The sequence below is a fragment of the Theropithecus gelada genome, chromosome 1 (genome assembly GCF_003255815.1).
Source record: "Theropithecus gelada isolate Dixy chromosome 1, Tgel_1.0, whole genome shotgun sequence".
In the NCBI taxonomy this organism is placed as follows: Eukaryota; Metazoa; Chordata; class Mammalia; order Primates; family Cercopithecidae; genus Theropithecus; species Theropithecus gelada.
Window position 1 is genome coordinate 103037763 of NC_037668.1, and position 52505 is coordinate 103090267.

Genomic DNA, 52505 nt, shown 5'->3' on the forward strand with positions numbered 1-52505 from the left:
TGGGGGTTTACGGGTTGTGCACCCCGCCCCGCGCTTTTTTGGTATTTTTTTTTTTTTTTTTTTTTTTTTTTTTTTTTTTTTTTTGAGACGGAGTCTCGCTGTGTCACCCAGGCTGGAGTGCAGTGGCGCGATCTCGGCTCACTGCAAGCTCCGCCTCCCGGGTTTACGCCATTCTCCTGCCTCAGCCTCCGAGTAGCTGGGACTACAGGCGCCCGCCACCGCGCCCGGCTAGTTTTTTGTATTTTTAGTAGAGACGGGGTTTCACCGTGTTAGCCAGGATGGTCTCGATCTCCTGACCTCGTGATCCACCCGCCTCGGCCTCCCAAAGTGCTGGGATTACAGGCTTGAGCCACCGCGCCCGGCCTTTAATATCTATTTCGTAGCCATTTGTAATTCTTCTTTTATAGAATGGTCATATCTTTTGCCCATTTATCTATGGGACTTATTGCTTAATGACTTGTATGAACATTTTATACAACAAGGTTATCAATTCTTGGTGACATTTGTTGCAAATGTATTACATCTTAGGACATTTATTGTTTAAATAATACACAAGACCATATTTTATAAAATATACAAGATATGTTATTTAACATAATCATAATTTATACAGAAATGCTATCACAAAAAAGTCCCTGAGGCTGGGCATGGTGGCTCACACTGTAATAATCCCAAAACTTTGGGAGGCTGGGGTGAGCAGATGCCTTGAGCCCAGATGTTTGAGACCAGCCTGGGTGACATGGAAAAACCCTGTCTCTACAGACAATACAAAAAAATTAGCCAGGCATGATGGCATGCACCTGTAGTCTGAGCTACTCGAAGGCTGAGGGGAGAGGATTGCTTGAGCTTGGGAGGTTGAGGCTGCAGTGAACCCTGATTGTGACACTGCACTCCAGGCTGGAAAACAGAGATCCTGTCTCGAAAATAAATAAATAAATAAATAAATAAATAAATAAATAAATAAATAATAAAATATACAAAGTCCCTGAAATATTCTGAATGTTACTAAAATAATATTGCATAAATTGTTCATGAGTTCTCTCTAAAGAAAGGAAGACTCCATTTATATGATCACTAACTCTAAATTAGCAGAGTTTGAATTAATGAAGATTCTCTGAAGGTAGATTAGGCACATTACCTCTCTTTTGTCACTTTAAAGACTAGAGATGATTATAAAATGCTAGTGACAATTTACATTTTTTTTGTTTTGTTTTCATATAGGAAAGCAAGTGCACATGCAGAGATCTTCCATATTGAGACACTCCTGTTGGAATTTCTGGTTTTGCAGCCTATTGAGTATACAAACATTTCCAGAAGTTAATAAACAATCAACTTCAGGTCCCCTATGACATCATTAGTTAGGAACAAGTACAATAAGCAAACTAGTGATAATATAATGAACATATTTGTTAAAGTGGAAAAAATTAAACCAATATGGCAAAAACTCTTCCTTTCATTACATTAATAATAGAAAATAGATTTCATAAAGAATACTATTTCATTTTAATTCACTCAAAATGATAAAAAGGGCCTGGTGCGGTGGCTCACGCCTGTAATCCCAGCACTTTGGAAGGCTGAAGCAGGCAGAGAGCTTGAGCCCAGGAGTTGGAGACCAGCACTGGCAACAAAGTGAGACCCCCATCTCTTTTAAAAATTAGCCCAGCATAGCAGCATGCACCTGTAGTCCCAGCTACTGGAGGGATAGGGGCGTGACTGAGGCTGAGTTGGGAGGATCATTTGAACCCCACAATCAGAAGTTGCAGTGAGCCAAGATTGCATCACTGCACTCCATCTTGGGCAACACAGTGAGACTCTGTTTCGATATGTATATATATGTATTTATCATGATTAAACAAAACTCAAATGACAAATTGTCTTTCTGGCTCCACAAAGCCTTTTAAATACTTAATTATATAGTTTTAAATTATTTTGTAAGTTATAAAAAGATAATAAAATTATTATTCATGCTTTTATATTTTGATGCTTTGGGGGGTTAACAAATTCTGAGTAAAAACATTAATTTAAGAAATCCAGGTTGGTTATGGTGACTCATGCCTGTAATCCCAGCACTTTGAGAGGCCAAGGCTGGAGAATCACATGAGTCCAGGAGTTGGAGACCAGCCTGGGCAACAGAGTAAGACCTCATCTCTACAAAAAATAAACAAAATTAGTTGGGTGTGGTGGCACACACCTGTAGTCCCAGGCTGAGGTGGGAGGATTGCTTAAGCTGGGGAGGTGAAGGCTGTAGTGAGCTAAGATTGCACCACTGCACTCCAGTCTGGGCAACAGAGTAAGATTCTGTCTCAAAAGAAAAAAAAAACTTCCAAAGAAAAGAAAAAGGAGACGAGGAGAGGGGAGGGGAAGGAAAGGGAAGGGAGGGGAGGGGAGAGGAGGGCAGGGGAGGGGAGGGGAGGGGAGGGGAAGGGAGGGCAGAAAGGAAAATGGATGGAAAAGAAAAGAAAACAGAAAAAGGAAAGGAAAGAAAATCTACTTGGGGAAAAGGAAGAACAAGAAAAAAGGAAAGAAGGAAGGAAGGAAAGGAAGGAAGGGAGGGAGGAAGGGAGGGAGGGAGGGAGGGAGGGAAAGAAAGAAATCTACTTGGGGAACGTGTTTGAATCACTTATTTCATAAGTAAACTATATTAATGTCAATTTATTAGCAACTAAGCTGTCTAATGAGTAAGAATTTCTATACAAGCAGCACCACCACAAATAAATGTTTCACTCTTTTAGAAGTTTAATCACATGTACATATTAGGATGCATTAGGTAAAACCTTGCCAAAACAATTCAAACTATTTTCAGAAATAAAGCAATTCCAAACTATTCTGATCTCTTTGGTTGAAAAATATATGATGCAAATTAAAACCAATCCAGATATTCTCTATCAGTAATTAATTGGGGAGGGGAAAGTGTAAAAGTTCAGTCAGTCCATATGTAAACTAACTTCCAGATATAGCTTCTCTTAATTTCTTCATAAAAGATTAGGAAACTTCTATTTGTTCCCTCACAAATATGTCCTATATTAAAATTTTCTTGGCTTAAAGTAGAGCCATTTGCCTCATTAACAAAGAAATCAACAATATGCATTTTTAAAATCTACATTTTTTTTTTTTACAGGATCCAACAAAGTGAAGAAACAATCTTTAATCATTTAAAAATGTAACCCATCCTGCATGTGAGATTTTGGGTGGGTTTTGTTTGTATGTTTAATATTTTAACTTTTAGTAAGTACATATGCCATATTTATAGTTAGAACAAATGACACGGAATGATTTTTAATTGACCCCAAAACATGTTTCCAGTTTGTCTTCATGGTAAAAAAAAAAAAAAAAAAAAAAAAAAAGTTAATAGTCCAAAAAATTAAGCCTTGAAATCATCATATCTACTATTATAATTAATCAAATCAAACAGTTCACATATAACAACTGTTTCTGGCTCAAAATTATACTTTTTAAAACAATTGTAATAACTAGCAATCCATGTATGGCTTTCTTTTCAAGCATTTCTGCACCATCTAAGTAGCTCATGATCATTCTTGGGTTTTTTCTCCATTCAAAGTAAGTCAAACATAAAACAAATCTACCTTGATTCACATACAAGGGCTTTGTGCCTAACGATCTGGACATCATGAAACAGCTGGCACCATGTCTTTGATGAACCAGATGGAATGCAGCTAAGAAAATAAAAGTCAAGCTTCCAACTCTGAATGCACTTTTACTTTGTATAAACACAGCTCATTATTTCACATTATAAAATATGAAAATATATCTAGCGCTTATAAAGTGCAAAAAACAAAAACAAACAAACAAACAAAAAACCCAAAATAGCCTATGCTCTTCATTGTAGTGTCTTTTTAGTTTCATTGAACACATCAACTATTTCAAAATACCTTTCTCAAGATTTTTAGGTTTTTTTTTGGCCTTGACATTGGCTTTAAACATTTTGGAACATGTTCACTTTCTTATTTGTGTTCACACAGAGGAATTCATATTAAATTAATGCCTAGGCTCTAATTCTAAATTTTAATGCCCAGGTGTTTATAACAACATAATCTTAATAAATGCTCTATTTACTAATTATAATATTACAGTATTATATCCTATTAGGCAGACATAAGTATAATTAGCAAACAATTATAAATGCTAACTACATTTATAATTATCTCATGTTAAATGTTGTAAAATATTATATACAATATTATATAATATGTAACTGCATAACATTATCAAACTTAATTATGATTATACATATTTGGTTATGAGGAATAAAACTATAATCTAATGCCTTTTAAAACATAAACTAGCATTTCAATGTTTATTACTTTTTTAAAAGCCTAAATTTAAAGACATGATTTCCTTAATACAAAACTGTTTTATATGTAATTACCACGAAAGAAATAAACTCATAATATTGACAAAGTCTCTATGTCTTTAATCATTTTTTAAATTTCATTTTCATAATAAAAATATCTCCCCCAAAATCACAACTTTTAGAAAGTGGTTATTTTGTTGTCCCCAGAAAATATGTACTTTGTTATCTCAGTAACAGAGGTAAATCTTCACTACCTAAATACTGTATTTTCTTCTATCATAATAGTTTGAGATGGATAATTAAGATGTTGGTAAAAAAACAAAACCACTCACTCCCCTTGGTATTTTACCCTGCGTAAAGATTCATTTTAAAAATCTTTTGTGGGCCGGGCGCGGTGGCTCAAGCCTGTAATCCCAGCACTTTGGGAGGCCGAGACAGGCGGATCACGAGGTCAGGAGATCGAGACCATCCTGGCTAACACAGTGAAACCCCGTCTCTACTAAAAAATACAAAAAACTAGCCGGGCGAGGTGGCGGGCGCCTGTAGTCCCAGCTACTGGGGAGGCTGAGGCCGGAGAATTGCGTGAATCCGGGACGTGGGGCTTGGAGTGAGCTGAGATCCGGTCACTGCACTCCAGCCTGGGCAACAGAGCGAGACTCCGTCTCAAAAAAAAATAAAAATAAATAAAAAATAAAAAAAATAAAATAAAAATAAACATCTTTTGTCAAAAATAAAAAATTAAAATGTACTGGGAGCAAACTGTTAAAATATATCTTCTTTATGCTCTAATCCTCATCAATTACTTTTATAAACTCATAAATTCAGGACACATTGCTAACCAATTTTCTCAAAACACTGTAATAACATTTTCCACAACACAGTTGGTTTTTTTGTTTGTTTGTTTTAAATCCAAATGGAATGACTATCAACCTTTCATTCATGTAATATAAATGAAATTTTGGTTATTCCCTATAATTTTAGACATTCATAAATCTCTACTTAGCATTTCTCTTTGGTAATTTAAGATATTGTATCAACAGTATTATTTAAAAAATTTTTTCCAAGGAAAAGAGGAGGAAAAAAAAAAAGCCCTAAAATTAAGGATGTTTTACTTGTAATTTAAATCTTGCTGAGACTTTTGGCTTGTTGTCCTCAAAAGAGAGAAAAAGAAAAAAAAAAAAAAAAAGCCCCTTTAACAATGGATACAATAGCAAAGCGACCAAAATAAGTTAGACTTGAATATTAAGGGTGTGGTGTTTTACTTTATTTCCCCTTACCCTGAGATCTCTAGAAATAATTTCCAAAGATAAAATTCTGATTAAACTATAATATCTCAGGTAGATCTAGCAGTAGATCTAATTATCTGACTGAAAGACAAATAATGATTGCACTTACTGCGCTTGATCCATTACATTTTACTTAAGCTTTAAAGATATGATAATCCTAGCACTTTGGGAGGCCAAGGCGGGCAGATCACTAGGTCAGGAGATCTAGACCATCCTGGCCAACATAGTGAAACCACATCTCTACTAAAATACAAAACATTAAGCCTGGCGTGGTGGCACACGCCTGTAGTCCCGGCTACTTGGGAGGCTGAGGCGGGGGAATCGTTTGAACCCGGGAGGCGGAGGTTGCTGAGAGCCGAGATTGCGCCATTGCACTCCAGCCTGGCGACAGAGCGAGCCTCCGTCTCAATAAAAAAAAAAGATATTAATTAGTTACCTGTGAATATTTTAAATACATCAAATACAATATTTACTTGTAAATTGCTTGATTTGAAATAAGCATTTTCCTATGCTTAAATTTTAAACTTATTTAGAAGGAAAAAAGGATACTAGAGTTCTACCCTAAAAGGATCAGTAGTGAACATGTTTAAAACTGCATGTACTGGCCTGTAACAATTTACTTTAAAAACCACCAAAGCCAGTGAGGTAACACATGCACATGTAGTCATAGCCACTCAGGAGGATCATTTGGGCACAGGAGTTCAAGTCCAGCCTGAGCAACACAGTGAGATTCCATTTCTAAAAGTCTGGAAAGTCTCTAGAATCACTAATACATATGCCTTTGGTCAATTATCTATTGCCACAAAAACTGACCATCAGAGAACCTAATCAGAAGAGGATACCAACTGGTAGGCTTTATACGAGCAAATTGTGAAAAGAAACTGAGTCCCAGAAAAAAAGTGCCATGTGAGTCCAGGAAAGATCTCTACCCTAACTGTGTGCCCTAGAGAACTCATTCCTCATTTTAAAGGAAAATAGACTTTCCCACCTAACCTCTCCATTGAAAACTTTTCAAAACCAGAGTCTAAGCCAAAGAGAAGCAAATGCCTGAAGATATGACATTTATTGTATAGTTTCTTAAATGCACCTCCCACCAAAAATTAAAACAGTAAAAAATATTTTGATGAATGGAATATATAAGACTTAGAAAGTCTCAACCAGCAAAGCTGAAACATGACTAGTTCTGAAGTTCTGGCTGGCAAATAGCAGCAGTATATAGTTATCCCCTGAATTTCATGATTTTCAAAAGTTTTCACGTTGGAGTTTTAAGTTTTCTGTTGGTTCTCTTTAGGGTAGATGAACATTTTAAGAAACTTGACAGAAATAAGAGATAACTATGCTTTACTTTAAAACTCAAATTTCCATAATTTTTCTCTCTTTACAATATCAAAATTTATTAATATGTCAACATTACTTTTAAGTACTTTATTTCTTAAGAGCCACAGAAAAGTAATCTATGAGGAGTATTTGTCCTATGTAAATCCACAAACTGGAAAATATTATAAGCAAAACAAGTGAATAGTAACTCAATATAGAGAAAAATAGTCAATATCCTTTTTGAGAAAGCAAATTCTCAAAAATATTTAGAAGACAGTTTAAAGTTTAGCAGAAAAGAAAGTCTAAGCCCTTTATCAGACATTCTGAATTAAAGGCTCAATTGCCCAAAAATATTTTGAAAGAATATGAAATTGTAGAATTAGTGATTTGATAGTTACTTAGTAATACAAAATACTTTTCTATATATGAAAATTTCAACTACATCATGACAAGCAAGTAAGTTTATTTATTTTTCTCTGATCTAAACTACCAGATTAGCTAGTAGCTGGAAATAATTGACAGATGTGAAAACTTCTTTGTAAAACAGTTTTCTAAGTAATATATCTGTGCTGAAAGTGAAATAGGTAATAAATACTTAAGATTAAGCATTCTGAGATGTGCAACTGACTCTGAAGCTGGCAACATCTAAATAGTGTTTATTTGCCTTTGATGTGTTTCGGTTTTAAATTCTTTCTGTCCTGTAAACTATCAGGTGTTTATGTTTTGTTTTTCTTTCAATTAAAACTACAGTCACAAGTTCCATCGGGTCATAGCCTATAGGAGAAAAGTATAATCCCTTTGTTCTATCACTCTATTTTTACCTTCAGGATCTGACATGAATTTATTTAATTATGAGCAAATACTTATTAAGCACCCACAACAAATGAGATACAAAAAATAAGAGATCAGAAGAAATATGTTTTAACAGGGTTTCACCTAATAAGAAATCACTAAAATGTATCTGAGTTAAAAGGTTTAAAAAGTTACATGGTTAAAATATTTATCTATCTTTTGTTCTAATTTCTTTTGCTTTTTAATTATTTTACTTTGAGATATTCAAGAATTTACCTATCCCTATTTTCAGGGTTGAATCAAATTCTATAATACATTCTTAAATAATCAGCTGTAGTGGTAACCTTGAAAAATAGAAATAGAGAAGCATTTTAAAATTCTTTTAAAGAATGCATAAAATTAGTTTGGAGAGAAAAGATGAAAAATTATATTATTCTACATCAGATAATTGGTTCATAAATATTTTTATATTATCATCTATTCCCGTCTGTGGGGAAAACCAGTTGTAGAGTAGGTTGTTTAATGTCTATCACAGTCAGCCATCTGCCTGTAAGCATCAAGGGATGTGGAAGGACAGGACTGGTCTGTTCTGCTTATCAGCGTGTTTCCCAAGTGCTTGCCACAGTGCTTGGCACATAGCAGGTGTTCAATAAATATGCATTGAATGAATATCCATAGGCCATCTTTTCCATTCTCTTGCTGTCAGAAGGAAGGGTCTACTGCTGCTCTGCTTATCACTCAGGTTGTCTGTCTCTCTCGCTGTGTAAAAAAACAAACAACAACAACGACAAAAACAGTTCTGTCTATGTACTCCCCCTCTTTGGGGAAAAAGAGCTTTAGTACCATAGCTCTAAAAATCTTTCCCCACAGAAGGGTTTTAAACTTCCTTTTCCCAAAGGCTTGGCTGTGAAGGGAAGACCAAGAATCAGCACAAATTCATTGGGAGACACATAATTAACCTCTGCAGGTGCATAACCTTCTAGGTTAGGCAGTCTCTGACCCATTTGTCATTCAACCAGGAATTTTCAATGCGTTTTCTCTATGTAGGAAGTCTTTTGGGACCTTATAAAGTCTTTAGAAAGTCCCATACAGTTCTAATCCCTGGGTTCCACACTATCTACCAAAATCAAATCCCCTGAATTTAGATAGGAATTACAATAGAAACCACTACCAGACTTCCTCATTATGGTCCCTAAGCGCCAATGAGCCCTTATCACTGTGACTTTGTTTATTCGAACTTAGAATGTCCTTCACAATTCATTCTCTAGAGGTTCACCACTTACTTAACATTTGTTTATTGCTCTATATTTTTAAAAAATCTTGATACAGTATCTCTTTTGATCATCACAATGACCTCAGTACTTAGTCAAAAAAGTTATTATTTTCCTAATTTTCCAAATAAAAAGTAGGCATAGAAAGGTCACAAGCCTAAGTATCAGAGCTGAGTCTTTTATCTCTAAGTTGAGATTTTTTTAAAAAGATGACTTAATGTATGAATCACAAACTAGTAACCTTCTTAAGTGTCTCAACACAGTTCTTTTACAAACCAAAATTAATTTAAATGTGCGTAAGCAAGCTATGTCATAGGCCCCCATGCTGTACGGTATTTTACTGGACCCTTCCCACATTCATATTACTATCTGATCATTAAAATTGTTTGCACTGCGATCCCATCAAATGGAATAGTCATTCATTCATTTATCCTTCCATCTGTTCGCCAAACACAGTTGCAGTCACTATCTGAGGCACTAGGAATGAATCTCAAGTTCCATAAGACATACTCACTGACCTCAAAAAGTTTTTAGTAAAGGAATCACATAAGCCCATCTGGACAAAAAGGTAACAAATAGAGGAAATGCCAGCCAAGCATAAAGGTCAAATATTTAAATCAGTATGTGAGGATCAGATCATGGAAGGTAATCTATATGACTAGTATGTCTCCATTACCTCTCTCACTTTGATTTTCAAATGCCATTCCAGAGTGCAGCTTTCAAAATTTAAATTCCAGGTCTTTATTAATAGTCTATCATATGGAATGATAAGTTTAGATTTCACTTCAGATTAGTCTCAGTTCATTACAGATTCATGTTAAACACCGGTAACTATGTTTTGGAGGAAAGCTTAAGGCTATAATTCTACCACAAATTTAAAATTTTTTAAACAAGTATTCAATATATAACAAAAAAGGTAGATAAGAGAGATGCCTTATTTCTGATCAACAAAGAAAATTATATTCTATTTTATAGCTAGATTATAGCCACTTCAAATGTTTGAACACCACATGGACCACTGATTCTAAGTATATATAGTGTTATTGTATCAAACTCAGTGTATGTGAAAAGCCACATAACCAAAATGTACCCAAAAGGAACACATCAAGTTTTCTGTATATTACCTAATACTAAGCTTCTGAATATAGAAAAACTGAATTATATTTTTAAACTATTTGTTGATTTGTTAAAGGGGCTCTGGCTCAACCACAACATAAAAAAAAGTTTGGATTCGACATCTTGGAATTTCTACCAAAAACCCTAATGCAGTTCAAGACTGTCAAAACTGTCAAAAACAAAACTGTACTAGTTTTGTATTCATCTTTAAACTCCTAGCCTCACAAATCAGCATGTACAGGAAAAGAACACATAATGGGACACTGAGGCTCAGAAAGTTATGTGATTTCCCCACGGTCACAGAGCTAAAAACCAAAGGGGTTGAAATGAAAACACACGTCAGTAGATTTCAACTCTAAGACCTTTCACTTCAGCATTCTACCTTTCTGAGAAACAAGGAGTTGAGAAAAATTGAGGAAATCGAAATAAAATGTGTGACAAATGCCAGTAGAAATCAACAGATCATATAAACAGTTCTGTGATTATGGTGAGGCAAAATGAGGAGCAATCTTCTCTACAAGAAAAGCACAACACAGACTTAGTCCAAAACCCAAGATTAAACAGAAAACAATTAAAACTGCAATGTTTCCTCAGGGGTAAAAAGCATTAAATTAATTCAATCAAATAATTTATCCTTTCTCTCCTGATATTTTCCAGCATGTATAAAAGAAGAAAATTATACTTTGATCTCTAAAATTATTAGAGATAGTAACTAAATTTAACTTTACGGCAATTCTTGTAAGTGCTAAAACATCTTAACATCTAAATTTTTACTCTAAATTCCCAAAACTTTCCACAGACAAAAACTCAACTTTTTAACAAGACAGTCTGCTAAACAGTTTATCCCCAATTTGTCTCTATGAAAAACAAACTCAGCTTTGCAGTTTGGGGATAATTAATCCCCAAAGCTAGCAAATATATGGTGGAAAAACAGCAAATATTGGCTTCAGTAATATATTGCCTTGAAAGATAGTATCTGTAGAATCCTCCTTCCTCCCCTAATCATCTAAAAGTTTTCCATAATAAAAATACAAAATTATTATGTAGGAAAGTGACAGGGAAAGGTTAGAGGAAAAGAGCTGTTCAGGTTTTAAAATCCAACAAACTAAAAAACTAGCCCCAATACTACACCCAATCACCACTCTTTCAACAGATTCTACAACAGACCAAAGGAATAATTATGATGTAAGACTCAAAACAATCCAGCAGATGGATGTTTTAGGAACATCAAGTTAAAGCCATCCCCTCCTCATACCTGAAAAAGTACAGAAAGTGTAGTTTATCTTAAAAGCCATAAATTAATTCCCGATAGCCTTGTGGGGGTAATTTGCTTCTGTTCCACACAAATGACTTTAAGATTTAACTTTAAGATTTTATAACATACACAAGGTATTGTGATCATCTGATACTTTACTAATTCATATACAAAGTATTGTGATACAATACAAAGTATTGTCATACATATACTTTACTAATTCATATACAAAGTATTGTGATCATCTGATACTTTACTATTTTAATGCCTTTAAGATTTTTAAAACATATGCAAAGTATTGGGATCATCTGATACTTTATTAATTCAAAGCCCAGGGGGTAGATAAAAATCATTAAAGAATTACAGGGATGAGCTAGTTGTATTTTTGTCAGTCTCCTTAATAGACTGAGAATTTTCTGAGAACAAGGACCACCCATGTCTTATTCTTTGTATCCCCAGTTACTGGTATGTAGTAGGTGCTCAATACATACTTGATTAATTAAATTCATAAAGATGTACATAGTTTTCTTTTGATAATCATTGACACTCATTTGAAGATGCCTTTTTGTACTGATGTAACTGCAAATTTTTTTTTAAGAAAATGAATCAAATTAATTATTCTTCCAATCCCAGGTTTTATAAGAGTATAACCAAGAACTAAATATGTGTAGAAGAAGGCATTAGACCTTAAAGAGGCACATAGAAAACTCGTGTAGAAGTCCAGATTGACTAAATCAAGTTTATTATTTTATCCATTAAATAGTCTAAGCAAATTAATTGGAACCAGACATATGAAGATCCGTAAGGTTTTCTAGTAACCATTATTTAAAAAGAAATGTATAGGGTACATTTCAACACATCCAAAGTAACAGTTTAAGAAAAATGTAGATCCTGATAAATATTTAAAAGTATATATAGGCAAAAATGTTATGATACTCATTCTCTTTTTATAACCATACTTATTACACAGTTAACAAGGTACTCAATTCCAAATGATATGTATAATGTCAGTTATCCACATAACCATGAATCTATTTTATTTAGAAATTACACCAAAACAAAAAGTTGTTTTCCGAAACCAATAAAATGACAACACATCCCTAAGTAGTTATTTAATAGACACACCTTAACCACAGCATCTGATTAATGAGCAATAAAAGCAATCTGTCCAGGTACCAACTGAAAGAATGTGACAACCTGGTTTTGGTAGATCACAAAGCAAACATATTTGTTAACTGAAAAATACTGATTTCTAGGAATAAGTGTCAGAAGCTTATTAAACCAAAGGACAAGGTTGATATTTCTAGACTTATAACTAAAATATCACGAGAAGTTGCCATTTTTAAAGCTTTATACTGGGGTACACATATTGAATGTAAACAAAATAGGTTAATCTATCAACCAAAGTGTTCCATTCTAGAAAAGATATTTGAAAATACACAGCCAATATTTGCTTTTTCTAGCCAATTCCAGCCTTGCAGTTATTCCACTGTTAGATGTAAGCTTAGCCATCAAGTATAGACGCTTGAACATTTTTTGGATTGTCACAAATGACCTTAAGTTTGTTAGCTTTTGATAATGTAATGCAAAACCTTTATGAGTAGCCACAAAATTTAAAAAAAAAAAAAATACCACTTTAGGTAGACTCAATGCTCGTCTGTGTTACATTTAAAATATACTTAATATGATCCCATTACAATGTTATTCTATTTTATTATTTTGAAAGTCAATTATTACACCTTTGGAATAATGTCAAAAATACAAATTCCAAGTTTAATGTAATGAAGAAACACACAAATTATCAGAATTATACATTAACTCTCAATAGCCACATCCAAGTTCTGTGTGAGTGTGTGTATGTGTGTGTGTGCACGCACCTGCGTGCACGTGAGAGAGAACTGTTTATCTGGGTTATTTTATTTTAAAGTTTTGTTTTGTTTCCAAATATTTTTCTTATACTATTTTAATAGTTCTTCCTATCCAACACTTAGCTCAAATGCTTTTGACCTATGTGAATGTGTTTCTAATGTCTGTCAGTCAATACAAAAGCATAATTTCATTAAAATATATTATATATGCTCAAGACTGACAGAACATTATAAAATGAAGTTTGGCTAAAGTTCAACAGGGCATCAAATAGCACTGGCAAGACTTTTCTTAAACAGATGGTGTAAAATCTTGCTAACACAATAGTGTGTGCTTAACACAGGAACGATATCAGAAACAGATGTGTTTCAAGTGACCAAAGTACCAAACAGAAACAATAATCATGGAATATACATTTAAAAACAATACCCTTGCCAGCTGGGGAAAAAAAAAATTGTAAATGTATGTCTTTGTCAAATACGAAATGCTACTGATATTTTTCCAGACTAAACTTGGCATACAAATATTTTCCCTTTTGCATTCTCTTATATATTGGCATTAAACTTCTATGAGGGTGGCCAAAATTAATGATATAATTATTCATACATGTTAAAAGAAACTAAGTCCTTGATTTAACCTAAGAAATTCAGAGGGTCTAAGGCCTATTCATCATTTGGAACGGAAAACATTCTCAGCCCAGAAGAATCTCACAGGCGCGCGCGCGTAGGTAGACGTAGACACACACATACACACACACACACCTTTTACCTTTTAAAAGGGCTATATACTCGTGCATGATCAGTTACATGTATTTGCCCAAGCTTTACACCATAGTATTAAAAGTTCTAAGGACCAAGGGCTATGGCTGGCACAGGAAGTAAAGCCAAGTAGAAGAAACTCGAATTCCCGAGGAAGCCCTCCCAGAGGCTGAAATCGCGGGCCTCCGGGTGATGATCAGGCCCAAGGCCCCTAGCGCCTGGCCCTCAGGGCTACTGCCTGCCCGCCTAGACGCCGCGCCCGAGGAAGGCCAGCGGCGAAGCCACTCCGAAATGACAGCGGCCTCCCCCGGCCGTATCACTCCCTCCAGCCTTTCTTCCCGACTCGGGCATCCGGAGCCTGTCCACCTCACAGGACAACCCAGGCACATTATCTGTTCTGGCCTAGTTAGGCCTTGCCCCCGTGGCCTTGTTGTTTGTTGCTGGTTTCGGTTGTGGTTTTTCCTCTTATTTTCACAGCGTTCTGTGGGGTGCTCGAATGTGCACAGAGGGAGCTTTTCAAGTGTTGGGGAAGAATTACCTACCTATTTACCAGTAGATACGGCGGAGGGGAAGGAGGGCTTGGGCCTTGAGTCTCCTTCAGGCTCTCCTTCTCAGGAAAGAAAGGTCTTATCCTCTGGAAGACCGATCTGATTCCAGGAGAAGAATGTTACCCATGTGAAACCGAAGCCTCCGCCCTGGGGTTTCCCACGGAAAAGGATGCGAGGAGGGCGGCGGTCAAACCCAGCAGGGCGACGCGAGGAGCCTGTCTGAGGGCCTGGGCTCGGGTAGGCGTCCAGGCGCTCGGAGCCGCGGCCACCCACACCGACTTTGGATTAGTGATGAGGAGGGGCGGGGCAGAGGATCACACAGGGTCCTCCACCTGCTTCCCGAACAGAGCTTGTTTCCGGGGCGCCGGCTCTCATCGCCCAGCCCTGCGCCCAAATGCCTCAGGGCATCCCGGAGTGCACCGCGCGGTGGGGATGCTCCCAACCTGCACTGGGGCTGGACAACTGGGGCCTGAAAGCAGGGCATCCCGGAGTGCACCGCGCGGTGGGGATGCTCCCAACCTGCACTGGGGCTGGACAACTGGGCCCTGAAAGCAGTGCCTCCCGGAGTGCACCGCGCGGTGGGGATGCTCCCAACCTGCACTGGGGCTGGACAACTGGGACCTCAAAGCCGTGGGGACCTGCCTGGCTCCAGGGCGTTTCTCTCGAGGTCGCTTTCGAAGGCAGGTGCCAGCTCAGGCCTCCGGGAGCGAGAAAGGGCCTCAACTCCCAATGGACGCGCCCTGCGGGCCTCCGCCTCGCCTCGGGCGTTGGGGTGTTACCAAGGAAATGCAACAATATTTATGACCAGCAGGCGATAAGAAAGTGTTCGCCCAGCACGCGATCCACCCCCCTCCCCTGGCTGATTGCCATCCTGCAGCCCATCCCCCTCCCTCTCCTCCCCGCTCCCCGATCCCAGACCCAAGCTCCACACGTGTCTAACTCCATTCCCACCTAACCGTGCGCAGCGCTCAGGTCCCTCGAGACTCGCCCCTCCTACCCCACTCCCCTAGTCCCGCCATCCTCAAGGTCTTCTAAGAGAATTCTCACTTCTATTATAATGCTTCAGGAGACTGGGAGGAGCCACACAGCCAACATGCAAGGCCACAAAATATTATTTACATGTAGCACAATGGTTAAGACCTTGTAATGAGTTTAGGTTCATCCTCTGTCGCTAGTTTGTCGTGAGAATGTGGGCTACCTCTCCGAGCTTCAGGTTCCCCATCTGTGAGTCAGGCATAATAATACATTCTACTTAACAGAAGATTGTGAGGACTACATATGACAACATATGTAAAAGCCAGGCAAAGCTAAACAATCCATGGTACTTCTTATAAAAGGATACATATTCATCTCTAAAAATACAAAGTCTTTTTAGGAAAAAAGTTATCTCAGCCTGAGGGAAGGGTGGTTTAAAGAAGCAGGAATTCTGACTTAGTTTACAGCATACTTTTTTTCTGCATCCTGACCTTTAAAAGACAGATTTACATGGATTAATCCAAGTTATTTTTTTAAACGCAAGAGGTTCCTCCCCCCACACAATACCCCAAAATATTAGCGAAGCAGGGCAGAAGTATTCTGAATGAGAAGAGGGGAAAGAAACCTTGAAAAGGCATCGTATGTGTTAAAAGCTTCAAAAGAAACTGCTGCCTATTTATTTCTTCCCAAAACTTTGAGATGCAAAAACAACAATGATGCAAACTGTAAAGAGCTTAGCCAGATCAAGGTGTTATTACTGAAAGTCGGAACAACCTAAAGACTCCATTTAAAATTAATAGTAATCATAATAAACACTTGTTGGAGGTCCTTCTGAGGAAGAGGGGGTGGTATTTGAGGGAAAGAAATGGGATTAACCACTTCTAAAACAATTTTTGTTGTGTTTCTAAGCCTATAGCAGTTATAGCTGAGTTCGCAAATCTTAGTGTGTCTGCCAAGAAGACACACCAAGTCTTAAGAATAAGGCGCTACGGTGGCTCAAGCCTGTAATCCCAGCACTTTGGGAGGCCGAGACGGGCGGATCACGAGGTCAGGAGATCGAGACCATCCTGGCTAACACGGTGAAACCCCGTCTCTACTAAGAAATACAAAAAACTAGCCGGGCGAGGTGGCAGGCGCCTGTAGTCCCAGCTACTCGGGAGGCTGAGGCCAGAGAATGGCGTGAACCCGGGAGGCGGAGCTTGCAGTGAGCTGAGATCCGGCCACTGCACTCCAGCCTGGGCTACACAGCGAGACTCCGTCTCAAAAAAAAAAAAAAAAAAGAATAAGGCGCTAGTGCTTTCTCCCTTAGTGCTGAGTAATTTCAATATCGCAAGCGCTGGTAAAACCATTCCAGGTTGCATGGTGTCTTCCAGCCCTTTTTCAGGACTTTGGAATCCCAGTCAAGTCCTAGACGAGAGCTTATTCCTGCTTGAATGGACTGTGACTGGGGAGAGACTAGGCTCAGGCGCCAAGGCACCCAGGGCACACTACTGTGACCTGCTGTAGAGTGGAACCTGTCCTACTCAAGAGCAAAGACTCCATCTACTGCCCTCCTGTCTCCTCCCTGCTCTTCTTCCTTTTTGTGGACTGTAAATGAAGGTGTATCTCCTTTCCAGTTCAGAGAGGACAGCATGCAGCAGCACCTGGCTCCAAATGACCTCAGCTCCCATTCTGACTGTACACCTTGGGTCCCCTTTTTACCCTGTAGCAAGCCAAAATCTACATCAATGTCTGGCCATCACACACAGCATTTCAAAGTGCGCATCCAGAGTCTGTCTATGGGGCTTGCCACAGACTTCTCCTATCCAACATGTTCCTACTGGCCCCCCCAGAGCCTCCTGTATAAACAGAGGCCCTGACCCAGTTGGTCTCTTAGGCACCCAGAGTAGGTTTCCCAATTTAATTGCAAACCCTGAGGTCTGAAGGTCTCTCCGGAGGGAAGAACTCAAATGCACCATGATGCCTGAGGATCCCTTGGAGGTTATAAGCTTATAAGCCTTTGTTATAAGACAAAAATAGCAAAGTAATTAAAAGTCAGGCCTCCGTGTGGGTTGTCTGGGTTTGAATTCTGACCTGGCTTGGTAAAATACGGCTTTGGGCAAATTAAAGTGAGGTTGTATGCCACAACATCAGTGGGGCATCTGACAAAAAAACAAGCCACTTGCTAATGATTATGTCAGAATTTCCATGCCCTTTCTTACCTAGCTTTTCAAGGGATTGAAAGATGCAGGAACTGGGCAAGAAGGGCAAAGAGGTAGGAAGCGCTAGAACTACCAAGGCAGAGAAAGGCATGAAACCCCCTGCGCCTGCCAGCATATACTTTCATTCAGAAAGCAATTTTTTATTGTCTAGTGCCAGGCACTGAACTAGGTTTCAGAGAGTCGTTGGAACAGCACACGGTTCCTGCATCCAGGAAGCTTGTAGAGCTTCAGGAAGAACTGCAGGGGTCGTCTTTATTCACGTTTGTGTGGGAAAAAAACTATTGCTAAAGACTTCTCCGGAGGGGTCAGTGAATGAGAAACAATATAATAGCCTTTGCACAAACTGAGCCAGGCAGCGCAGCCTCTGCTACTGCACACAATAACAGGAGTTTCGGTCAAGGCCCAAAGGAAAGTTCCAGAAGTGAGCACAGGCCTTAGGACTTCAGTCTGTCGGAGATCGAGTCACCGTCTATCCAATCCAGATTTTGATCCACTAGCTGATGATTAGACATCGAATTATGTAATCTGCAAGGAAAAGGAGAGAGAAAGATTTTACCGCCGATTTAAGCGTTCTCCTTTTTCCTGTTGGTGGCTGTTTTATTCCGCACTTCAGTTCATTCAATGCTGTTTAACCTCTGCCCAGCAAGAGTAGGGGTGGGAAGGGGGCGCTCTTCCCCACAGGACACGAGACGCCCCCCAGCTGCTCAGCGGAAGTGGGCAGAGGCAAGAGGCTAGCGGCTGGACCACTTGTGCTGGAGTGGTAAAGAACTATCATGAATCCAGTTACTGAAAGTATCAATTTCTGAACTCACCGTAAAGAGGACAAACACCGCAAAGTAGTTAAAAGTCAGGCATTCGCGTCGGATGTCTGGGTTGGAATTCTGCCCTGGCTTGGTAAAATATGGCTTTGGACAAATTAAAGTAGGGTTGTGTGCCACAACGTCAGTGGGGGCGTTTGGCAAATAATAATCAACAGCTATCATTACTGCCATTTTCAGAGTATTCAGAAGGTTGTGCAGACTGACAGAAGGGTGCCAAGCATTTTTGAACGTGCTAGATTAACTCTCATATAAACCAGCAATAAAGGAGATGAAAAAGGTGTTCATTGTGCATCCTTGGGCCTAGTTGCCACGATAGAGGTGGCTCCAGGCAGCTGCACTCATCTCTGGAGCCTCTGCAGCCCAGGGAGGTGCGTCTAGCCTCTGTGACCGTTTGAACCCCTGGAAATGGTCAACTCGCTGAAGAACATTGACCTACTCTTCACTGGGGAAATTGGGCCTTTGGTGGCTCCTCTACATCCAGACCTCTCTAGGGAAGTGAAGGAGGATGTAGTAGGAGAAAGATTATATTCACTGAGAACCTCCTGTGTGTATGAACACTTAATTCAACATTATGATTTTTATGACAATTTCCAAGTGATGCCATCTTCATTTTACAAATGAGAAAGCTCAAGTGTTAAAATTTTAAATTGCTCAAAATTCCATTACAGATGTGACTAATTTCAAACCTGTGCTCTTACTATAATAACACGTTGCCAACCTCTTAAACCTTGAACTCCCACAAAGGAAGGCAGGCAAGCAGGGAAGGAGGAAGGAAGAGGAGGAGGAGAGAAAGGAAAGGAAGAAAACCTTGCCACAATTACAAGAACCATTCTCCTGTAGCAGAAATGCATATAAAAGTTATTTAAGTTTTTAAAATTCATGGCTCAAGATTCTTGGGCCAACTTTTTTTGTAAAAGTGTGGCTTTATGAGTTACACCGGAGGTGGAAGTGTTGCTGGGGAGAACCTTAGACACCAAAGTTGTGGGCGGATGGCACAGGCCTGTGTGGGGCTCATTCACACTGGTTAACAACCTGAGCTGAGGGTTCTCTTATCAAAATCTCATCCAATTCTGCGAATAGGAGGCTCGCACAGTCCCGCTTCTCTCTCTCACCCCATCCCCAGAAACCGAGAAAACCAACTGGCGCCTGCCTTTTTGCACTTAGATAAAGTTTAGTTTTCCTGCCACACTGGCCCAGTTGGGCTTTCAGACATCCCTGGGGAAGCGGGAAAACGGGGATGTGGAAGGGGAGGAGAAGCCTATAGAGTCTCGGTTCCATCCTCCTTCTTCATCAGCGAACTCAAGGCTATATCCGCAAGGTTAGCCTGGGACTTGTAGGGAAACGCGGTAAAGGGAGGCGGTTAAAGAGTTGGATTCTCTCTCTCTCTCTCTCTCTCTCTCTCTCTCTCTCTCTTCCCTTCCCTCTCTCCCTTCCTCCCTCCACCTTGGACTTTGGCTTTTACAGAATTATCCAGGCAGAGTTCTGTAGAAACAGGTTAGAATCAGGTTTCCATTGGTCCTGATTTGTTTATCATTCTAAACGGTAAAATGCATATAAAACCGGCACCTCCAAACCACAGGCGTGCTTAAGGCGCGATTGTCGGCTTGGAAATGTCACAATGAATAAATGGTGTAACGGACTTTAGCGTTTCGCGCCATAGCATTTAGCCGGGAGGCTTTCCAGGCTGCCCTGCTTAATTTCGGGCTCCGTTTGGTTCCTAATTTTCTCTCTCCCATCCTCTCTCTTAGACTGGAAACGCTTCCCCTATTCCTTCCGTAGCGGACGGGGAGAGGTTACTGGCGCTCTGCGCACCGGCTGAAAAGAAACACCGAGTCACTGGCGCAGGCTTTTGGTCGCAGAACTTGGCTTTCCGTTATTGGTTCTCCAGAACCGCTCGAGACAACTGGCCCCATCCGGCGTATCAGACTGCAGTGAGGAATGCCGCGGGGCGGGTGGCGAAGGCCGGGTCTGCCCACCAGTGGATTCCCGGGTGTCCCGCGTGGAGCAGGCTTGCCTAGCTGGGAAGCCCATCAAACCTCAGTTTTGGCCCACAGTGGGAGAGACCTGTGGGTCCCAGACGGAGGCCCTCGCCCGTTTTTGGCGACCTCCACTGGCGTGAATAAACGCGCCCCTCTCTTACCCTCAGAAACTGTGGGTGGCAAGGTCTAAAAAGGAGTCTGGGACCGGTAAGTCCCAAGCTGAGCGCGTTTACAGCTCTGCCATCCCTGAGGGGTTATGCAGGTTCTGAGCAGCGCAAGTTTGTGGAAAGAACCTCTAGAAGCAATCTCCTAAAGTCTTTTCCCAGACTAATATTTATAATGGTTACGCTGGGGGGGAGGGCAAAAATCCAAAGACACCGTCTCCTAACCCTGAACCAACTGTGACAACCGCAGTTTCAGATTGGTTTTAGCTGAGATTTCACCTTCAGGGATCGAAGGAGTCGCCACCAGAATTCTGCCAGAATCTGTACCTCCTTATGGTCGCGAAAGTCTCCCCATCCTCCACCGCCTCCTACAGTCCTCTGGCCCACTGTACCCTTGGCGTTGGTGCCCCGGAGGTGGGCGGTGAGGGCCGCAAGCCAGGTAAAGCTCGGATCCGCAAGAGCAGGGCTCTGGTACTGCGCCTGCAGGCCGCCCGGGAGTCCTGGATGCGCCTCCTTTGACCACGTTTTCTCCCAGCCTCCAGCTGTGCCTCGCCCCGGTCTCCACAGGTCTGACCCAGGCGAGTTCCTAGAAGGCGGGCGGGAGGAGCCATAGCAGGCGTATTTCGGGGATCCGAGTTTCCGGAGATTGCCTGAGCACCGTGGAACCTCCAGGTTAAGTTCTCTCAAACGTGTGGTTACTCATCCCGAGGAGCTCAGAGGCAAAGGGTTCTATAGTCAAGTTGGTGGGGACTTTCCCTACTTAAAGTTATAATTTGCTAATTCGGATGTATTGCTTTTAAATATCGAGTTCCAGAGACCTCTGTCAATGCAGGCTTAATTTCATCCCACTGATGAAGGATGTTTATAAACGGCGCCTGCAGTGCGAGCTGGGTGTGAAAATATCAGTTTTATGCCTTTTGATAAGAATTACCGAGGCGGAAGGCTTATTAGACGATTACAAATTTCGCAGCTGCTCGCAGCCCAATTAGGCAGCTCTTCGGGTGAGTGGAAGCTGTGGGGGTCGGGGTGGGTTGGTGTTCCCTCTCTCCAGCCCCGGACCTCCAATCAAGGCCTGGCTCCACGGGATCTAGACCCCTTCCCTGCCCCCATCGGTTTTTAGGGAGATGCACTCAAGGCTTCCCTGGAGCAGGAAAGGCACAGCCTGGGACAGGAGGCACTCGGAAGTCTCTCAGGCTGTCTTTCCCATGGGCTTGCAAAAAGCCCGGTGATCCGCGAGTGTTGGTAGACACCTTGGGTGGGCCTGCGGTCTCTGATTTTCAAATTTTCAATTTAGTAGGTAGGAACTGTCACGACGCAGGCGATTGCTTTTCCACCTGTGGACACACAAGATAATGTTTTCTTGATCAGAGTCTTCGTTCAAAATTGGAATCAATTGGAGTTTGGGCTAAAAACCCTCATTTCTAAGACCAAACAAACAAAAACAAAAAACTCTTTTGATTTTTAGCCCAAGTACCCCTGTAAATTAGCAAGGTACTTTTGCTTTGCCCCAGCCGAGGACGAGCGCAGGTAAGAGGTGTGACGCCAGCTCCAAGGAAACCGGCCACTATGAAGAAGCTATACCTTCCTACGCCAGCCCCTGACAAAAGGTCAGAAGGTCGTTGTAACCCAGACCGACAGGACGATCAGCCCTGGCATTCATAGCAAACACATTCCCCTCTTCTTGCACACTTGACCCCGAGCCAAAGGCTTATACCGCCAGGACATAGAAATTGACTCACCGCCCAGAGGTTTACAGTTCAAGGATGGGTGCGCGCAGCTGCACCACGGGACAGGTCAGCATCCCACAGGCGCCTGGAGTAAAGCGAGGCCAGACCAATCTTTCAGGGCTTCTGCTCCTGTCTGACGACCATTCTTCTTCCCCAAGCCCAGAAACCTCTAAAAATGAATTATTTTCTCCACTTATGCAGAGATAGACGCTCTTAGATCAAGATTAGTATTTTGAAAACCTGATTGAGAGCCGCCTGATTAGGCAAGGGTGGGTGGAAAGACCGCATAAACGCCCGCACCCCCGCCCTACTTCCCTAACACAGCTCTAGCTCTCTCTGGATCTCCAAATGACCCGCGCGATAAATTCTCCTCAATAGTAGCCAGACAGTACCCCAGATTCACTTTAAACCGCCCCCCCACACACACACACAGAGTAATTAAATATCTAAACTGGACCTTTATGTTTAATTCCACTTTCAACGAAATCCTGCTCTATACACGACCTGATGGCGCCAATGTTCTGCACGACTCTGACTTTCCATTCAGAAGACCGATCTCCAGAACGATGCTATTTCATGGAAAATGCATTATGAGAATTTCCCCACCACCCCCAATACCGATTTTTGCACTTGATGAAAAACACAAGTCTTTCTGGTTCCCACGCACAAGTTAGCTTTTTGAAAAGTCAATCCACCCTAATCTTTCAATTTTCTAAGAGGGCACAGATTAATTATAGCGTCTCCTCCCTTCGCTCAGTAAATTTAAACGAGATCTCCCAGAGAGGACCTGCAGGGGGATGGCTAATATTAACTTGTGCGCAGCTGCGCGAAAAGAAAAACAATGGCGATAGGAAAATGCTCTGAAGACTCTAGTGTTTATGGGAGAAAAATGCAATGGAGGAAAAACTAAATCTGTAGTGGTAACTCGGTCCCAGACTTTTGCGCAGGCTCACTTCATCACAGGAAAGGCTAGCTATCTCCTCCGCTAGCCGGCTGCTGACCGAGCTGGGTTCTGGGCAAGATCCTTTCGATCTTTTTCTTCTATACAAATAAGGCAAGGAGATAAGACATGTGTGTGTGTGCGTGTGTGTGTGTGTTTACATATATATTTCCACGTAATTAAAGCAAAATCCTATCATTCTGTTAAAGGCCTTTAAGAAACAGACTCCTAGATCTCAGTTTCAGAAGTTTGTTTAGTTTTTTTAATGGAAACAAAAATCATTAAAAAATAATCTTTTAACCAAATTTGTCTTTATGCACTAAATAATGAAATAAAGTTTATACCACAAAGAGTCTGTTTTAAACAAACACACCTTCCAGTCTTAATCAAAATTACGGTACCCAGAGTACCTCCCTCCGCTGCTCCCCCGCCCGCAGTCAGAACTTGAGGCAGTAGACCAAGGCTGCTAGGGCTTAAATTTTGTCTAGGAGATGAAAGAGCAATACTCATTAGCAACATACTTTTGTCTTTCTTGTGGCCTTCATTTCAAATCTAGTCGCAAATCATAAGCTTTTGTGTTGCTCAGATGTTCCTTCTTTATCTTAATGAGAAAATTTTTCGGAAAGGGAGCGCGAACTGCTAGATAAGTCAGCCCCCAGGCTGCCAGGAGAGGTGGCGTTTCTCGGCTAGACCGGAGAGCTGCGAGTTTCAACAGAATGACTAAAACTTTCAAGTCACCCAGACCTCCACTTCCCCTTCTGCTTGCTGCAGAAAGAGATGTAACCTGAATCTTTGTTTAGGTTTGGGTTGGGGAGCGAGAATTTAAAAGTTATGGCAAATGCAGACAGCAGATTTTTTAAAGTCAAGTTAACAGGACATCCCCCATTTTTTTTTTCTTTAGTATTAAACCTGAAGTCAGTTAGCGTGTCCTGATAAAGATTTTAACATGTAGAGAAGGCGGGTTTTCCTTAAAGAGGTGAGGCTATTTCTCCAGGAAAAGACTTTCCCCCACATGCCCCCTCCCTTTATATTAGGTTCCACCCTCTGGAAAACAAAACTTTTTTTTTTTTTTCTTTTCCTGGAGGGACAGAGCTCAGTGAAGTCGGGAAAGGAATTACGGTTCATCAGAAAGTGGTCAGGCCACAGCGGCCTCTTTGGACGAAGACACACTTGTAGCATTATCCTTCTCGGCATCAGCTTTTATTAGTGGATCGGGGCGGGGGAGGGGGGAGATCGGCAGACACCGACAGCCTCTGACCCTCTGGAGTTGGTATGTGATAAGCAGCCCTAGCAGTGCCATGTATTGGAAGAGCGATCAGATGTTTGTGTGTAAACTAGAAGAAAAGGACGTGCCGGAGCTGGCAGTTCCCCTTGAGAAGGTGAGCGAGCGGACGCCTGGCCAGACCCGCTGAATCGCAGTGTCCTTGAAACTAGAGTTGTTTGAGCTCCTAAACGAGGTTCAGAAACTACCTGTAACGGCCTCATCTTCAGACCTGGCAATTTTTTTTTTTTTTTTATTACGTAGTAGCGTTAGTCAGTAATCATTGCACTCCCTCCCCAAAAGCTCACTTAACCTGAGACATGGAGACTGTAATTTGGGACATGAAGCCTCGAGCCTAAGGCGCTCTCAGGTCCGTGTGAGTTGTGCTTTTGTTCTGTTTGCTGTGGTGATCGTGGCTGTCCGGGAGAGTGGGTCGGGAGGACTGGGCGGTTGTCGGTGGAACCGGAGACCCGGCTCGTTTCGCTAGGATGCCCGCGGACACTTGCTGGTTCTGAGGCACACCTCCCTCTGCGGGGCTCCAGAAAGGCCTCTGGGATCCCAGGGTTGGCCGGGAGAGCCATTTTACCTAAAATGCCAAAAGAAAACCGCAGGGCACAAAACGAGTCACGCGGTTTGTCTGAGTAGACTGGGGAACCTGACAAGCTCTCACCTCACTCTGGAGGCAGGACCTATGGGTATTTGGTGTTTTAAGTTTGAAATCATCGGCAGCCTGAGTGCCTCAGCAGGATCCGCGCGAGGCGCCCCTGACTATTTCTTTGCTCCGAAGCTGGTTGGGGACACCAGGCGAACACCGAGCTGTTCTGCTTAAACGCCCTTTGTGTGTGAGGACGCGGCCTCAGTGCAGCTACGCTGGGTCCCGCGTAGGGAGCGCACCCCAGAAAGGGAGGGTCTCGGCCGAGGGTCCTGGAGGCCCCCAGGTTGGTATCTTGCCTGGTGCTTCCAGAGGGAGGGAGAAGGGGAGGCGAACAGTCAGAAATGCAGAAATGTGAGCGGCTTGAGTTCGGGGGACCCATCCGCCCCCGAGCTAGAGGTTTTGGAAACGAAAGCAGTCTAACCCCAGAGACGCTGCGTTCTCGTTTAAGAACAAAACTCTTGCAAATACTTAGAAACACTTGAGTAACGCGCGTTGTTTCTTTAAAACATTTTGTCCGAGGTTGCGTGAGTTCTTTTAATGGCACAAATTAAATTCAGCTGGATATTTTCCATTATTCTACCCGCTTTTTGCGCTGGTTAAAAATAATCCTTTAGTAGCTCAAATGTTGACTTACTGAGCAATAAGTGGCAATTTACACCTTAAAGAAACGAGTGTAAATCACTCGCGACTCTAATTGCTGTAAGTTTACGAAAGAGCTGCTGGCTCGGTTTAATCTGAAGCATTTTCATTCAAATTGTCATCGGAACAAACACCAGGCTTCTTAAATCCCGCTGTAATTAGCTTTCAAGTATCCTATTAAACCTCTTCACCTTTCGGGCTATCCTATTCAAAAAGCCCCCTTTTAAAAAATATATGTGTCTTGCTCTTTTAATTGAGGCTATTAAAGAAATCAAGTTTCTTCTCCCACCCCTTCTCAAACCTCTTTTCTTCTCTCGCACTCCACCTCCCCGCTGCCCCGCACCCCCTTTAGCCCGGTGTTCCCCGCTCCGCTATGATTGACGTCTGGAAAGAAAGCGCTTTGTGCGGGGATGATTGTTATTAACTTGTTATCCCCTGCGGGGGGGCGGGGAACCGAAGTGCCCGGGGACCCGGAGCCCGGGGAGCGCCGATGCGCTTCGGGCCAGCTACCGGCGCTCCGGTGGCGGCCGCCAGCGGCCAGCGAGGGAGCCTGCGCGCCAGCCCTCCTGCGGCGCCCGGGCTTAGGCGCCGTGACGGCTGCACGCGCTGCCCGGCGCTCTGAGGGCCTTCATTAGCTCGCTCCCGAGCCAGGGCTGGGGCGCACGGGACGCTCGGAACTTCTGATCTGTTTCTCCATACTTTCTCCCCCTCCTACTCAGCAGTGCCAGGGGCTCATGTCGGAGGAGTGCGGGAGGACTACAGCCCTGGCGGCCGGGAGGACTCGGAAAGGCGCCGGGGAAGAGGGACTGGTGAGTGCGGAGGGGCTCGGGTGCCCGCAAGACTGGCCGTGGGGAGGCGGGGCAGGACGAAGGGCAGCTGTCCCTGCGCTCCTTCCAGGGCCCAGCTGGCCTCTCCTGCAGCGGACGGAGGACGGGGCGGGGAGGGTCTGGGTGGGGTGGGAAGCTTAGCTGGCCGGCGAGGAGGGCAGGACCGCAAGACTCCTGGGGTCCGAAAAGGTCAGGGGTCGGCAGCCCCGGCGGGTGCGTGGCCAGAGCTTGTACTCGGGGAAGAGGGCGAGAATCGTAACCTCAAGAAGCTGTGGGTGGGGTTGGGTGGCCAGAGGGAAGGGAGGGGAGGCGGTGGGGGCGCCCGTGTGGGTAGGTGGGATGCGAAGGGGAGGAGGGATCTAGAACCGCCTGCGCCTCGCGGTTTCCTGCAGGTGAGCCCCGAGGGAGCGGGGGACGAGGACTCGTGCTCCTCCTCGGCCCCGCTGTCCCCGTCGTCCTCGCCCCGGTCCATGGCCTCGGGCTCCGGCTGCCCCCCTGGCAAGTGTGTATGCAACAGTTGCGGCCTGGAGATCGTGGACAAATACCTTCTCAAGGTAAGACAGGGCATCGGGCGCGAGGCCCAAGGGGACGCGGGCTTAGCGTGGGAGCTCTGGGAAAAAAGTAATGTTCCTCCCACCAACCTTTCCGTTCAAGTTCTGGATGGAGGTTGTAGGTTTTCGCAGAAAATTAGCCCAGTTTAGGGCAACTCATGCGGTGAGATAAAGTGAGAAGAAATCCCAGACTCTTCTACGTCGTTGCAAAACAGCTAATATGTGACACATCCTGGTGTGGATGCGCTGGAGTCAGCCACCGACTTGTAGTGGAAGGGAAGTGGAAAAACCCTTATCCATTCTGAGACGGAAACCTGCTTAGTTATTTTTTACCCAGCCCCGTATTATTCCTTTCTTAAACATCTTTGTTTCCTCTAAACGGACTGCGGTCTCTCCACCCCAGTAACGTCCACGCCCATGCCTGCTTAGAAGAATTTTAAGTCGGTATGTATTAACTGATTCCCCTTTGCAGTGTCTCTTTGGGTGAGAGCCACTGTAAAGTAGCTTAAAGGATCTTTTCTGGACAAATTTTAAAAATACAGTCCTATGTTTTTTACAGTTACCTGAGGTTTTTGCAAAGTTAAAGTTTATAGGTGCATTTAAATAAAAACCATTTCAATACCTTCCTGCTCTTATTAAGGTTTAATACTTCTAGGCCACTCAATGCTGTCATCTCGAGTGCTTGGGGAGAAAATGGAAATTGATGTAAAGTTAGACACACACAGCCTGGGAAGAAGTGTTTCAAGTGTGTTTTGAGAGTTGATTGTCTTAATTTGTTTTACTTTTCTCTTAAAATATTGGGAAATTTTAGATTAGAAATTTTGGCAGGCCACAGTTATCCACCTCAGTGCAGACAGGATCATGGTCCCATGTGTCTTAATCAGAATATCATGGGGTTTCAACTTAAATAGCTTTTTAAAACCACTGTTTAAAATAATGGTCTCTCCTACACTGAATTAGTAGCAAAACAGTTCACTTTCTATTCTCTCCCCACCCTGCTTAGGTTTTCAAAAGGAGTAATTATGGAGAGTATGTATTCAAAATTCGTGTTAATGGGTTTCTTTAAGTTTCTACCTCAACATAAAAAGCTTCTTCATCTGTAAAATGGGAAGGCTACCCTATAGATAAAACCTAGACAAAATGACAAAAGAAGTTTTGGTAAAAACATTTAAAAATGACTAAATTAATCTTACTTGGTGGTTGATTCTTAATGTTGGCAAATTAACATTGGCTTTCTCTTTAAATCTTCATTCTTGAGATCCCACTTTCCATGTTGCTAAAACTGAGCCTTTTGGATATTGCAAAATCATCTTTTGGGTTAAAACTAGCATCTTATTTTTAATGAGCCCTCTCGATAATTGCCGTAATCTTTAAGAATGTTTCTGAGTAGACCTATGAAGGCTCTAACACTTCACAGCAGAGAAGATATAGAAGAGTTGTGAAGTGACATTTAACACACCCTCTGAAATAGATAATAGTTTCTAGTGTTAATCGTGTGTGTGTATATATGTATATATATACAAACATATCTTTGTATTGTATAACAATCTAAGTTAAGTGAGTTACATAAAGCTTTCCTTTGTAATAGGGCAGGAGTCCTGCCAATGAAGTCTTCCATATGCAGTGTTATTGTACCACTTCTTGTATTCTTTAGTGTGTAAGTTCTAAAGCTTGATACTATATGATTGACAAAAACTGAATTATTAACTTTTTTTTTCCATTTTGAGTACTTCCTGCAGATAAGTTTGAGTTTAACTTGAGTCACTGTTTTGTTTCTTTTTTTAAAGTTAGACCTAGTATAGAAATATTATTTGAGGGTGTAACTAATATAGAAAAACACTATCTTGCAAGGCAAATAAAATGGAGTTAGAACAGAAAAGTATGACAGGAGTTAGAAGCATCTATTGCCTTGTTTAATACTTCAGTGCTCTGTCCTTTGGGTAGGTTTTTCTGGCTTGGTCCAAGTTATATGTTTAGACATGGACAGATTAGGTCAGTAGTAGGTTTATAGTCTCCAGAATCTCCTCTTTTCACCTTACTTTACTCCCTAGCAAAGAAATTGAAGATAAAGAGACATTTTAGGGGGCAAGTAAACTTTGAAAAAAGGTGACAACCAGGTCTGGCTTTAGAAGGGAGTAAGAGAGAGGCCATGGCTCTTGCCTTAAATAAAGCCTTGCTTTAAAAACAAAACAAAACAAAACAAAATCCTGGGTAAGACTGAAATACAGAAGGCCCTAAACAGTGGAATTTTAAAGGAAGCCTGTTTTTCTAAAGTTTATACTTATTGGTTCCATTTTAGGAAAAAAAAAGAGGAAAATACTTTTTTATTTCCAAGATAGTATTCAACATTGTTAATATTATTTATTCCAGTTTCCTCAGATTTATTTCTGTTTTCTTTGTTATTTTAAATATTGTCTATAGTGAGCATGTAAGTTCTAAGTTCTTGTAAAGACTAAAACTTTTCAAATGTCATCAAAATGAGACCCTCATTAATGCTTTGGAAAGAGACACATAACTGTAATTAGAAGTCTGTAAAACTTTCAGCTTCGAAGTACCTTTTATATATCAGAGAAAAACATGTTGAACAGTAGTTCTAATTTGATAGACACATAGTCTTTATTATGGAATAGTTGAGTAAAAACCATATCTCACAGTCATTTATTTTCCTATTTTAGTCATTGGATCCATTTTTAGGGTGTAATTGGTGTTTTTGTATGTTACTGTTCTTTTACATGAAATTCAATTAAGCATAAATCAGGTTCTTGTGTCCACTTAACAAGAGCAAACTTTGGGAGCCTGCATTGGATGCAAGCCAGTTCTATCTAATACACATCTTCATAATCCAGGGCTAAAGTTGTAGCTGTTATAATATAATGGCAACAGTATAAAGTGAGAGTAATTATGACTTGTTCCCTGGATTGAAAGTATTTCAGGTTCCTATTTAGAAAGTATAAAATACTGACCTTATTAAATACCATCTTATATTTTACTACTTGAAGTGTAAGTGGAAAACAATGATTGGGTGCTTTTTTAGAACCACTTATGATTAAATTTATTTTTTTTCTCCTGTAGCCAAATCAGTAAGCAGTTTTACCAATATACTTTACTACTTACTTCTATTGTTTCTGTACAATGTTTAATGTTAGAAGAGAGCACAGGTTTCTGCTACATCAACATTTAAATTTATCTGAGCAATTTCTGTCCTATATGGGTAACTATCTCACAAAACCACGTTTTCACTTTCTTTATTGCTCTGTTTAGGGAGTATACAGTTTATAATTGTTTAGCCAAAAAATAGGTTGAGAGAGTGTGTGTTTGTCTTCTTTAACTACAAGGTTTCATGGTGGGAAGAACTTGGTAAAATATAACAAAAAAACCTGCATGTAGGACTTTAAAGTAACCAGATTATTCCCTGTGTTCATAAAGATTCCATTTAAGAAAGAAAGGAAAAGCAACCTGAATTCTTGAAAGGAATAGAAAATATTATAAACACAAAATGTGGCACATATTAGTATAAATTTTTGGTTGAGGTCTAAAAGATAATTATGTCCAGATACATGTTTATAAAAATGACACCTTTTGGATGAAAACATTCAGAGCATGTGTTAATATATTAAGGGGCCAGTTTTAAAAATTGCCGAATACACAAAACCAATGAATACTTTTCTTAAATATGGTATTACAGTGGCTTCTCTTCCCATCACAGGTGAATGACCTATGCTGGCATGTCCGGTGTCTCTCCTGCAGTGTTTGCAGAACCTCCCTAGGAAGGCATACCAGCTGTTACATTAAAGACAAAGACATTTTCTGCAAACTTGATTATTTCAGGTATGCTATGAAGCTTTTTCTTAGTAGATACCGGAAGAAATTATTATGCAAAGAGGCTTTTGTAATAGGCTTTTTCTTGTTCAGTTTTATTTAATGAAGCCCAGTTTTTAATATTTAAGAAATTTCAGAATGAGGGTGCTTTCATGTTTGAGATATAATGTGTATAAATAAGCATGTTTATCCTTTTTAGGAATTCAGTAGACAAAAGTTAATTTTAAATAATACTTTCACTTTGGGGAGTGAAAGTTTGAGGCATTACAAACAGGGAAACTTTTTTTGCTGTGCATAGGCAAAAAGTATGAAAAACAAGATGACTTATGATGAAGCCCCTGTTTGGTGGGAATGGTTAGATGAAATAAAATCATTATGGGGGAGAAAAATCAAGATTTTGTTATGCTTTTACCAGTTTACCATAGAATGATCCCTACTTATAAACCTATACAATTCTAAGGGTTTGGACACCATGATAAACCATAGTATTCAGAAGAATTGACCATTCTTGTATAAATACACCAAATCTAATTCTGCCTCAAACTATTTATTTTGTCCAATCTTCAGTTTCTGAAATTAGATAAGATTTTAGATGAGATCTGAAATTAGATAACATTTTCTCTGTGTGATCTCTCCATAGTTTCTTCCAAGATACAATTCTGTATGAACAACTGTCTAGAAATTAAAATATTTCTCAAGAATGACTTTTAAAAATTATAACATATTTTCTTTATTTACTTTTCTAAATGAAAAAATGTTCATTGTGATGGGGAAACTAATACTATATAATAAAGGTTGTAATACTAATTATGTTTATACTCCATTTCAAAAAATGATTTCAAAGAGTTTAGTGATTAATTTGAATAAAAATTGCTAGGTAGTTTAAAATAATTTATGAGACCTAGAGTCTTTTATAAAATCACAGAATTTTATAATTACCAAAAAGGCATATTTCTCAGCAGGTTTACTTTTCATTACTTTAATATTAGTAATAATTTGCTTCCTCATTCATTTGGGATAGGCTAATCTTAATTTTTTGTAGTAACTTAAAGCCCTTTGAAAGGTTTGGTTTGAAAGATTCGACAAGTGAAAGTCTAGTTCTTTAGGATTTTTAAACTCCTTGCTTCATGTCGTATTATATTGTGAAATTTATCTTTAGAATTCTATTTTTCAGAGTAACTAAAAAAACAAGTGGTAATAACTTTAAAGATATATCTATCAATAAATAGATACTGACTAATCTAGTGTGATTTGGACATGCAGGGCCACGACTGTGATTGTGATAGGAGACATGACAAAGAGTTTCCAGTCATTCAGGCTGTAAGAAAAAAAAGAACTATTTACATATAACTTTGGTATTTTAAGATTGACCTGCATTTAATGTCCAGTTAGGACTCTGAAAATTTAGAAAATATTTCCTTCCTCCTATGGAGAGCAATACAATAGCTTTTTCACCAAAGGAAACATTTCTGACTTTTCCTTTCTCGCCCACCAGCATGAAGAATTTCTGTTATGTACATTCTTTGATACTTCCAACATTAAATATTTACGTATTTTAACATCTTAAAAATAATATTTAAATCATTTTTAGTCATCTTAACTCGGTTTTAAGAAGTCATTATATCTTCAGTGTTTCAGTATAAATATCTTCAGCATACTTTTGTACTTTTAGATTTTCAGTCTGCAGAGTGTGTATGTTTATCTTGATTCTTTAAATTTGTAAATGTGCTGATATTTGATACAACAAAAGGAATTTTAATAATCATTGTAAAAGAAAACTTCGATCTTCTTTTAGAGGAACAGAGGAAAGGTCTTATTTTTATAAACAGGTTTGAGTTGTGACCCTGTCTCATCTTGATTGCTTACTATACTGACGTTTAGAAGAATAACTGATTCTTGTTTCATTCTCACAATATTTACTTAGATTATTTCAATGGCATAACATAATGTGCTGGTTTAATATTTGACTGATGAATATCTCACCAGGCATTAAAATATTTACCTTCTACACCTCTATTTAATGTAGAAGGTATGGAACTCGCTGCTCTCGATGTGGGAGACACATTCATTCTACTGACTGGGTCCGGAGAGCCAAGGGGAATGTCTATCACTTGGCATGCTTTGCCTGCTTTTCCTGCAAAAGGCAACTTTCCACAGGAGAGGAGTTCGCTTTGGTGGAAGAGAAAGTCCTCTGCAGAGTGCATTATGACTGCATGCTGGATAATTTAAAAAGAGAAGTAGAAAATGGTAAATATTTACTTAAATACTTTTGAGTCTTTTGAGACAGTAAATACAGGAATAAAAATAACTTTTCCTAAGGTAATCTTAATGCATTATTTTGTACAACGTAGAAGTGTGGTAAAACTCATTAAGTACTGTTCATGATGGTCTCTATTTGTTTATTTACAAGGAAAGCCATGGTGTATGTATTAGTTTTGTGCCACATTCTCAGGCCGCAGCTTTGAATTAGGATTTTGCTTTTCTTTTTGTAAATAGTTGTTGTCCTGTATTTGCTGGGCCTTAGATATGTACTTCTAACTTTTTGAACTTTTCACTAAATATACAAGCCTCTAAATGGAATATGTTTTGTACAGTATATCTGTAGTATGTTTTAAAACTTAAGGGGTTTTGCCATCTAGAAAACATATACAGTTACACAAAAAGCCAAGAGATATAAGAAACCTGTTATTGCAAGATGGGTGTACCCATTTGAATTACCAACATATATAGTATGTTTTTTAAATTCAGGTAATGGCATTAGTGTGGAAGGTGCCCTCCTCACAGAACAAGATGTTAACCATCCAAAACCAGCAAAAAGAGCTCGGACCAGCTTTACAGCAGATCAGCTTCAGGTAAGCATTAACAATGAATTTTTGATTTTGAAGCCCCTCCCAACCAAAAAAAAAAAAAAAAAAAGCTATCTCTATGCTGCCTAAAAACATTTTTATATTTTCTAAAAAATTAGCCTATGTGTTTTATGAAAACTAACTTGGCGAATATATGAAAACATACTTATTGCCCTAAAGTGTTTGTCGGTATTTCTGGCATCATAATATGATATGAAATAGTCATTCAAGCATTGTTTCCCTGGGGTCTATTGGTATCAACATCAAAGTGGAAACGAAATATTTTGTCTTGACTTCCTGATTACATCATTCTGAACCAGACATTTATATTTCTACACATAATTGCAATGGAAGACAAGATATTTTGAGACTCTGAAGAGATATACATGTCCAATGTGAGTCTATGGGACACTAATGTGTTAGTCTTTTTAACAAACTGCAGTGAGTCATTTAATGAACACAATTGTATGGTTTTTGTGTAGGAAATAATCGAATGTGCCTTAAAGTTAACAGGAAACTACTGGTTGACTACAGTTGAGCGGATTCCTTTATGTTTTTAAAGGTGGTAAAGGGAGTACTTCTATAATTTGATGTTAAAGGTTTGTTGTGTCCCCTGAAAAGGGTGGGATTTTTTTGAGCTTAGTTGCCCTAAATATGATTGTCATAAATTTGATTTATACTAATTACAAAATAATTAAATTACTCCTTGCTTTATACACCTATGTAATGATTCCTTCTGGCATTTTTGCAGATAATGAAATCATATTTTCTAAAAGATTAATGTGAATGAGGCATTTGTTGCATGTTAAGGAAAAGTAACATTTGTTGAACACCTACTACACTGCTGGGGGCCTTATACATAGTATCCATCTTAGCTCAGACTTTAAAGGACATTTATGCAGTGTTAACAAATGAATAAAAGTAACTTTTTCAAAAATCACATTTAGTATTCTAAGACCTGCCAGTATTTAAGATGGATACAAGTGTTTCAAGAGAGAATTTTTATTTTGAGATTGATTTAGGAAAGAAACCTTGATGCGACACACATATTCCAAGGGAACATGGCAGTAGGAAGCACTCTAGCATTAAAATCTAGATCCATTCAGAAGAATTTTCCAAATGGATGATTGTTTTAGATTTCTTAATTTAGGCATAAATTAGATTTCTTAATTTAGGCATAAAGTACATAGTCAATAAGTAATGAATGAAAGATAAGGCAATTGAAAGAAATATCTCTGTTTGAGCCTTGCTTTCTGGGTTCTTCACTGGATTATAATGAAGATCACACAATGCCCTAAGTCAGAAGATGAGAGTACTTCTGAGAGACCTGGAAAAATACTCAGTCACTAAAGGTGGCTAGTTAAAATAGAATCTCTAATATAATTCTGTTTTTACAATGGTCTGTTCCCATGAAGGACTGGCTATCATTTTAATAATTACAAGGTTGATAACTTTTATTGGATATAATAATTTATTATTAAAGTTATAATTGTGAAAATTTGAAACCACTGTAGGTAGACACTTTTCTATGGGAAAATAATTATAAATACTAATTAAATTAAATAAAATGGGAATAATATTTGTGGAGGTCCTTTTATGCCAAGTCCTATACCAGGCATTTATCTACATTATCTACTTTAACTTTTATAACAAACCTCATTCAAGAGTGCAGGAACTCCTCAAGGCAAACCACCAAGGGAATGGCAGAGAAGAGATTTGGAACCTTCTCCTCAAACCTCTGGTCTCTTCATTTTGCTTGATCTTCCAGGAGGCCATGAGTGGAAGTCTGTCTTATCAAAACTCCACTTAGTAGAAGCAGCAGCTAAAGCAAAAGAATGAGATTTTGAATCTTGTAGATAGCCTTATGGTTAAACATGCATAAAATATTTAAGCCATGCATTATGGTAGGTAAATGTGATCTGAATCATAAGTTTTAAAAATTGTATATCAGAATGATAGGTTTTAAAAAATGAAAGCATATTACCATTTTCAGATTACCTATGAAAGCATATAGGTAATATACTTTCAAAGTATATTCTCATTCAATATTTATTAGCATTTATCTTATGGAAGGGGTGGGTGAAACAAATGAGATACAATCTTTGTCCTAAAGTGGTCCTTTGTAATTTAGGAATCTGAAATAGATATTTTAAAATACCTTGAATCATAGATATTTTAAATGAAGAACACTTGAATCATTTATTTTAGCCAGACCCTCTAATAGATAGGTATCCTTATTGTCAAACTGTGCTACCTTTAGGAATGCTGAATATTTTCAAGTAGAGCTTGAATTTGGCAAGATAATAAAATATTACACGTGACCAGTGAGTAAGTCAAGACTATCTAGTCAGTGCCTGCTTTGGACAGAGGAGAGTTAAAATGGAAGGGATAAATAAGAGAATTTCCCAAAATTATTCTTTAGAAATTTATGGGGAGAAAAAATAGTTTAAGACTCAGAGGATGTATTGGCAAATGGATTTCAAATACTGTCCCATTTGTAGAAATGATGTTTAAGGATTTCCTGCTAATATTATGGCTTGCTTATTCTAGGTAGAAGCACTTAATGATTATTGATATTAAACATGCCAAGGTTAGCTCCTGCTTTCGTCTGTTTTCAGATCGAGTTGCTGCTATGCAGCCTCCTGACTTTTCTGGTAGATCTCCTGGCCTAAAAATGATGAGTGTCTACAGAGGCTCACACCTTGTCCATGTTAGAAGAACTTGGAAAAGGAGTGAAGTAGTTTTCATCAACATTAGTGCCTAGAGAATAGTGAAACTAAGTAGAAATTCAAAGTACCTCTTTTTTCTTTTTGTGTGTGTGAGACTAATTATTGATACTATTGAAAGGAAGAACAATCAACTCATCTTACTTTTCCCTTAGGATATATCCATTCTAAATGATCAGAGTTGTTTTGCTTTACTCTTTAATGAGAAATTACTTCATTAAATATAATTTGGTTGCATTGTTAAATTTGTGACTTTAAAAATGCATTTATGAAAAGCATGAAGTTTCTGTTTTGTAAATTATTAATAATGACCTTACAAACAAATCCCCAAGTCTGTTCAACTTTTTTCTTTTTTTTTTTTTTTTTTTTTTTTTGAGACGGAGTCTGGCTCTGTCGCCCGGGCTGGAGTGCAGTGGCCGGATCTCAGCTCACTGCAAGCTCCGCCTCCCGGGTTTACGCCATTCTCCTGCCTCAGCCTCCCGAGTAGCTGGGACTACAGGCGCCCGCCGCCTCGCCCGGCTAGTTTTTTTTTTTTTTGTATTTTTTAGTAGAGACGGGGTTTCACCGTGTTCGCCAGGATGGTCTCGATCTCCTGACCTCGTGATCCGCCCGTCTCGGCCTCCCAAAGTGCTGGGATTACAGGCTTGAGCCACCGCGCCCGGCCAACTTTTTTCTATTTGAAAAATTAAAAAACAAAGACATAATTTGCTCATTCTCTTTCTATTTGGGGTTATTACACGTCCAACTGCATAGAAACACAAGTCTATTTTCACAGGAAGATATCAAAGTAACACATTTGGAGTAGGAAAGAATGAATAAAGTGAACTGAGCAAGAATAAACTTTTAAGCCAATTCTGTCCTTTTGTAAAAGCAAAAAATCCATGTTCTGTTTACAGTGAGTCTGTAGATACAATGTAGCTAGATAGGAAGCCAAGAATACTTAATTCTAGAAGGGTAAATTTGTAAACCTCAAAATTTGTAAACCTCAGAAGGTTTCCCAGAACAATATTGGTCTTTTTTTTCTACACTGTATTCAGATTTTCCTTACATTGTCAAGTTTTACTCTGTCACAAACTCTTAACATACTCCCTGACAGAAAGGGAGTTTAACTCCTAGGGATATGAAGAAAAAGACATTCCCCTTGATCTCAAGGAACTCACTTTCCACTATAGAGATAGACTTGAAAACAAATTATTTAGCTACCCTGTGACAAGTGTAGTAGCAGAAGATAGCATTATACACGGAGCATAGTGGAGAATGCAATTAATTTTGCCTGCTGAAAAGAGTAGAAGCCAGCAGTGCTTGAGGTCTTTAGATAGATTGGTTACCCACATCCTATGCCTGTAGACAAGCACAGTCACACTGGGTGCCAAACTCCTCTCTCTCATTCTTCGTAATAATACATTTCTTACATTTTGTAATGCTTCCCTCAGTTGACTGACTTTTAATAATAGAATTCAAGTATCTTACTTAATTCTTATAATGATTCTCTTTTCTGAAGGAATTCAAAGTTTTTGACTTGTGCTTTTATTCCAGCACTCTCTCCCACTCTACTCCTCTCCGTTTATCTTTTATTATAGGTATTTATTGGCATGTCGGCATCTTTCTGTCAGGAAATTAAAACCAAAGAGTTTTGTTTCATGTTTCACTATCTCTTAGCATGGTGGTTTCAATCCAAAAGCTCACATCAGAATCACCTGTAAGCTTTTAAAATACATACATGTTTAGACCCTGGTAAATTCTTATTCAGTGGACTCTGGTGAGTGTCTCTTTTTAGACACCTTTTTTTTTTTTTTTTTTTTTTTTTTTTTTTTTTTTTTGTAGAGCTAGTGCTCAAAACCATGATGGGATCATTACAATTAAGTGGAATCCTTCTGTTGATGTGTATACTATTAGGTATTTGGGGCTCTGAACCTCTTTAGCTCAGGAAAGGTTGGAGACAAATGTGATATGATTTTTGTATTAAGTTTTCAAATGTTGGCAATTTTTTAAAAAATGGAAAAAACAATAAATGAAACTCCTGCTATTTGATTTGTGAGTTATAAGATTGGAAGAAAAGGAAAGGTGAGCTTATTTTTAACAGCATAGTTGAGAGAGTTTCATGTTGGAATAGATTTTTTTAAAGTTCTCAGCATAGCAACTTGTGTATAAATTTACAAAATATGCATTCATTTTCACTTACACGTATTTCCCCATACTGATTTGCAAGTAATAAAAGTATCCCATGTTCTTGTGCATGTCTTATCTCTTATGATAAAAATGCAGGAAGAAGACCGAGCTGCTTGTTTTTAGCTATTTACTACATACATGTTTTAAACAACAGGTTATGCAAGCACAGTTTGCTCAGGACAACAACCCAGATGCACAGACACTCCAGAAATTGGCAGAAAGGACAGGCTTGAGCAGACGTGTGATACAGGTGATTACTTTTTTTTTTTTTTAAGGTTTTTAAAAATAGATATCGGGTCTCCCTATGTTGCCCAGACTGATCTGGAACTCTTGAGCTTAAGTGATTCTTCCACCTCGGCCTCCCAAAGTAATGGGATTACAGGATGAGCCACCGTACCTGTCCATAGGTGATTAACTTAAAGGTCAATCAAGAGAAACAAAAAGTTCTAATTCTGGGTATTTATAAGTATGCATTGGGGGTTTTTTTTGGTATGTGAAGAAGTGTGAAAACATTACTTTCTTATTTTAAGTCTCTTCACATTCTAAATCAATTTTTTTTAAATGTAATGATTGTCCTGCTTGGGCTAGGCTACCATTTGTCAAATGAGTCTTTGTGCATCTTACTTCATTCAGTGCTCACAGCAACCCTAAGATCCTCAGGCTAAAAAAGTTCCAAGATAAATCTTGCTGTAAGGTCGGTGTTTTTTCCTACTTTTTCTATGATTGTGTGTGTGATGGCTGCTGATGGCCTCTGTCAAAGATCCAGGGAGAGGAGCTGGTGTAAATAAAGCTGGAAAGTGATGAATTCATGCAAGTTTTTTTGAAGATAGAATTTATGTTTGGAAATAGTGGGAAATGAAATTCTTGGAGTTCAAGTCAGAGAGGCCTGTGAATGCAGAGTTCTCTTCTGAGCAGGTAAATGCCATGATATGAGATTTTAGGAAGAAAGGGCTAGTCACAGCTTATGGGAAGAACTGGAGTTCTATCTAGTCAGAGAGACTAGATAGAGGTAGGCAGTTTAGTTGGAATGCTGGAATGCCCAGCAAAGTAGTATGGTTTTGTTGTTGTTGTTTGCTTTTTTGTTTGTTTGTTTCTGAAGAGACACTTAACTGGGGTAAAATTCATTTCGGAAACTTTTTGAAACAGGGTCATGCTTGGCCTAGGCTGGAGTACAGTGGCGCAATCGCAACTCACTGCAGCGACCTCCTGGGCTCAGGTGATCCTCCCACCTCAGCCTCCCAAATAACTGGGACCACAGGTGCACACCACCACGCCTGGCTAATTTTTAAATTTTTTTTTTTTTTTTTTTTTCGAGACGGAGTCTCGCTCTGTCACCCAGGCTGGAGTGAGTGGTGCAATCTCGGCTCACTGCAAGCTCCGCCTCCCGGGTTCCCGCCATTCTCCTGCCTCAGCCTCCCGAGTAGCTGGGACCACAGGCGCCGCCACCTCGCCCGGCTAGTTTTTTTGTATTTTTAGTAGAGATGGGGTTTCACTGTGTTAGCCAGGATGGTCTCGATCTCCTGACCTCGTGATCCGCCCGTCTCGGCCTCCCAACGTGCTGGGATTACAGGCTTGAGCCACCGCGCCCGGCTAATTTTTAAATTTTTGTAGAGACAGAGTCTCACCATGTTGCCCAGGCTGGTCTCAAATTCCTAGACTCAAGGAATCCTCCTCCCTTGGCCTCCCAAAGTGCTGGAATTATTGGTAATGAGCCACCATGCCCAGCTGAGAAACATTTTATTGACTGAACACTGATGGCAGTTGATGGATGCTAGAAAGACAAGAAATATTTGGTAACTGTAATGGGGAAGCAGAGAGGTGTCTAAGAGTCAATGACTCTGCCAGGCTCAGTTGCTCACACATGTAATCCCAGCATTTTGGGAGGTCAAGGCAAATATGTCACTTCAGTACAGGAGTTTGATACCAGTCTGGGCAAGGTGGTGAAACCCTGTCTCTACAGGAAAAAAAAAAAAAAAAAAACCCAGCCAGGCATACTGGTGTGTACCTGCAGTCCCAGTTACTCGGGAAGCTGAGGAGGGAGGGTCACGTAAGTCCAGGAGGTTGAAGCTGCAGTCAGTCATGATAGCACCACTGCACTCCAGCCTTGGTGATGGAGTAAGATCCTCTCTCAAAAAAGTCAGTGACTTATAAATTTGAAGTCAAAGTAATCTTGGGAATGGAGCCATTGACAGGAATGTGAAAGTCAAAAGAAAGCTGGATTGGAAGTTGGACCCTTTTAGCTGTGCTAATTATGCAGTGATGGTGGCAGTTAAGTATGTAAACAGGTATTTGAAAGAATGAACAGGACTCAAGCAAAGAGATCTAATGCCATGAAATTGGATAAGATCCTTTAGAAAGAGATCATGGGGTGTAAAAGGTGAAGAGTGGGTTTTAGAGAGCGGGGTAAGAGGTGCTGTTTAAATGGGATGTAGTAACAGCCAGAGTTGAGGAAGGAGTCAGGTGGAGAAACAGCATGGAGGCTGAAGAAGTGGGGTAAATTCAAGAACGAGATGGCCAGCTGTGTCAAGATTATCAGAGAGACCAGGGAAATGGAAAATAATTTTATTTTATTTCATTTTATTTTATTTTTTCCAAGACAAAGAGTCTGTGTCACCCAGGCTGGAGTGCAGTGGCATGATCTCGGCTCACTGCAACCTCCGCCTCCCAGGTTCAAGCAATTCTCCTGCCTCAGCCTCCTGAGTAGCTGGGATTACAGGTGCATGCCACCATGCCCACCTAATTTTTGTATTTTTAGTAGAGATGAGGTTTCACTATGTTGGCCAGGCTGTTCTCAAACTCTTGACCATGTGATCCTCCTGCCTCAGCCTTCCAAAGTGAGGGGATTACAGGTGTGAGTCACCGTGCCCAGCCAGAAAATAATTTTAAATAATACTGGAAGTTCAAAAAATTTAAGAAATGAAAGCAAGTAACCATAAAAGGCAAGAGGAAACTCAGGGAAGGGAAAGGTGAATGTCTTCATTGCACATATTATATTTTGTTTCTTAATTTGGGTGGTTGATACACAGGTACTTATTCTTCCGTAAGCCTAAAATGTTTCATAATTAACAAATCATCTGTACAAAGAAGCAGATGGAAAAGACCTGATGGTACTGCAGCTTCTCTAAAGACCTAGGGTTCCTAGTGTTTTAATTGACTGCAGGGTGATGAGGCTGTCTTAGGAGACAAGTTCTACCACTTCAGCAGTTTTCAGATATCCAGATTATTGTGCTTATTTCAGAGTGCCAAATTTTAAGAAGGGACTAATAAGCAATCTGAAAAACATACTACCTTAAAGGTTCCCAGGGTTGTGAAAGATTTAGATCATTCCGTAATATTAAAGGCAGCAGGGATATTTATCTGGAAATAAGGCCAGGAGATGGTAAAGGAAAGAGTAATATCTAGAGTAGGTGTCTTTAAATATTTGTGAAAAGCTTCCCTGCAATGGAATGTAGAAAAAGGCACTGGTGTTCACTCACAATGAACTTTCTCATTATTGCAAGGCTACACAAATGGCACCAACTACGAAGGAAGGTAGTGAGTTTCCTGTGCCTGGGAGTACAGTTTTGTTTGGGAGGTAGTTCAGACTCCATGGGCTAAATGTTCCTTCTAATTTAAGACTCTGTATATTCATAACAATGGTAACTTCAGGTAAGTCAGATGCATGACTGTTATGTTTTATACCATTTTGAAGTTGGAAGCAAAGAAGGAGAGTTTTCTTAGAGCTTTTCATATTTGAAGGACTAAGGAACACAGGCAGACATCTGTCATGTAATTTCCAGGTATTTAGGTTACTAGTACTATGAGCAAGTTAACATTGTCCTATACCCTACCATTTGGAGAATATGTTTTGAATGTTGGCTTTCAATATGTTAGGGTTCAACATTAAATATTTTTGATATGATTCCAAAGGAAAGAGTACTAGCATGCATATGTGTATATTATTTGTATCTGTACATAGGCTTACTATATGTTGTAGCCCTTCAGAGTATTTTTTAAGAATTACTGTGATCTCAAATAGTAATCATACTTTCCCTCAGCCTCCTTCCTAGCATTGGGCACAATATTTTAGAAAGGTAAGAAAAAAGAGTTTTTATTACTAGACTTCTTCTAATTCTGATATGCAAACTAGATTGCCCAAAGATTAGGGGGAAATGGTGGTCTGGTACATGGAGAGTTTCACATTTCCTAGTTACAAATATGCTTAGTAAGACATTTGTAATAAAGCAGAGTGTTATTATACTGAAGTCAAAGAATAAAGATGAGTGATATTTTTCCCCCACACACTGCATCCAGATATAATCACTATTCACATACTCTTTCAGATAAGTGAATTATAATTTTTATGTTGTGTAGAGACAGAGTAAAATATTACTATTTCTTCCAATCAGTGTACTGGGAAGATCCTTCCATATTAAGATTAACATCATATTTATTGCCACATATATTGAGCATAGTACAATTTATTTAGTTTCCAATTTTTCACTATTATAAAATGCTGCCATGAGTAACATTGTATATCTACCTTGCATGCTTGTTCAATAGTTTCCTTAGGATAAATTTCTGGAAGTGAGGTTGTTGAGTCCAAAGATAAAACATGCATAGGGCCTTTATACAAACATGAAATTTCTTTGCCTTCCTGGAAGTTCATACAATTTTTTTCTGCCAGGAGCTACATACAAGAGTTCCTTTTCCCCAACTCACAAGAATAATGAATACTGTTATTCTTTTACATCCTTTACAACTTAATAATTAGAAAAGAAAATCTCATTGATTTTATTTTTGTTTCTTACATTATCAATGAGCTTGAACACATTTTTTCATTTTTTAAGACCGTATATTTTTCGCTCACTTTTCTGTTGGGTTATTTTCTCTATATCTTACTGATATTTATTAATCCTATCTGTCATGTTAACCTTTCACGGTTCATCAGTTTCCTTTTTATTTTTTCCACACAGAACATTTATGTTTCTGTGTGTTTAAATCTCCCAGTCTTTTGATAGTTTTGGCCTTTCTTTCTTTTTTTTTTTTTTTTTTTTTTTGAGATGGAGTTTCACTCTGTCACTCAGGCAGAATCTCAGCTCACTGCAACCTCCGCTTCCCAGGTTCAAGCAATTCTCCTGCCTCTGCCTCCTGAGTAGCTGGGACTACAGGCGCGTGCTACCACGCCCAGCTAATTTTTGTATTTTTTAATAGAGACGGCATTCACCAGATTGGCCAGGCTGGTCTCCACTCCTGACCTCGTGATCCACCCTCCTCAGCTTCCCAAAGTGCTGGGATTACAGGCGTGAGCCATTGCTCCTGGCCTTTTTGTTTTGTTTTTTGAGATGGAATCTTGCTCTGTTGCCTAGGCAGGAGTGCAATGGTGCAGTCTCAGCTCATTACAACCTCCGCCTCCTGGACTCAAGCAATTCTCCTGCCTCGGCCTCCCGAGCAGCTGGGACTACAGGTGCTCGCCCCCACGCCTGGCTAATTTTTGTATGTTTAGTAGAGATGGGGTTTCACCATGTTGGCCATTCTGGTCTTGAACTCCTGAACTTGTGATCTACCACCTCAGCTTCCCAAAGTGCTGGGACTACAGGTGTGAGCCACCGCTCCTGGTCTAGTTTTGGTCTTTCTTATGCTTCCCTGTCTAGAGAGTACTTCGGTGTTGCTTTTTGTTTTCTTAAACTTTTATTGTTTCAATTATTTACACCTAAACTTTCATTTATCTGGCTTGGTTCCATGGGAGATAGGGTTTTATCTATTTTTTTTCTCTCTTTCAAATGATAAACTATTAGTTTTCCCCAAATCAGTGAACCATGCTTTCCCAATAAAATAAAATCCCATCTTTGTCATATACAAAATTATTATATTTGGCTTTTTGTCTGGGCTTTCTAAAGGTTTCATTCTATGCATTAGTATTTTGCTTTTCCATTATATCTACATGGCCTGATTTTAGCTTAGTTTATGATTTAGAACTCAAAAATTTTAAAGTAGTTACTCAGAAAATTGTAACTCTTGTTGGATGTTTGCAAAACAGAAGGAGGAAATTTTGTCAGTGAGGAGAGTCACAAGGACTTATATTTGATTCTGAAGCTGGGTAGCATTCATGCCAGAAGGAATTTTCTGATGTCTGGAATCTTAAACTATATTTTGGTCTACCAGTTACATGACACTGTGTTTGCAAACCTCCCTCTGCTTGATTAGCTCTGGATGATCTTTCCAAGAAGCTGCTTAATCAGTATTAAGATAGTTATTCTGCTGTTTATGTTATACCTTCTTCATGTTTATTTACAAAGTTTGAGGGTTTTTTTCAATCAAAAGATGATGTTTCTTTTGTTTTACAACTGTGTAGGTTCCATTCAATGTATAATTTATTGGAGACAAAAAGATACTTTGAAGAAGTTCTGGGAATCATAATGCAACATGTTTTAGGTTACATGTAGTCCTCTGGCATATGTGTCTTCTGGGGTCCCATAAGGGAAAAAGGCAGGTGGCAGCGGTTCCCCCTTACACATTGGAGAATGTTTGAGTAATGTCATCTTATTTAGGTGAGATTAGTATTAGTAGTGACATCTATTGTTCCAGAGCCTGTGGGCAGAACTGTGGAGATTTGGGGTGTGGTCTATAGGTATCTCTGTGTCTCACTAACACTTCAGAGAACAGGGATCTGGAGGAGGCTGTGACTTGCCACTTATCTTCCTTGATACATGCCTAAGTCTTGTCCCAGAAACATTCCTTAGGTGCTACTTTTCAGCCTCCTGCTCAAGGCTATGTACCCCGCTAGATTATTAATTTTTATTCTTTTAGTTTTAATTACTCTTGAGAGTATACTTTGCCAGCCTTCTATTTTTCAATGCCAGGAGCAGGGTGTAGCTCTGAAGTAAGGCCAGCTTTTTCTTATAAATTCTTTGCAGCTTCATTTTATTTCACATTAATCAGCCCAGATTGCCTTGTGCCATCAAGGCCCTACCACCAGCCTTGAACAGACTTATGCCCCTGATGTTTTCCTGGCCTCATATCCCCCGATCCCAAAATGTTCTCATGCTAAGTTTTTATCCCTTCACCTCTCTTTCCTCTCATGACAGAGTTGTTTGGAGTGATGGAAAATAAGTGATACAGTATTTTAATGAAGTAACACTCTCTGTGGTCAAGTTTTATCACCTGGCAGGGAATTCAAACACAGGCATATTAGCTACTGAAAGCCTTCTGGGCAGCCTAGACTTACTTGCCCTGACCTGTATGTAAAGCTCCACTTGCCCTGAATTTGCTTCTTTTATTTCTGCAGTAGAGTGGACAGCAGGGTGGTTAGCACTTTACATTTTGTGAACTCTCACCAGTGGATGTGTTTGTATTTAATTCTACTTAAATATTATGAGTTTTTTTCTTATTATAGACCTGACTTAACATGCCTCTTAGGGAATAGCCTATGTATTCACCAAGAGAAATTGAACTCAGCAGGTTAAAATCTGACTGGAATAACTGAATCAAGAGGTTTGTAGAAAGCTTTAAGTTCTCAGTAGTGATTTTAGTCATTTGAACAAGGATTTGAAATAAGTCCAGCAGGCGCCTAAGAATACATTTAGTAGTCTTTTTTTAAAGTTCTGATTAAAAGAACTTTTTCTGCTTTTCTTTTTGTCCTAAATGCCAGTAGTAAAACCAAGGAGATTTCTCTGGAATTCTTGAGGGCCCTTCCCCACCTTTTCTGGGGAAGATGCTGTTTTAGTATAGAATTGGATTTTATTTTTATTTTTTTAAAAATAAATATAATCGAGTTTGGGGGGTATTTTTGTTTTGGCTTTTTTTTTTCTTTTTTTTTTTTTGAGACAGAGTCTCGCTGTGTCGCCCAGTCTGGAGTGCAGCGGTGCGATCTTGGCTCACTGCAACCTCCACATCTCGGGCTCAAGTGAGTCTCCTACCTCAGCCTCCCAAGTAGCTAGAATTACAGGTGCCAACCACCACAGCCAGCTAGTTTTTGTATTTTTAGTAGAGATGGGGTTTCACCATGTTGGCCAGGCTGGTACTGAACCCCTCACCTCAAGTGATCTGCCTGCCTCAGCCTCCCAAAGTGCTGGAATTACAGACATGAGCCACAGCACCCAGCCAAATCTAATAGAGTTTAATAATTGCATTCAAGAGGTAAATTTAACATCTGACCAACTCAAATTCAACAAACCAAAATCACTTAAGCAATTGGTCCCCTTTCCTACTTAAATAGAATTGGCTTTTAGGTAAATCACCAGAGAGCTATCAACTGAGCAAGAAAAATGACCACTGTTATTTGGACTAAAATGTTTCTTTTCTGTCTATAGAACTTTTATAAAAGATGATTTACATTTATGCTATGCTTGTGTGGTAGTGTGATTGAGGTTGCATTCATTTTTTAACTGGGTTGATAATGTGCTCAGAAGCTGGTGTGTAACCTACCTACTTCTGTTGCTTTTCTCCCTGCTCAGGTGTGGTTTCAGAATTGTAGAGCACGCCACAAGAAACATGTCAGTCCTAATCACTCCTCCTCCACCCCAGTTACAGCAGTCCCACCCTCCAGGCTGTCTCCACCCATGTTAGAAGAAATGGCTTATTCTGCCTACGTGCCCCAAGATGGAACGATGTTAACTGCGCTGCATAGTTATATGGATGGTAGGTATCCCAACATTTAACAGCTGTCTCCCAAGCAATGAACAACTGGTAACTTCCAATATTAGATAATTGATACAATTCGTATTTTGAAATATTACCTCAGTGGTAGCTAAAAATAATGTGGGGGGTGCAGTAGAGACAAAATTATCCAAACATTTTTATTTCTGTGATTACATTTTAAGAAAGAAGTTTAATACTCACTTTGCAGCTAAGATGCAAATATTAATAATGACTCAATGCTTGATCTTTACTTAGAGATTTTTTTGTTTGTTTTTACTAGTAAATGTTTAAATACTTTATTTCCTGTGATCAGAGCAAGTGTTCACACTCAGATCTTTAGATGGGAGTTTAATAAGTTTTGTTAAATAATTGTTTTTTATTGAAGCAAATAATACATTTAGAAGGGTGCATACATAACTATACAGCTTGATGAATTAATAAAATGAATGTATCCATATAGATACTGCCCAAAGTAGCAGACATAATTAACATTTCAAAAGCCTCTCTTATGTCTCCGTCCAATTATTATCCTTTTCTCCCAAAGTAACATAGCACTGATTTCTAAAACCACCCTTTAGTTTTGCTCTTTTTGAACCATACAGAATGTATTATGTGTCTCACTTCTTTCAATTACATTGTGAGATTCACCTATATTATTGTGAGAATCAGTTATTTGTTTTCATTGTTATATAGAAATCCACTGTAGGAATATACCACAATTTATCCATTTCCTGGTTGATAGTTGCTTGTTTTTTTTTTTTCCAGTTTGCTTTTTTGAATATGCTGCTATGGACTTTATTGTACATGCTTTTTGTGCTCATTAATTCACATTTCTACTAGATATGTACCTGGGAGTGGGACATAAGGTCATGGGCTACACATATGCTCAACCTCAGTCATTCTGACAAACAGTTTTTCATAGTGGTTGAACCAGTTTACACCTTGACCATTGGCAAGGTTCAAGATGCTTCACATCCTCACCAACACTTGGTATGGTGTAACTTCCTGATGTTAGCAGATTTGATGATTGTGTAGTGCAATCTTATTTTAATTTGCCTTTACCTGATGACTGAGCATTTTTTCATCAGGCATTTGTATATTCTCTTTTGTGAAGAGCTGTACAAGTCTTTTGTCTGTTGGCCTACTGGCTTGTCTTTATTATTTATTTAAATTGATTTGCTTTAGTTCTTGGTGTAATCTGCATATAAAGCTTTTTGATAACTGTATGTGCTTAGACTATTTTCTCCTACTCAGTAACTTGGCTTTTTCTATTCTCTTAATGGAATGTTTCATTGAGCACAACTTCCTAATTTTAATGTAGTTTATTTCATCATTTTTCCTGCATGAGCCGTGCTTTTCTTGGTGACATGTGCAAGAAATTGTTTATACTCAAAGATAATGAAGATATATCTTCTATGATATAATCTAGAAACTTTGTTTTACCTTTGATGTAAATTCAAATTCATTTGGAATTGAATTTTGTGTGTGGTGTGAGATAGAAAGTGAAGCTTTTCTGTTATGTTGATGAAAACAGAAAATGTCCAGTTTCTCTGTAGAGACACATTTGCCATAAATCAAATGTCCATATATTGTGTCAATTTCTGTACTTTCTGTTCTGTTTTGTTAGTCTATTTTTTTGTTGCTACCTAATCATTCTAATCATACTGGGTCTATAGTTCTTAATATCTGATAATAAGTTTCTTTCTATTTCATTGTTATTCAAGTTTGTATTGCTCATTCTTGGCCCTTTATATTTTCATAAAATTTACCTACTTGTCAATTTCTACCCCAAAAGGGAAAACAATTAATATTTTGATACAATCTATTATAGCAAATATATTGATCAGTTTTAGGAACTGCCATCTTAACAGTATTGCCTTCCATACCATGAAGTTTAATAAGTCTTTCCATTTATTTAGATCATCTTTAAGTAATCTCTTATGATTTAGAGTTTTCTGTTTAGTAATCTTGCACGTCTTCTGTTACGTTTATCTCTAAGTATTTCTTTTGATTCAGTTGTAAGTGATATTTTCTTTGTATTTAGAAATCTGGGTTGGTATTTTCTTTCAGCACTTTGAAAATATGATTACCTTGTCTTCTGATTTTCATTGTTTGTTTTGCATATGGATAGCTAATTAACCTGGCTCCATTTATTGGTAAAGTCAGCTGTTTTCCCTGTTGCTCCTTTTGAAAATAAATGTCTTTTTTCCTCAACTTTTTTCTTTGTGTTTGTCTTGAAAAAGTTTTATCATACTGTGCCCAGGTGTGCTTCTTGAATATGTAGTTTGATGTCTTTCATTATGGAAAATTCTCAGCTTTTCTCTCCTCAAATATTGTTTTTGTTCCTATGAAAAAATTTTCATGTTTTCTTCTGAACTATTTTTCTAGTTCACTAATACTCTCTATATCTAATATCCTGTAAAAAAAAAATCTTCCACTGACTTCTTAATTTCATTTATTATGTTTTTCAGTTTTAAGATTTCCATTTATATGCTGAAGTCGTCCATTTTGTCACTTTATCCTTATTTAAATTAAAGTTCATGTCTGATAACTCCAGTATCTGGATCTTTGGTGGGTCTATTCTGTTTTCTTTATTTTCCTCTTTATTTTCTTTCAAGTCATGTCTAGTTATTTGTCTTCTTAATTGTTATTGCATTTCAGATGTTGGGTATGAGTAACTAAAGATAATTTGCGTCTTTGGATGATATCTTCCACTAGAGAAGATTAGTTTTACCCCCCAGGTAGTCAGGATAGGGTGAAATCAACTTAATCCAATCAGGCACAAATCCTTAGGAGGGCTGGTATATTTTTGTTTTACTACTCCTTGGAGTTAGCTCTTTGGAATCACAAATGTATCCCTGTTTTGTTTTGTTTTATTTTGTTTTCTGTTGTTGTTTTTAACTAGGGCTTCTCCTCTTCAGTGGGCCCTGCTCTTTAATTTTTGTTTTTTACCACTCTGCCAAAGTCTAACTTCTGAATGCTCTGCTAAACTTCTCGGCCTATCAGACATTTGTTTTGTTTTAAATTGTCACTATCCTTGTGGGAGGAAAAGCATCCTCATTTTCTTTCCCTCCACTCTGGAACTTTGTAAGTCCTCACTCCTTAAGTGTCTTTCAGATGCCTTCAAACAGATTTGTAAAATTTTGTCCAGATTTCCTAGTTGGTCTCAGAGAAAGATTTGGTTTGAAGCAACATAGCCCTTGCTGAAAGCAGAAATTTCGTTTTAAGTTTTGGTTAAATAAAAAAATCAGAGCCTGTACCATTGTTGCCATTTACTTATACTAGCATTAAAATTGTGTGTGTTCACATGAAAGACAGTAGTGTTGCCTGAGTCCAGTGTGTTTTGATGTATGCCTAGGGAGGAGGTAATTAAACATTAATGAAAGAAACTTGGGGAAGATCATCCTATACAAACACCTTCATGAGAAATCTAGCAGCATCTCTGAAGAGGAACCCATGCCTTTCTAGCTTCAGGGTGAAGTGCAGTGAATGGGGTATGGATGGAGGACATTAAAGTGGCAAAATCTTGTGGCCCCAAATAAAGATTTGGGGGTAAAACTGTTCCTGGACTCTCACTATGCTGAATAAGTTAATGCTTCTGCTGAGGTCAGTGGAATGAGTGTAGCTTGGTGCCCTCAGCTATAATGAGTGATGAAAACATTGCCTTGGATTGTTTTTGTTTGTTTATAAATCAGTTTTATTCACCCTACAAAACTGATCCACAAATTTCTTTCTATTTTGTAGCTCATTCACCAACAGCTCTTGGACTCCAGCCCTTGTTACCCCATTCAATGACACAACTGCCAATAAGTCATACCTAATTCTTTTTTCAGGGATAGACTTGATTAAAGATATAAATTCGTCATTTATTATGTATAAAATACCATTGAAAAGATATTGCTGTTAATTTTTTATTTAACACCTAAAGCATTTCCAACATCACTTTGCTGCCCAGGTATGTATCTATAGTTGGCCTGCAAGACACTTTTATTGATTCTTCAATTTTGGTAAAACTTATGTTTACAAGCAGAAAACAAATCAAAACATTTTTTGTATTGTCTGGAAATAGTTCACTCTAGTGTGTATCTGTTAATTTATTTGTCATCAAAAGAGCACTTTGCCTAAAAGAAAGGACTGACAAGTGTGCAAAATGTTTACAGTCTTTTGTGAAATTGTAGTTTATCATTAGTTTGTACCTGTAAGTTATTGTTATAAATATTACCTGTATTTTTTGTTACATACAACTTTATACTTTGAAGCTTGTATCTGTGAATTCGCAACTGAAATTTATTTTGCCAATGTTTTCTGAATGAACTGAATAAAGCTTCTGTTGTAGCATGCCATGCAAACACATTATTGTGTTTGTGGTTGATGAATTATGGCTGTAAATAACACTATAGTTTAATAAGCCCGCTATTCTGAGTTTATTAAACATTTTCCATTCTCATGAAAATTTCAACCAATTTGTCCTTTTTGTGTGTTTTCAGCAATAAGTTGACTTTAGTCTCTTTAAAATCTAACAACTAATAATTTTAAAAAGTGTTGTGTTTTGAGCTGTGTTGTATGAATACATTTGAGTAGGAAACATATTATTCAAAAAAGAACACATTAAAACATTTAATTTGGCAAAAATTGTCTTTTAGGCCAGCTAATAAAATCAATGTGAAAGAGAAGGCAGAACACTTTTCAGAATGGACTTCGGAGGGTATTACAAGTCAGAAATGAAATATGGGCCATAATATATTTCTTCAGGAGTGAAAAAAGAGAACTAAAACTTTCTAGAGCAAGAACTCTTTGCATTTTCTTCTTGGTGAATACGCTTTAGGGACTGTGATTCTGAGAGCTGAAATCTAAAACTCAGGACTTTATCTTATGTGACAGTGGACTTGCAAATTTTTGTATTTAAAGAATTTAGTACTCACTTTTTGTCTTTTTATATGCCAGTTGGGGGGAAAAAAGGTAATGAGAAAAAACTTTTAGAACTTAGATTTAAGTCTTTGTTTAACTGAGCAGATTTCCATCAGGCTGAGGACTGAAAATAATAGTAGAGTATTTGTAATTTTAT

At 39.1% G+C, this 52505-nt stretch overlaps 1 protein-coding gene and 1 long non-coding RNA gene across 3 annotated transcripts; one reads left to right on the plus strand and one right to left on the minus strand.

The window, feature by feature from the left end:
• Positions 1-17800: 17800 nt before the first annotated feature.
• Positions 17801-23091, minus strand: LOC112636164. The gene is made up of 2 exons (XR_003122140.1): positions 22846-23091; positions 17801-18222 (listed from the first exon to the last, which is right to left on the minus strand). It is a non-coding gene; the product is annotated as an uncharacterized LOC112636164 (long non-coding RNA).
• LHX8 (LIM homeobox 8) lies at positions 18417-51899 on the plus strand. 2 transcript variants are annotated; one of them, XM_025404658.1, is made up of 10 exons: positions 18417-18591; positions 20267-20771; positions 26606-26692; positions 27103-27264; positions 30968-31089; positions 33107-33327; positions 33829-33932; positions 38976-39071; positions 47257-47440; positions 51185-51899. In XM_025404658.1, the coding sequence occupies exons 2-10, from the start codon at positions 20754-20756 to the stop codon at positions 51259-51261; spliced, it is 1071 nt and encodes a 356-aa protein (XP_025260443.1). In that variant the 5' UTR covers positions 18417-18591; positions 20267-20753; the 3' UTR covers positions 51262-51899. The 2 variants fall into 2 exon arrangements, with proteins under 2 accessions (XP_025260443.1, XP_025260452.1); XM_025404667.1 differs by lacking the exons at positions 18417-18591; positions 20267-20771 and adding an exon at positions 24899-24965.
• The last annotated feature ends 606 nt before the right edge of the window (positions 51900-52505 follow it).

Coding starts and splice junctions, on each gene's coding strand:
- LHX8 (XM_025404658.1), top strand. Junction 31,090..33,106: donor TGCAAACTTGATTATTTCAG/GTATGCTATGAA, acceptor TATTTAATGTAG/AAGGTATGGAACTCGCTGCT. Junction 33,328..33,828: donor AAAAAGAGAAGTAGAAAATG/GTAAATATTTAC, acceptor TTTTAAATTCAG/GTAATGGCATTAGTGTGGAA.